This window comes from Gadus morhua, chromosome 15, assembly GCF_902167405.1.
Source record: "Gadus morhua chromosome 15, gadMor3.0, whole genome shotgun sequence".
NCBI classification, from domain to species: domain Eukaryota; kingdom Metazoa; phylum Chordata; class Actinopteri; order Gadiformes; family Gadidae; genus Gadus; species Gadus morhua.
The window spans coordinates 15,231,880-15,296,589 of NC_044062.1; the positions used below are offsets into that span (position 1 = coordinate 15,231,880).

A 64,710-nucleotide genomic window follows, 5' to 3' on the forward strand; every position below is an offset into this window, starting at 1 on the left:
TACAACATGCACACACATAATCCCTTGTATATTTTTAGCCATCAACTAATTTCATCCTCATTAAACACCTAAAACAGCCACCTTGTAGGAAGTTATCAAAGGGAAAAACAAGTACTTGAAATATACTCCACTGCACTCCTGTTAAGTCTGACGCTATATCTGCTGTTTAATCCTCAGTAAACATAAAAAAAAACGATGGTAAAAAACACATAAACTTGATGGCAATATTTAATTTAGATACTCATATAAGCCCACATATTTAATAATTCACAGTGTAACAAGGTACAGTGCTCATGCCTGTGTTTTTTTTGCGTCTTTGATCTAATTCCCGCTGCGCTAATACTGTCACTTTTTTAATATTTCAGATCCTCAGGAAGAGCACACAGATAACTGGGTTAAACCTACCAGGCTGGTGGTGGCTCTCTACGCCCGGCTCTCCGTCTTTGAACTGATCTGTTTTCACCAAGCTCTCATTGTGTCAATCTTTGTGATTGCTCCCGTTTATTGCGGGCGGCGGACGGAGACGGCTGTTATCATTAGATGGCCTCCCAAGGCATTTTTTCTTATCTGGTCCAAACCAAAGTCCCCGTTCTCATTTAGTTCACCTAATACAACGCTCCTCTCTCCTCCCCCCCTCGTCCACCAGAGAGCTGGTTGAAATAACAAGTCATTATACTCGCTTGGTTGCGATTCATTCCTACCCCGGCGCAGGCTGTTGCAGCCCGGGCTAATTGCAGTCAGCCGTCAACGCGCAGGTGTGCTCCGTTTCATGGCGTCGTGAACGTCGAGCTAAACAGTTTACCTGGCCCCATCATCATCATCATCTTCGTCGGCGCCGCTGTCGCCGTCTTTCTTCAGGAGGGAGAGACAGGGCCGCGTGACGGCGCCACATCTGGCTGCGCTGATGACTCCAGATGTGCACGGCGAGTGATTAGAGCTGTTTCTGACTCGTCACTGTGAGTGCACTTGCTAAAATCTGAGATGGATGGATGGATGGATGGATGGATGGATGGATGGATGGATGGATCCATCCTTCCATCCAACCACTCATCCATTCATCGATGATGGGTGAGTGGTTGGATGGATAGATGAATAGATGGATGGATGAGTGGATCAAACAAAGTAATGGATGGATATGAGTGGAAGGGATAAATGCATTGATCCATAAAACAACTATCAAGAAACAAGTTTAAACAAAGCTGCGATTTTTTAATAAACACAGGCCTTAGCTCGTTTAATCATCTCTCTAACACACATACACACACCAGTGCACTCCAAAAAATGAGAACAAGTAATATTTAATGAGATTAACCGAGCCCCCCATTTGAAAGGACCCCCAGCGCTGGTGTAATCTTTCTCCTCTCTCTCCTCCTCATTGTTTTCTCTTCAGCAGAAAATGGTTGCCGGCTTCGCTGACAAACACACCCGGCTGCTGGTGAGGCAGGCGAGTGGGCTGACAGGACAGATAATTAGCTGTTTCTGCATCAGCAAGTCGTGTGCTTCCAACCATCCAAGCATCGCTAGCAGGCCATGGTCCTCCCGTGGAGAAGGAGGAGGACGGGACCCGATGCTGAGGACTCGCTAGACTGTTTGGTTCAGTTTGTTTAGGGGGGTGGCTCTAAAGTTACACTAAAGTAGACAAAGAAAAACATTTAGGCGGTTCGGCAGTCAAGTATGGGAAGACAGACGGACGGATACAGAGGCCGACAGACTTACAGATATCCAGCGCAGAACAGGCTCTCCTCATCAGTTTGGGTTCTTGCCTCTCATTACAAGCACTAACGATGTTAGGAACATTGCGGGCCCCTTCTTCGGGGCCCTCGGTGGTTTTGGGGGGGCCGCGACACACCAGCTGGACCCTAATTCGCCGTGCCTCGCTGAGCTCACTGTTCACGGCTCACGGGATGGGAAACAAAATCAGGTAAAATAAGCCTTAATCATTGGCCTTGCATCCTGGTGCCATGCGGCTCTCGCACAGTTTAGAGTGGGACTGCGTCTGTGGAATCCTAGATTATGGTGGTGGCCCTCTATGGGGCGGGGGGTGTGAGGAGAGGTCTAGAAGACCTGGAGGGGGAGATCATGTGGGGAGAGGGAGGAGAAGGGGAGCGGGGGGGCACGGGGGAGGGGGGGTCTCGTCCTCGATCCCCCCACCCCCCTCCCCCCACTGTGCGTCCTGCGAGTGATTGAGCGAGGAGACATTAAAGAGATCCACGGCCTCCCTCACTGCGGATACCGCCAGACTCACGTTGAGATATTCCGACGGCTACGTTCCTAGCCACGGTGCCTTAGCATGTGTGTTTGTGTTTTGGTGTGTGTGTGTGTGTGTGTGTGTGTGTGTGTGTGTGTGTGTGTGTGTGTGTGTGTGCGCGTCGTTGCTGGGAGGAGGAGGGGCAGAGGGCGGGGTAGGGGGGGGGCCCACTGCCTCTGCAGCATATAAATAAAAGTCGGCAACGGCTGAGGAAACAAGTGTAACACACACCATCTGGTCCTGCACCGAAGTCTGCCTCATTTACCGAGACCCAAGGGGGGGGGAGGTAGGCTCGGGGGTGGAGGGGCTTTCAGGGGGGGTTGATTATGATCAAAATGCCATCTTTTGCTCACTTCGCTAAGAATGCAGATGATCTGCCTTAACGAAATGCTGTGTGTGTGTGTGTGTGTGTGTGTGTGTGTGTGTGTGTGTGTGTGTGTGTGTGTGTGTGCCTTTAATTGAAATGTCCACAAAGAGAAACTGCTCCTTGCTTGGAGAAGGCGAGGTATGAGCTTTACGTGACAAAAGAACAATGGCGGTAGAAGTTGTGGTTATTTCCATAGGGTACCGCATGCGTTCTCTTCCGTCTCTTCATCTTCCTCTCCCCTCTCCCGTCTCCTTTCCCTGGCATGCTTTCTGTCGTTTCCTGGCCACAAATCAAATGACTCACAAACAGGTTGTGTGCTGGAAGTGATCTTCCCACATACTATTTTGTATTCACGGTTCCGTTGGTGGGTTTTGCAAAATATCCTGGACTCAGTGGCGATAAAGCCTGGATTGCAGCGCTGGCAACTTCTGCAGATTCAAGACGGATGTATTTGTGTTTGCAGAGCCAATGTCCAATATTTGTGCTGTACTCTGTAGACCTCCAGTGTTGAGAAGAGCCCGCCAAGGAGCTTATGCCTCTGTCTGCGCTGCCGCCATGCCCTCGTTTATTTCCACTGCCATCTCCCCCAGATAGATTTTCATCTTCTTCCATGAGTCCACCGGATCGATTCTTCAGGCAAAGCATGTCCCATTACCAAGAATTACTCATCGAACAAGCGAGGGGAACAGGATCTTAATCAATGTAACCTCTGTGCCTAACAACCTTGTTATTCCCCTCCGAAGCCAAACAAAATGAGAACACTTTGGTTCGCAGAGGCTCATTACTGAGACCAGCCGAGAGACACATTACACATTGTTATCGATCACAGCACGGAGCCGGGGCCTATATCTGGTCAATATTCATATCATACACAAAGGAAAACAATTTCCAAGACTTTCTGTGCCATGCAGCCCAGAATAGCAGCAGCCCAACTCTCAGCGAATCACGAAAAGTAACACCATGTTTTAGCGGCGGTTTTGTGGACAACGCCAGTGATTGCTCACGAATGGAAGCTGTGGTGTGAATGGGTTGAGACCTGCGGTGCTCCTGCGTGCGGGGCATGCTCAACAGCCTCCCCACAGTGCCTCCCTAGGGTTTGGGATTTATTTCGGTTGGTTAGATCCCGCCTGTCTCTGTATTGATCATCTGGTGTCTGAAGGAAGGACTGGCCCCAACTATCGGGCTGTTTACAGACAGAGCCGGCCTGCTCTGGGCTCGCCAACGCGGTCAATTAAATTGCATGGCGGGGGCCCCATGATGAACGGCTGCTCTGGGGACGGGGTAATGAGTGGAGCGCGTTGGCGAAACACGTATGAAGGGACGTGGGCGTGGCCTTCCGTTGAACACCGTGGTTGTCACATCCAGCGGGCGTGTCCGGAACAGGGGATTTCAACCGGTGTTGGCATTGCGTGCAAAAGAAAATGGGATAGGCTATTTTGATACGTTCAGTTGCTTGTTCAGCTGACACCAAATAAATCAAAGACTGACCAAGACCACAGCAGAAGTTATGAAGTATCAATACGGGATGCATATCAAAACTGTGTTTGGTTGATTTAATTGAGGATCGATCTTCTAACTAGCTTTAGATTAAAATGGGGCTGGTTTATGATAGTTTATCTAATTGACTAAATAAATCCCACAGGAATAAATCGACATTGCAATGGGGTATTGGTGCTGTCATAGTGTTGCTGCCAACAGTCTGACAGCAAGTGATTCTAGCGGTGGCAAAACATTTGTAATTAGAGCGGTAATGACAATCAATTTGAAATTGTGTTTGAATATTACTCATTCCGTGCATGCTGGCCCGACAACTTGTGACAGCTGTAGAAGAAGGTGAGACGTCTTATTCCCAACAGTGTGAAAATCAAATTAGAGCCAATGGGAAGGCAGACAGCTGCTTCCCAGCGGTTGCTTGTAACCAATTAATATGGCTGCAAGGCGTGCTAATGACCTGTGACTTCCTGCTCTTGCTATGCTAATCGAACCGCAACCGCTAGCATGATCCCCAACATCATTATGGAACCAACAATAGCCCCCCCATCACTACTATCCCCACCAGCGCCACTACCACCACACAACTATCACTATCACCACCACCACCCCTCTCTCTCACCAAGCCCAAACATTTTTTCCACCAACCGTATCGCTGGAGCTCAGCTCATGATTGGCGAACACAATCTCGGCCTGCAGCAGTAAAGCCTAAAAGAAAGTGTCTGTGAGGGTTTCAAATAGACATTGTGCAGACTGTCCACTGTAGAAATACAGTGGCTGGAGATTATAGCGTTTTCTTCAGTTGAATATCTCTGTAACAAATCAGGAACCAAGGCCTAACCTGCCCCATGGCCGAATGTATCTGGTTGACGTTACTCATAACAACATAAATAATCGGAGTACTCTTACGGATTACTTTGTTACCGCCAACACTGGCCGCAACTGCTATAATGTATGAATAAAAACTAAAGCTGAAACTTGAACTTGAACCTTGAGCCACCACCATCACCTCCATCATTGGGAAACCACTACCATCACCACCACCACCACCTACGCCACACAACCACCACCACCACCTTCAACTCCATAACACCAATTTGTCTGAAAAAGGGGAAGAGGAGTCTCAGAGGAAGAAGGGGTGGGAGAGGAGGGTCATGGCTGGTGGTGAGGCCTGATGGATAGGGCGAGGTGGCTCAGGAGGACACGAGGGGACCTTCATTGTTAATCGGGTTTATTCAGAGAGAGATTCATAATCCTGGATAAACAGCACCCTGAAAGACTAATACGTATTCCTGCTCACCCACACACACACACACACACACACACACACACACACACACACACACACACACACACACACACACACACACACACACACACAGATACACACACGCACGCACGTACACAGACACACACACAGGCACATACACACATACCCCTTACAGACACATGTTCACGCCTGAACGCACTTGCACCCCACATTCGTTCTCACACCTCCTTATATTACCAGGGAGGGCCGTCGATAAAGTGTAATAATACCAAGGTCGGTTCATCATTGGATCTAATAATGTTTTGGCACCCACCAGAAAATAATGTTCTTCAGTGGCGAAATGCCTGCTTTTCAGTGTCGTCTCACAATGAGTATTAATAGTTGCGCGGCTGGTCTTTAGCAGCTCACTAAAGACGGCGGATGCTACAAGCTGCACAATGAGAAATAACACCGAGACCTGCTGGACGGGGATATAGGAGCATTCATCTCCAGCGCTGTGATATGCTTTACATGCACGCAAGATAATAGAGCTGTCATTTCAGATATAGAGGTTCACCGTGCCAGGGGCTGTATGTCTCCATTGTGCTTGCTAGGAGGAGTGATGTAACAGTCAACACTATTGTGATTAGGAGGAGGATTTATCAGAGATATGGTCCAGGACATCTCAGGTGGTTTTGCTGAGTGATTGATTGAAAATGCAGGTTTAATCAGGTGGTTGAAAGTGTAGTTAGTGTTAGAAGGCTGATAGTGCTCATGTTAATAATTTGTTTTACTCAATGCCTTTGCAAAGCAAATGTTGAACTGCATTAACTGATAGATTTCTCTTTTACAAATTGGTTTCATACAAGCACTTTCATCCAGTTTTTATTTTGATAATCCTCATGATATGAGAAAACATTAGACCAAAGAAAGCTGGGTCAACACTTTCTTAACCAACTGTTTTTTTCTGCATTTATACAGCACAAAATATCGTCCTGATCTTGGGTAATTGTGCTTAAGTACCTATACCTATATTATAATGTCCTTGAGTTTTCACCATATTGTTTGGTGAATACTTTATATATTTGTATGAATTGAATGATTTCCTCAAAAAGGGTAAAGGTACTTCATATCATTAATGGTCATCGCTTTGAGGGCTTGATTTGATCAAAATGCATTGACGTTCGATTATCTTCCGAATAGTAACATAGTAAATCAATTTAAAAGGTTTGTGACTTTGGCTGAATCATAAGTTTAGCTTGAAAGTTTGAAAACAGGTGTTAATTTTTCATCATGCAACTTCACTATTTCATTCTTCTAGCAAATCGTCAACAACTTAACATTTATAGAGTGATCGAAGAAATAACATTAAAGCAAAAAGAGTTTTGCAGAATAGGAAAACGAACAAAATGTTCGTTTTTCAAATGTTCAAATGTTAAGAGGCCACTTGGATTCTGTCGCCAATCACAAATGCAATATAAATACTAGAAATGACCATGGACCTGCTGACAGAAAATAAGGATCAGACTGTTGGTTGGTGATTTCCCATTTACTTTCAGGTTACCTGCCAGTATTTATGCAATTAGTTTGTGAGTGTGAACAGCTGAAAGCATTAATTATGCACTAATGTAGACTTCATTTTAACCAGACTCCCTTCCTTGTTTTGTCTTTCTGACAAAGACTGCAAGTGCCATTGGCCAGTCGTGCTGTAAACTGCCAAATGATTTCACTTCACCAGTAAATAATTATCATTATGGTGCATCTGGGTGAATGCTCATTAACTTGAGTGGTTTCGCAAATGAGTTTACTGCATAGTGCATCCTCCTACCTACGTCCCCTATCTAAACACTTGTTCAGCCAAAGCTTTTCAAAATGTTTCTATAAAAACAAGGCAGTTTGTATGTGTGTTGGATGTGTGGAATGATTGCATTGGCACGACAGGCTGCTGAAGGGAATATCTGAGCCATCGTGTTGATAATTAACAGTAATTAGCTGTTTCATACGCTGATGCCAGGTTTGTTGAGAGTAGCATCGTTGAAGGGCTAATGCAGTGACTTGCTCACCACATTGGTCCAGTGATGACTGTCTACTGTCTCTGTGACTCACAGACACAGACAGGCATTCCTAATCTTCTGTTAAAATAAATTACATTTTATGATTGGGCCTGATAATGCCCCCTCTGTTACTTCACTTAATGGATTGGTTCTCTTGGAGACATGTCTGTGTTCAAACAGAATATTCAATGGGCACAAACACACACGGTTTATGGAGGGTTTTCATGACAGAAAGGGGAGACATCAACTCATACTTAAAAAAAAAAAAAAATGCCGTTATTAAGCATTCAAACATGGCTCTCAACAGCGAAGGAATTGAAAATCCAGCACATTGAAACACATGCGGCGACAGACAATCTTGTTCAGGCTCTTGTTTAAGAGCACTGATATCATTACCATTAACCCTATGTGCGAATCCCTCTATCATAAGAGAATGAGCATTATCCAAGAACTGGTTTAACATTCACCCACCTTTGAGGCTTAATGCTTTACAAGGATTCAACACATTGCACAATAAATCATTGTCATTCAAACTGAAAGTAAGAGGTGCGTGGTGCTTTCGACTTAAATGAAATGCTGGCTAAAGATTGCTATATTTACACAGTAACATAACCTTGCTATGCTAGTCATATATAACTATGTCTGGATGTGAAATGGATAGAAGCAATTCCTTTGACATTTCATTGAGCATACCAATGGATCCAGACATTGTAAAAGAGGATAAGGTGTTGCTGCAAAACCACTCTCAGTAGTTTGTTGAATTGGTAGGAGAGTTACATTAAATCAATTGTTTAATGTAGACGGCATGTTCACGGTCCTGGAATACATCTTTAGGCGGTGCAATACACTAAGTCCCCAACCGCTGCTGGAAAGATTTAATCTACTGGGACTTTTTTGGGTCTGTTATCATCTTCCAAAGTGTACGGAATCTGTGTGTCTGCCGTTACAAAGGGCCTTACGACCTGAGCTCTCCTTCCCTAAGGGTAGAGAGTAATGATATGGGCCTAAGAAGGGTGCAAGGCTGTATGCTCTGCAAACGGAAAATGGTGGATTGGACTTGATGGGTTGGCTTGTACTTTACATAAGTAATGGAGAGGGAAAAGGTCTCATGCAAATAGGATGCAAATGCACATGAAGCTACTGTGTCTTGCTGGCCTTTGTTCTCCCCTCCGTTCACCCCGCCTACTATGGCGAGTAGAAGGGAAGAAAAAGTGCAAGTTTGTTCGAATAAAACGCCTTGGTTACCCGGGGTGTAAATGTGTCAAACCATGGAACGGATGTGAAACGGAGAGAATCAGCTGAACTTGACTCCCTATAACTCACCTTGACAAAAGCAATAACCCTCATTAACCTGCGCGCCCCCCCGCGAGGCCCCCTCCTCCAGACGCTTTGATGTTGGGCGGAGCCCGCGGAGACGGGCGCTCAGAGGGGGGCTCCGAGGGGCCGCCCGGAAATTAACAGTAATTATCTCAGTGTTTCTGCCTTGTCTGTAGAGCATTTAGCAGGCTTCTAATGGGATGAAAGATAAACAACATCGCCATTAAAGATGTATTTTGCTCGCAGCCTTGTTTCCCCTCTGTGATCTCGGGCCCCTCCAATTTGTTGCACCGTTTGGCCAAACCGCTAGTCGCAGGAAGATGCTGCACATGCACGTGCACTTGTGTATACACATACGCATACACATACACATACACACACACACACGCACGCACACACGCACACATGCACACACGCACACACGCACACACATACAAACACTCCTGATAAGTATTCAGCTTCAGTTCAGTTGAGGCAGCCAGGGTTCTTGGACCTCTGGCACGACCAGAAATTTTTCATCCACGAAGCATACATTATTAAAACACTAAATATGAATTATTCATGCCATTGTGTAAGCTTTATCGTTTGCTTGATTATATGCGCTTGTTTGTGACTGATTGCGAATATGTCTCAGTGTGTATTGTTTTGGTGTGTGTGTATGTGTGTGTCCGTGTTTGTCTGTGTTTACACTGATGTGTACCATGCAGCTTTGCAGTGTTTATAAGTGCATCATGGAGGCAGCTTCACTCGGGAAATCATGGCGTCTGCTACGATGTTCTCTGACCCTGAATATGGCGACATAACCTTTAAAAACATTACTATGGATGGAGCCCCACACTCCATTATGAGTGCTGCTGTCTCTTTGGACTGCAGTAAAAGCATCCTTGCAACAGTAATATTGCTCTCAGTGAGCTTTAATGTTATTCACTGGGTTTATTTTATTTATAATGTGGGCCGTCTTAGATGTATTGTCTGATGGATAGACATTTGACTTCATTTGACATCTCGATGTTTTGTCCATAAATAATTGTATTTTTAACTAAGACAATAAATCCATGAATGTAAAAGAATATAAGATTTGTCCAGGCTCAAATCTTTCTTTTATTTTTGTATAATCTTTCTGAAATTTTTGGATTGCTGGAAAAAAATTAAAAGTGTGGACTTATGCCAAGTGCTATCTATTAATTCCATCAAGACCAGTTTTAAATCTCAAAACCTCCGCTAGAGGTTTTCCCCCTGACTGCTGAGGCTACCGGCCCAATCAGCAACGCATTATAAAATGATCCATTAGCCAGTCGAGCCAAGAAAGAAATGTGAAGCACACAACTTATCTATGCAGCGAGGGCTCAACCAATTACAGGGGTTTGCTCTGAACTCGCCAAATTCACAACCTGGCTCTTGCACCAAGAATGGCCGCCTAATCTTCCCCTGGTCCCTCATTGGACTGCATCAGTCCTTCAGCTCTCCACCGGGATGGCCAGTTTGTGGTGAGCGTTGTGGTGAACACTGGCTTTTGTGCAGCACCCAGGTGGGTGCTTCCCACTGGAAGCAGATGAGGTGGGATTTTTTATGGCGGAACTAGGGAAATCTCCTAGTGCCAAATCTGTACTTGCGTGGGTGTTAGCTGATGAAGTGGTGAAGGAAGAATATATGTATTTTTTCCTCATTCACACAGTGGAGTAGTGGGTGTTAGTTGGCGAAAACACAATTTGGCAACAGTCATTCACAATAGATTATTACCATGGATAGGAAAGCTTTAACTTCATGATAACATTGTTTAATTAAATCATAATTATATCTGTGATTGTTTTTGACAAAATTACACAGCATGATTACCTCTAATTAGAAGTAGAGGCTAAATTGTATACATGGTTTACACTGGGATAATCAACAAGCTAATTTCTGAAGAGGCAGTGTAAAGAAGTAGGCAATCAAGGAGATGCAGAAACCCTGCTTATTACCCTAGATTCCTTGCTGCAGCATTCGGTCATTAACGTCGTAAATGAGCGAACAGGAAGTGCAGGGCTGTGGCTTTAAACGATCTGGGCCTCATTCCAGTGACCCTGGGATGATTATCATTCTGCTTTAGGAAGAAATAAATTGTCAACGCCGAGGATAAAAAGCAGGAGAGAGGGATTGAGTCAAACTGCACCTTTTTAAGGGCAATTAAAAGCACCAGAGGAGGAGGTCATCTTCACCTGGGAGACGGAGGTAGACCAGGCCAGGTCTGGGTTTTTCGACCGCCGTATAGAAAGTCACTCCGCCAATTTGGGAGGCGAGATAGGAGGGCATGGGGGAGGAAGGTGGAGGCACTAGTGTGCCTCATCTTTCCGAGCTCTGCGGGCAGAGTCAAGTGGAAGATTGGGAGCGGTTCTGGAGATGGCGGGGGTGCTGCGATGTCGGCCTCGGACCCAAACCACAGGGGGGGCCACTCATGCTCCAGTGAGGTGAGGGCTTTGTGACTCCGGCGGTACTTGAGCCTGTGAGATGGTCTGGAGACCTCCTGCTTTGAGCAGTCGTTTACTTGTTTAACAATTAAGGGAATATTGAACTGAATAGTGTGCTGTTACCAGGCGTCATTAGCACCGGCTTGTGTCGCGTGTGGAGGTCTTAGATGGGATATTCTGCATGGACCCCTGACTCAGCTGATGCCACAATCTCACTGAAGCTCTTATCTTATTTGGTAGTTAGTAGTAGTAGTTTGTTCATCACATCATATCTAGTATCTATGTGACTGTACAGATTGTAGTTTGTACCTTACTTGCATTTGTAATGTAAAAGTAGTATTTAAACGCCATTTTCTTTCAACATGTGTCTTGCATGATGCTCAAATGGTTTTGCCTCCACACACCCAAAATGCAGCTAGCCCTCCATAACACTGATTACCAGTAAACGCTTCGCTGTTGACAGCTGCACTGGAGCAGTGGGAAATTGGAAGATGCACGCGCAAACATGATTGGAAGAGAAGGGTTCTCCTCCCCGACTCCCCCGCCTTCTCGTTTATACACCCAATAGTTTACACTCCCTCAAGCGAGACCCCGGATGCGGAGCATCCCTGCAACCCCCCGGCTATTCAATACGTTACACTCCACAGAGCAGGACACAGCCAACCCCTGGTTCAGCTCGGTCTTTCTAAAGGGTACTATGTGGAGTTAAATACTAGGGTGCACGTGTACTGCACATAGCGTAATACCTCGTTGAATGATTGCTTCTATTCACATGTTAAATTATTTGGGGGAGAGTTGTAGACTCTTTCTGGCACCAGACTTAATTTTTTTACAATATCATTGTGTTCAATCAAGCTTAGTGGGTGAATCTAAGAACAGTTTTGGGTGGGTGAACGTTCTTACACAGCAACAAATTATGTCCTGCACACGATGGACGGTCACATCTCAGGAACAGCAGCCCCAGACAGCAAAGCAAACCATTATAAACTGTTATAATTACTGTTTTTTATTTGCTGATTCTAAATAGTGACATGCATCTACATGCACATCGCCACGCAACACTTTGTGAGAAAAATCATCCCCAAAACCATCTTGAAGGTAGAGTGAATCATTTATTGATCACATACATCTTGTAGACATCTGGAGTGTGGGCCTCTCCTTCATGACCTGTCCCATTCCCGATGGATTTCTGGAGGTTTCATAAAGGGGGCTGATTCATGCTGTGGGCCAGAGAATGCGCTCAAGGACCCGGAGACCATTTTGAATGGTTCAGTTGGTTCAGAGGCCCACAAATTATTCAGGGCGTCGGACGAGGCTCATTCGCGCGCTGGTGTCACGGTAAGTTCATAACCCAGTTTTATTTTCTATAGTGTACAGGTGAATTGCACAACCCCCAACAGACGAGGCAATTGGCACCGAGTTTGAATGTGAATGCGAGGGAGTGGGCGTTTGTTCAGAGCAGCCCTGAATGGCTTCGCCGTGAACTGTAATGTCCCTGTGAGTCGACACAGTGTAGAATGTGTTATGTTTGTTCCATATATGTTTAGTTCCTAGCCATGTTTTATTGCATTAGCAGTCCAACAACTGTACGCGCTCATAGCTCTCACGTAGGCTATTTCCCTCCAACTGGCACTAAGCCTCATGGGTAACGTAGTCCAATAAACCTTATCAACACAGAATGAACTGCAGCTGTGTGAGAATTTTAATTCAGGTAGATGGCAAATAGATGACAATGCTGATGTATCGGGAGTCTGGTCATTCATTGATATTTTTAATGTAATTGCAATCTAATGGGACAAAGAGGGTGTTTAAAAATAAATAAATACTCAATTATTATTTGGATAGTTATTTTGATCTACATAATCAACCTTGTTAATAGCTAACCACCTTCCCAGTGGAATATATCATATCTCAATCTATTGTCACATAAGATTATTAAGAAAATCAATCAATATCGTTACAGAGCTGTACATTAGAAAATGGACATTAACATTCAATAACCAAACATGAATAATAGAAGAAATAAAAAGGTCATTTATGCGCAAAAGCCAGTGTTCACTAGCATGGGTATACTACGACGGAGTTTAAGGGCCACACGTGAAGAAAAAAAATATTTTTGCCGTGACGAGATTAAAATCGACGCGTCGACTTTAAAGTCAACATGTCGACATTAAACTCGAAATGTCGAGAATAAAGTTGAAACATCGTATCGACTTTAATCTCGACGTGTCCATTTTCCGTTCCTCTGTCAGCATGCAGACGCTCCGGGCATCCTCCGAAGCGTGCAGCGGATGACAAGAAGTAGTCGGCAATAACCCTGGGGTCATTGTTTGTGGTGTAGGCCTCCATCCATACAATGTAGCGCCTAAAACCGTCAATGCAACCACTGATGGCAATGCCGCACTACTACAGCAGATGACTACTTCGTGTCATCCGCTGCACGCTTGGGAGGATGCCCGGAGCGTCTGCGTGCTGACAGAGGAACGGAAAATGGACACGTCGAGATAAAAGTCGATATGATATTTCAACTCTATTCTCGACATTTCGAGTTTAAAGTCTACACGTCGAGATTAAAGTCGACATGACATTTCAACTTTATTCCCGACATTTCGAGTTTAATGTCGACATGTTGACTTTAAAGTCGACATGTCGATTTTAATCTCGTCACGGCCGAAATATTTTTTTTCTTCACGTGTGGCCCTAATACTCCGTCGTAGTATACCCATGCTGCCTTGCACGCGATTCAATTTTGCGCTGCTAGGCAGCCTGGATTCCATGGATCCGATTTTCGCTTGAGATAGGGAACCAATCACAGAACGGGGAGGGATAGCAGGACGATGAGGACGTCTATGCGACACACCGAAGCTTGTAGTTTACGGATCCAAAATGGCAGCAGACGTGTTACCTTTCAATGCAGCCTTGGCCGTGTTCACATCTAGCGGTTTTTTAAATCTGCCAGCGTTTGTTTTACATTATATTCCTATGGAGCAGAGCGTTTCTGGAAAAAGTCACGGCCGTTTTTTTAAACGCCTCTCCCAGCGTTTTTTTCTGCCATACGGAGCGTTGAAAAAAGTTAAACTTCCAGGATGCAAGCGGCCGACGTCAGGCGTCTTTTGGGCACCTGACCAATCAGAAGCGGAACATTGACACTTCGTCACGGAGGAAACTCTCAACTGTCAAAACAAGAAACAATGGCAGACGAACCACTCGGGAAAGTTCCGTCGGAGCGATTAATAGTTGTAATTACAGAACATTTCGAGATCTACGACATGTCTAATGGGCTCTATCCTGGAAACGTAGTAGGCGAGTAACGTCGGGTCTAGAATGGATTCGTTGCTAGGCGATAGAAAAAACGCTCTCGGCGCTTTTAGGGCGAAAAACGCTGCCAGCTTTTCATTTTGTTGAAAAAACGGTAGGCTTAACTTTTCCCTATTACAAAAAACGCTAGATGTGAACGTGGCCTTAGATAGTATTCTAAGTAGGCAAGGCAAGGCAAGGCAACTATATTTATATAGCACTTTTCATATACAAGGCAGACTCAAAGTGCTTCACATATAAACATTGTGACATTGAGACATACATTGAGACATACAATAAAATAATAGATTAGTAAAAGAAAACATATGCAAAGAAATGGGTAAAATAGAAAGTTAAAAAGGCATTTTAGTATTAAAAGAGAAAATAAAATAAAGTAAAAAAAGCTTTTTAGAAAGTGCAATGTAATTAAGATTTAGCAGAAAGCTAAAGCAAACATAAAAGTCTTCAGTCTTGTTTTAAAGGTGCTCAGAGTTGGGGCAAGTCTTAAATCCTCTGGGAGTTTATTCCAGCTATTTGTTGCATAGTAACTAAATCCTGCTTTCCCATGTTTCTTGTTTACTCTGGGGATAATTAACATATTGGTCTCAGAGGATCTTAGTGGTCTAGAAGGCTTATTTAGTGGAAGCATATCAGTTAAATATTTTGGGCCCAAGCCATGTAGGGATTTATAGGTTAGCAACATGATTTTAAAATCAATTCTCTGACCTACAGGAAGCCAATGTAACGATTTCAGAATTGGTGTAATATGTTCACATTTTTGGTCTTTGTTAGAACTCTAGCAGCAGCATTCTGAACAAGCTGAAGCTTCCTCAGAGTTTGTTTTGGGAGACTTGTAAGGAGACCATTGCAGTAATCAAGCTTACTAGTGATAAAGGCATGTACAAGTTTATGTAAGTCTTCGGTGGACATGAGCCCTCTAAGTCTTGCTACATTTTTAAGGTGATAAAATGCCGATTTTGTAACTGATTTGATGTGACTGTCGAAATGTAAATCTGAATCCATGATAACGACTAGATTTCTGGCTTTGATTGAGGTTTTGAGGGACAGAGAGTGAAGGTGTTGGGTTACTTTAAGCCTTTCCGTTTTAGAACCAAATACAATTATCTCTGTTTTGTCCACATTTAGTTGAAGGAAATTTCGGCACATCCATTCTTTCACTTGCTCAATGCACTGGCACAGCAGATCTATGGGCCGATAGTCATTTGGTGATAGCGATACATAGATTTGCATGTCATCAGCATAGCAATGATGGTCAATATTGTTATTTTGCATGATTTGCCCTAGTGGGAGCATGTAGATGTTGAATAAAGAAGGACCCAAGATCGAACCTTGTGGGACTCCACATGTCACGTTGGTTGATTCCGATACAAAGTCGCCAATGGAAACAAAGTAGTTCCCATTTTGTAGGTAGGACCTGAACCAATGTAAGACTGTACCTAAAAGCCCCACCCAGTTTTCTAACCTGTCCAGAAGTAATGTATGGTCTACAGTGTCGAATGCAGCAATGAGGTCAAGCAGCATTAGTATTGAGGTTTTGCCAGAGTCTGTGTTAAGACGGATGTCGTTTACAACTTTAATAAGGGCGGTCTCAGTGCTGTGCAGTGGTCGAAATCCTGATTGGAAGGGGTCATAGCAACCAGTTGATGCCAGGAAGTGATTAAGTTGCTGGAGGACAACTTTCTCAATGATTTTACTTATGAAGGGTAGATTTGATATTGGTCTGTAGTTGTTAATAATAGAGGCATCTAGGCTCCGCTTTTTTAGAACGGGTTTAATAACTGCAGTTTTCAAAGCTTTTGCGAAATTGCCTGACTGGAGAGAGTTGTTAACTATCTGCAATATGTCTAATAATAATAATAATAATAATAATAGATTCAATTTATATAGCGCTTTTCTTACACTCAAAGCGCTTTACATAGGGGCACAAAAATAGATAAACAAGAAAAAAGTTTGAGTTGATTGGGCTAGGGATAGTGAGTGAGATGGACCAGGGAAAAGACTGACTTGGGGGAGACCATGCAGAGTGAGGAGGATGGATGTGACCAGGTCTGGCCGACGGAGCAGCCTAGCGTTAGCCGCCACTCGATAGATGAGCGAGGGGGACCCACTAGCAGGGATCGGGAGGCGAGTGGCTGAAAGTTGTCCGGCAAGGCGATAAAGGTTGTTGGAACCAGATGGCTCTTTTCCCGGTGTGGCAAGATTGACAGTTGGAAGACGTCAGAAACAGCTAGATGCCTAACTACCCAGCTAACAACGTCGGTGAAGCTAAAAATCAATGTCCCGAAAAACTGGAAGGGCTCGTAACAATAGCTTGCTAAAAGTGAAAAAATAAAAGTGAAAAGTTACTTTTGCCTAGTCCAAAATTTTTGTTTGAAGTGAAGATATTGATGGCGCGTCTGATACCTTCAATTTTATCAGTATAAAAAGCTGCAAACTCATTGCATTTCTGCGTGGAATGGAGATCAGGTGGAATTTGTGTTGGGGGGTTGGTCAGTCTGTCAACAGTTGCAAATAGGGTTTTTGCATTATTAGTGTTGGTTTTAATGATATTGGAGAAAAATGTAGTTTAGAACGCAAGTTTATTTAGAAAAAATAGCAACTTTTGGCGTCAAACTCTTTCATTACCAAGAAGGATGTCTTTGCCCTGCTACCAACAGGCTTTGATTGGCTATGAGCTACGTACAGACCAGTGGAGGCTTCTCCATTGAGGAGAGGGAGGAAGATCCTCCCTAACATTGTTGAGAATAAAAGATTTAGATTGCCCCGACTATTGTAATGAATTAATGCCCTTAAATATGACTACTTTATTGCCTTTGAATATATAATGTTCGTTTCCCTGGGTAAAGGGACATTAGCACCCCCTATCGCCTATTGACAATTACTTCAGGGAGGAACGTCCTCCCTCCGCCTTCGTCCACTCCCATTCATTTTCCCGAAAGTACTGGCGGCCGGTGGATAACGATAGTTATGTTATTATAACTCTTATAAGTTCTATGATTGTAGGCGTAGCCGTCTAGGCTTCGCCTTATGGGCTTGTCCCGTGAATTCAAACTATGCACCTATCAGCGTGGGCACCGCCCACATTTCCCACGGTATCGTGTATATAGCGCGGTGAATACCGTCGCTCATCCTCCACGCTTTTCTTTCAGCATTTGGAGGGTACAGCAGGTGGGAAACTAGACGGCTACGCCTACAATCATAGAACTAGAGTTATAATAACATAACTATCGTTCTATTTCATGTAGGCTACGCCGTCTAGGCTTCGCCTTATGGGCTAAGGTGAAGCTGCGAGCGGAGCCCGATCAATGTACTCCTGCTGGACCCCAGTCAAAACGACCTAAGTCACCAGAACACATTAAGACTCAAAAAAGCCAAGGAAGTGTAAAACACAACAGCTTAATAAAAAACTAATTCCTCCTAGATCAAGCAAGGCAATGATCAAGGGAGAAAAAAGTGAGTCTGTAAAGACTCCGCCTCTAATCCGTGCTTCATGGAACCCATGAAAAGGAAAAGAAAAACCAGAGCAACACGGTTTCCATTAGGTCCGCTACTACCGGGGGCGGAGCCACAGAATCCGGCTCTCCAATAAGGGGACTCTCTCGGCCGTTTTTAGAAGAAAAAACGGCGGGAGTGCCACTCTGGCAAACAAAGCCACCTGACAATTGGCGAGCCAATAGAAAAACCTCCCTAGCCTGTTTTTCATTTGAAAAAAGGTGGGAGAGTGAGACTGGTAATCAAGTCCAACTCGCCAGCCGGCGAGAGGAAATCCAACCACGCCGCTTTAAAGAACATGTCTATATTCTTAAGCCGTAAAAGGGGTCCCGGACTCTAGCACAGAGTTGCAGAGTGAGCCCCTGAACATGTCATGTACAAACGGACAAAGGGGCCGGGGGAAGACCAAGACGCAGCCGCGCAGATGTCTTCCACCGAAACGCCCTTGAGTAGAGCCGTTGAAGCGGCCACGCTCCGTGTGGAGTGAGCTTTAACGCCCAACGGTGGCGCCAAGCCCTGCCGAGAGTAGGCTAAGCAAACACCCTCACATACCCAGCGAGAAAACCGCTGCTTAGAAAGAGCGCGGCCCCTGCTAGCATCGCTATAACACACAAACAACTGTTGTGTGGAGCAGAACGCGGCCGAGCGATTCACGTACATAGCCAACGCCCGAACCGGGCATAGGAGATGCAGCTCCGCCTCCGCCTCATCAGAATGAGGCGGGGGGTGAAAAGCCTTAAGCACAATATCCCTCGACCGAAAAGAACTATTAATGTTCTTCGGGAGGAACGCAGGATTAGGTCTGAGCAACGCAAAGGAGCTGTCCTCGTTTAGCAACAAGCAACTCGGGCTGACAGACAGAGCGGTTAGCTCACCGGCCCGCTTGGCAGAAACCAAGGCCAACAAGAGTGCCGTCTTAAATGACAAGGCATCCAAGGGGGCCTGAGAAAGAGGCTCGAAAGGATCCCTGGACAATCCGCGCAACACAGTGGGGAGATCCCAGCGTGGTGTAAGCACGCGTGAAAACAGGCCTAACCCGTCTAGCCCCACGCAAGAATCTCTTGACCAGTGGATGGCTGAAGATCGGTCCACCATCACAGCCTGCATGGCCAGCCGAAACGGCTGCCGCATAGACCTTGATAGTGGAGAAGGCCAAACCTTCTTTCAATAAGTTTTGCAGAAACGAAAGCACGCTTCCCACCTCGCATTGAGATGGGACAGCGTGGTTCCTCTCACACCAATCAGAGAAAGGCGCACCACTTCGCCGCATAGAGGGAAGAAGTAGAAGGCGCACGAGCGCTCTGAATAGTGTTGATAACCGTCTCAGGCAAACCTTTGCCCTGCAGAATCAACCTCTCAGGAGCCAAACCAACAGCCGTCCCGAGACATCGGGCGGGTGGTGCACCGTCCCGTGGGCCTGTGAGAGCGCATCCGCCTGAACGGTACTGGCCACGGCGCTGACCGCGAGAGCGCGGCCAGCTCTGGAAATCACAGAGCTGAACGGTTCTCCGGGGCCACTAATATCAGGGACAGACTCTCCTGTCTGACCCGTTCCAGAAGAGGAAGGATCAGCTGGAGCGGGGGAAACGCATACAAGAGAGCCCGCGGCCAAGGTGTGTGTGCCAACGCATCTACCCCCAACGGGGGAAGATCCCGAGGGCTGAGGGAGAACCACCACCTGCAGTGCGTGTTCTCCCTGGACGCGAAGAGGTCCACCTGTGCTGTCCCGAACTTCTGCCAGATCAGTCTGACAATGTCGGGATGTAACCGCCACTCGTCTCGTCTCGAGACATGAGGTCCGCCCCAAAGTTCTGAGCGCCCGCGATATGCAGGGCTCTCAGACTGAGGAGATACTGATGAGCCCAAAGCCAGAGCTCGACCGCCTTTCGGTGGAGAGCAGGGGAGCGGCCGCGCACCAGGTGAAAGAAATGCAACAGCATTTTCCTCACAGCGTCGAGCTCCAACACATTTAAGTGTGCTGTAGGGGGCGTGCGCCACTCGTCCCCGACCGAGTAAGAGAGGCACGTTCCTCCCCAACCCGTCAATGAGGCGTCCGTGAAGACCACTACGTAGGACGCCACCCTGCCCAGGGGAACACCCCTGAGAAGGGGGGAGGGTCTTTTCCAATATTCCAGGTCTGGCGACACCGAACGGGAAACAAGGAGCACCCTGAGCTTGTGTCGCCTGGAGTTTAACCGTTGGCGAGCAAACCACCGCTGGAGTCTGCGCATAAAAGGCAGACCCAGGGGGACCACGGGGTGGGCAGCTGCCATCAGCCCTAACAGGCGCATGGTGGACAGTGCGGTCACGTTTCTGCAAACGCGAAAACGAGAGAGCGTCGACATGACAGGATGGCGTCTCGCCGAGGAGGCGAAAGCATCGCAGTCATGGTGGCTGAGTCTAGGCAAAGCCCCAAGTAGACTGTCTGCCGGCTGGGGAGCGGGGAGCTCTTCTCCCAGTTGATGGCAAAACCCAGGAAGGCGAGATGGTTTATCACCAACATGGTGTCCCTTCTCGCGGTCTCTTCTGAGTTGCTCAGAATAAACAGGTCATCTAGGTAGAAGAGAATCCTCTTTTCCTGACGCCTGAGCGGTTCCAACGCCGTCTCCACACACTTCGAGAAGGTGCGCGGAGCCAGGGAATAGCCGAACGGCAGACACTGGTACTCGTATGCCATCCCATAAAGGCAAAGCGGAGAAACTTCCTGTGCGCCTGCCGAACAGGGACGTGGAAGTAATCATCCTTGAGATCCAGGGATGTGAACCAATCGCCCTCTCTCACACACTGGAACAATCCGACAGTGAGCATTCTGAACTTCCTCGTGGCAACGGATCTGTTGAACACGCAAAGATCCAGAATAGGTATCTTTTCCCCTGGCTTCTTGGAAACCAGGAAGTAGCAGGAATAAAACCCTAGGTGAGACTCGTGGGGGGGAACGACAGTGATGGCCCCCTTTACCAAGAGTCGTGTCACCTGCGTCCCGTAGCGTGGTCTCCACCAACCCCATAAAGGGTGGGGGACGACGCTTGAACTGTATGGGATGGCCCCATCTCAACGTGGTGTCCAACCACGATGGCAGAACGCACCGCTCTTGCCAACACGCATAGCGGTCGGAGAGAGGGCGAGCCGACAGCTGAGGAAGACCGTCCAGGAATAACCCGTATTCCTCTGCCCCTACTGCCTCCACACTGCGTGTGAGCCAAGGGGGGCTTCCCATGAACGGGAGGAGGCTAGCGAGCGTAGGAGACGTACCAGATCCAGCCGCTGTAAAAACAACGAGCTGTCTAGACGTCGCGCTCGTGCCCGCTGAACAGGGAGCTAGCCGTCCGGCCGCCGCACCTGTGCGCATGCGCTGTCCGCAGGCTGTAGCCACAGCGCGCGGACCCGTCTCCTCACCTATAATGTGGGGAACTGGGAGACCGGTACAAGCGGCCGTATCCACGGGCTCGTGCAACGAGTCTCTGATCCGTCCACGAGGCTCCAAGGGACGCCGCTTCTTAGAAGCAGGTGAACCAGAGGCCATGTGAACACGCCGTCCGACGGTCGCCACCCTACAGCCACAGGGCTGAGAGGGGGGAAGAGGCAACATGGAGGAACGCACCATAAGCGTAGGACCTAGGTGGCCTGAGGAATATCGCTCTTAGGTACCATGTACCGCTGTTCGGCCGAACGGTCTTTACTTTTTCTTTAATAGGGAAAGAAAAAGTAGGAGCAAGCTTCCGGAACTTACCGGTCCGTGGCGCTGCTCTACCCGTCTGCGGCGGCTGCTGCGGCACCGGGGCTGGAGTCGGAGGCGGCCCCCTGGAACGCTGGGACCGGCCCGGACCCCGCCTCCTCCCAGCCTGCTGGTGGGAGGAGCCCGTGAGAATCGCCCCGAACCGGGATGGCCGCCGCCGCCTCACCCATGATCTCCCCGCGACGCCGAGTCGCCGTCCATGGAGGCGTCGTCGTCGGCGTCGATGATGCCATCGCGTCAGGTCCACCGCAGGGGAAAAGAAGAGATGCCTGGAGAGGATCCCCTCTTCAGGCAGCTCCCGGCAGGCGACACAGGAGACGGGGGCCGCCATAGAAGCCTCGGCGTGGTCGGTGCCGAGGCACACAGAGCACGCCAAGTGCCCGTCACCCGGTGCCAGGGAGGCGGGACAGGAGGCGCATAGGAGTCCTGAAAAGGACCTAGCTCCAGGAGCGCTCTCAGGTGGCCCTGAAAAGGGGCCGTTTGTCCGCGGCCTCGCCCGAGCCGCTGCCACCGGCTCGGGAGATCCGTGTTTAAGTCTTCATCTTCTTCTTAATAGTAGTTCCCAATTTCTCGCTGATAAGCACAAGTGCTGAAAGAAAAGGGAGGATGAGCGACGGTATTCACCGCGCTATATACACGATACCGTGGGAAATGTGGGCGGTGCCCACGCTGATAGGTGCATAGTTTGAATTTTCACGGGACAAGCCCATAAGGCGAAGCCTAGACGGCGTAGCCTACTTTAAATAGAACATGGGTTTCAATGGGAGAGAGGAGGAAAATCCTCCTCTGAGTGGGTGGGACCTTAAGGGGTCTGATTCGCGCAAAAATCTATCCGTCTGCGCTATGAACCAATAAGCAGGATCCCTGGATGTTGAGCAGTGTTGCCAGATTGGTCCGATTTCCCACCCAATTGGGCTACTTTTAACCATGTTAGGCTGGAAAAATTATCATTGGGCGGGAAATCTGCCCAATCTGGCAACGCTGTCGATAACAAACCCGGTCTGCATTGCCGCGGTGCTCAGTCTGAGAGACGCAGAGCAAGTGAAATCTGCGATAGCGAGATCCTAAATGCACAATGGAAACATTGGAAACGGAGGACATTGTTAACGTCTTATTACAAAAACCATTCCATTCATTCAGACAGAGGTAGACCACTTCCCAAAATCAAGGTCATCAGAAGTAATGGCAACGTCAGTGTTGTGAGTGCTACATGGTTTGCTAGGTACGCATGACTTACTGGTAGCATTACAAGCAATTGTAACTGAAAATAAACATAGCTAAATAACTTCAGTCAGTGAGGGCAAAAATAGGCCCAATAATAGGCCCAGATTTTTTTATTTACTTTTACAAATCAATAGTAGGCCTGATTTGACTAATATGCTTTGCATCCTTTCCTTCTCAAATTACAGTGATGCCACTGGTGGCTTTGTATACATTTTGTTCACATAACTCCCTCCCTGCTATTTTGTAGTTCACCAAAACACCCTGAAACAACTTGAGTCTCACATTCTTATGCCACCATACACCAACAGTGCAAGCAGGCCAATGGCAACCAAGCGCGCAGTCCTTCCTCCCTCACTTTAAAAACCACCAGCCGCCACTGGTACAGACTCATATGATAGACATTCGTAGCGCCCAATAAACGGCTCCGGGCAATCGTAAACCACGCCCCAAATACGAGAAAATGAATGTGTGGCTCCCAGACCTCATCTCAATGTAGATTGAGATGAGGTCTGGCATTAGCGAGGCTAAGTTTTCACCAGAACGCTCACCACAAACTGGCCGTCCCAGTGGAGAGCTGAAGGATTGGTGCAATCCAATGATGGACATGGGGAAGATTAGGCGGCCATTCTTGGTGCAAGAGCCAGGTTGTGAATTTGGCGAGTTCAAAGCAAACCCCTGTAATTGGTTGAGCCCTCGCTGCTTAGCTAAGTTGTGGGCTTCACATTTCTTTGTTAGCTCCACTGGCTACTACTACTGCATCATTTTATAATGCATTGTTTGAATCCCCTATCAAATCATAGGTTCATTGTTATTTTAAAATCTATTTTGAGTTACTCAAAGAAAACCTTTTTGTGAACACAAGAAGGAATGAAAATTGGTAATTTACGACACAGCATGGCTGCGGCGGAAACACTTTTTTTAAATCCAAAAGTTTTCTTCCGTATAATCACTCAGTGGCCAACAGTACACAAGGCATATATCTGCAGTTTCTGGTTTCCAGCCCAGTCCCTGTGCTGCCTCCCCCCTAGAAGTTCTGCCTTAATATAGTAGGACTTTTTGACAGGACTCCGAAATGCATCCAACATCTAATGTGTATTAAAGCATTGCTTGTTGTTGTTTGGCACTTAAGATTAGACACAAATATATAGTCCCACACTATTCAAACAGAATACCAATCTTCAGAAACTAGATAGCAGTGAAATCAAACACAACATGAAAATTTGACTTTCACGACTCTCAGACTAATAAACTATAGTTTATTGTTCATTGAATCACAAGACGATCTTGATACTAACTTTGACATGCAGCCGAAAGGTTCTGCTTTAATGCTGGCGTGTTTCATAAATATCATAACATCTGTACACATGTTTGACACTGAAGAAGATGAGGCATAGGCAAGTGCATAAAGCCCTATGGATGTCATGTAACTGTTTATGCATAATACACACTGGAAAAAGGGTTTTAAGCTGTACTTCATCTGATTATTATTTTGTAATTCAATTCAAATAAACATTTTTTGTTTTATTTTTAAAATAACTTTTTTTTATTTCAAAATACTGTGAAATATAGATATTTTTAATTAGGAGCTCAATTAAGAAATATCCATTTTGACAAATGTAAAATTTTAAGGTTGTGTATTCAACTGATTAATAATTTTGTCATTCAATCCAAATATTTTTTTTTTGTTTTCTTCCTAAAACACTGTTATATTTGATTAGGAGCTCAATTTAGAAATATTTGTTCAGACAAATGTACAATTTCAAGGTTACGTACAAGCCTGCGCATGCGCATTAAATACAAAGACGCTTACGACTACTGGACCAAACCGCAGTGTTGCCAACTTAGTGATTTTGAGGTGAAAGCACTAGCCTTGACCAGAGTGACGATGACTCACTGGTTCTGTGAGCTAGGACAGTCTGTCTGTGTCTGGAGGGAGGTCTGGAGTAGGTCTAACTCTGCCATTTAGATTGTTTATATATATTTTCATGTGGCGGTAGTAGCTCAGGTGGTAGAGGGGGTTGGCTGTTGATTGATGATGTGAATGATGTCACGATGCGATGTCGAATCCAGACAGAAGCGCCCCAAGGCCATGAAGCGGCGAGAGCCTAGCGGGAAATGATGATGATGTATACAAATATATGTTATGTTTAAATGAGAAACAATTGTTTGATTAAATTGTAATCTTTTTGATTGGATAAAACAAATTATTTCTGATAGATATTTCTTAAATGAGAAACAATTGTTGGAGTGAATCAATATTTTTTTGTTTAGGATTTAACATACGATTTAAATGTATTAACTTCATTCAAAGAATAGAATTATACTTGGTGCCAAGTTGTATTATTTTGTTTTTATGAACATAGGAAATATTGTTTGAGGCAAGCTATATATTTGTCATTGGCTCAAGTTATGTAATATAGATGTGAACCATTACCCTTGTTTTTTTTAATTGGTTCAACAGAAGGCTTTTTCCAGTGCATGTGCAGCTAGACATGGGCGTCAGTTTGGTTTGAAATGTGCTGGGGACAGAGACGCATTCGGGAGTGCATTTTCAGAAGTGCTGGGTATAATGAGGATGCACTCCTTTTTCTCTCTTTAGTGCAGGTAATGAAAGGTTCTGAAAAACAGCATTCCCATGTAGCTAATGTATGCATACAAAATCTGTCTGGCACGTTTTATGAAGAAAATGTTTCCAAAAAACATCGGACATATGACCCACTATGTTCTGCTCCACTAATCCAATGTTGACAACATGACATGATATGGCTAAGCTACCAACTAGACAAGAGGAGCTAGGAAAGGAAATGAACTGCGTGTTTGAGTTCAGAAGGGGCAAACGTGTGGCTAGTAGCTACACACAGCACTACAAAAGTCGTCAAGATTGAAAAATAAAAATATATTACTTGCAGAGCTGAACGCTGTATCACATCATGAGCTGGCTGTTGTCAATTAAATTCACGTATTCCATCCAATCTAGCCTACATCAGGCATTCTGACCAAAACTCATGCAGTCCCCACCACAATTAATACCAGAATTCAAGCAAAGCAAGAACGACCAAAAGACACTTTGTGTCAACAAGAGACTGATTCCCCCGACTATCAAGTTAAAATAGCCGACCACTTGAGTGCAAAAAACACGAAAGACCTCGCAACAGTACCAGCAAATCTTCAGCAATATATATTGCGTCTTACCTTTATTTATTTGGCAGTGGTCTCTACCACATCCATTAAGTTCAACGGGTTATCACTCTGATACTGTCCTTGGTACTAGCAACTTGGCGGAAACTATTTAGCAAATGTCTGGGGTTAATGCACACCCTGCAGCCAATGAGAATCGAGTATTCCCCAGACCATTGTATAAACAAAAATAATTGACAGCTGAACGTTTGGAAGGCCCACACAAGTGTATGGAGCAGTCAACAGCTAATAGAAGAGCCTTGTAATAATCCATAATAATTCAACTCAAGTTTTTTTTTACAAGTGGTGGGTACAAAATGAATCTTGACGAAAACTGGTGGGTACTCGTCCCCAGCGTCCTGAACGGATTTGACGCCTATGCAGCTAGAGTATATGGCTCCTTATGCAAGTCCCAATGAACGGAAAGTATGTTCTGCGACTGTTTTTTTATTGAGTCGTAACATCATGATCATGTATGGTCAGATTGTGGCTCAAATGATGTGAAAGGTTGGTTGGTGACACACTGAGATAAACTTGGGGACACAAGGCCAAGAGAGGGAGTTCAAGCTCATGAATCACAAAATATACTGAAACCAAAAGTAAAAGTACCCGAGAAGCAAGCTCAGACAGACTAGAAGGCCTTTGCTGCAATACAGATGGCACAAGAGGTAATTTAGACATTATGCATCCGTTCCACTTAAAAAACACGATGGCTGTCTGTATTTCTTTCAGCAGACATATTCATTTAAATGAGCCTGCTAAATTTCTGGCCACAGTTGGACAATGCTCTTCTATTCTAATAAATTATATTCTTAAACTGTCAACTAATTTAGGGATGCAGTGGCTCTCAAGTTCTTAGCAATTAACGCATGCTTATGTTCTGCTTGATCAAGACCAGATGCCCTTGGATAACACAGGTACCATTGTTGTACCACAGAAATCAAACAGTGTTTTGATCTTCACTTCATAAACCTATAGATCTTCCCAGCTGCACTCTAGCTGCGCTAAGACACAGCCACCGTGTGTCTACCTTATGCTTTACTGCAGAAAGAGACTGAACAATATAAAGAAAACAAAAGGAAAAATAACTACAATGAGTAAAAAGCGATGACACTTTGCCTCAGGAAACAAAATCAGCCTCAAAAGCTTTCTTGACAAAAAAATTAATGAAAAGAGAACTCCCCCCATCCCCGCACACACGCATCTCTTGTCTCCTCACTCACTCTATATATCCAGGGAAATGGCTGCAAAGCTATTTGTGGTATATAGCGTTTGCTTTTCCTCAACAAGGCTTCAAGAAGTTGTTCTGGACTACTTCCTTTGTTGACCCGCAAAAACTATTTTGCGGGTCAACAAAATTACTCAAATGTGTAAAAACTGTTTTTGAGAACTAGGTCTTGGTTCCCACTCTCTCTCTTTGGAATCCACAGTGTTGCTGTTACGTTTTCTATATGTATATTTATTTATTAATTTATATATATTTAAATGCTATAATCACCAGCAGCAGCACTTATCATCAGACCAATTCAACCATCAATGTGTTGTGTGCTTTGTATTTGCATTGTGTGCGGTGCATTACGTTCAGAGTTATGGGGCCACACAGGGCACGTTATGGGCCAACTGAAATGAGATATAAACAGTGAGAGAGAGAGTGCATTTGCAAAGCCTTCCCATAATGACAACTTTATTGGATCCTCTGTGGGCCAATTGACATATTTGTTATTTGTTTGCCGAGCCTTAAAAGCAAATAAGTTTAAAATATGCAAACACAGCATATCAGGAAATATCTCTTCTGCCTCATCAAATATTTATCCACTCTTCTTTGAAATGTTACCAGAATGCAAGCCGGATACAGTTTTACCATTTATATATTTATAGATAGGTATTCATACAGTGGAAGGTAAAATATCACAGCATTCATTTTCATGAGCGTTGCTTTCCAATGTTGCAGGGGCTAAAATACATACAATTCTCTATCATCCTTACTCTTTACCTCTTTTTCCAAGGAGCTATTCAGCTCTGTACTCATGTGTGCATTGTATCAATGTGAATTCATTGATATACATTTTTAATTTACATTTTATTTATGTGATTATGCATAAGTTATACTGTGCATCAAGGCTTTTTTCCCCCGCTAAAATCACATATTTCAGCTAGGTGGCTCAGTCATCTGATTTGCATTTGCTGGTTAAGAAGATGGATACAAATTTGAAAATAGGTCATACTGAAAATAAACTCATGTTTCATCACCCGGTCAGAGTGAACAGTTTAAAGCTGGTACATATCACAAGGGTGTGGATTCAACTTTCACTATTAACTCACACATCTCATCACAGTACACCTAGGTGCTTCCTCATCACTGTAATTGACGACCTTAGTAGTCTCTGTGCATTAATTAAACTCTGCGTGAGACAGAGGTTTCCATGGATAACATCAGCAAGGCCACAGCATGCACTGTGAACACAACAACCTAGCTTTCTCTAGTCAGCTTGAAAGAGGAACGAACAAATTCATTAATTGGCTATTAGCTTGAGACTGTTGCTTGGCTCAAGAAGGGGAAAAGGGCACTAATTAGCAGAAACTGTGTTTAATGTTTTGGGATAGCGTAGTTTTGAATCTGCTATTGGAGCAAACCCAATTTGCAATTCATAAAATATGTGATGCATCCAAAATCACTTTAATGAACACTTCGGCATCAAAAGCAGATATGAGCATGGCAAATATTTCAGCCTTGAGTCTAAATCTCGTCGTATTGCTTTTACTAATACTAAGTACTATCCTGGAGGGTGTTACATATGTAAGGCACCAGACTATTACCTCCTTCCCTCCTTTTTTTGTGATTGACCTATTTCCCTAGCTGTTAATAAGTGAGGGAGACGTTCGATGTAGCCCTGTCGGATCTGCTAACGGTGGATGAACATCACGCTTGTGTCAGCTACTTCATTGTTAATGAAGGCCTCCTTCTGAAGAGAGATAGAGAGTTAGAGAGAGAGTGGGAATAAGAGAGAGAGAGAGCGAGAGGCGTGCATGCGGTTGTGCGTCTGAGTTTCTGATTTTGTGAATGTGTGCGTGTGTGTGCGTATGTGCGTGTGCTTGTGTGAATGCAAGTGTAAGTGTGTGTGTAATTATGTGTGCGTTAAAATGTGTTTAAATTTGTGTCTGTGTGTAGGTGGTTGTATGTGTGTAGATGTGTGTGCATGTGTTAATGTCTGTAGGTGTGCGTGTGTTTGTGTGTCAAAGGATTGATTGTTAGTGCTGAGGGTGAATTCAGGTCAAGAAGACCCAAACTTCTTCACTCCTTTCCATACAGTTTGTTATTACATTCCTTATTATGCCCTTTTATGACTCATTTGAAAAATATCAGCGATTTGGCAGACAGGACTGACAAGGTTATGGTTTAGAGCATCTCAGACTATTCTCAGAGTCTGAGAACAGCGCAGACTAAATTCTGCTTCCAGCATGACAACTTATCACAATAATTGAGAAACGTCTCAACAGAGACGGCGCCTTATTCAGATCAATCTTCTGTAAGAAGGGATGATGCCTCTTACATGACAATGCAACTTGCCATCAGACACCAACATGGACATGATCGCCAAGAGTGCTTGTGACTCAGCGTCAATCAAGCCCTCATTGATTTTCAAAGTCGGCAGCAGGCCTTTCACGTCAGAGGATTACGGCTCTGTACGTCTGACAGGGGAAGTCTCGCTACTTCCAAAATAGTTAGGGAGAAGTCTCGAAATACCTCCGGCTTCAACTTGACGAGTGCTTCTCGTGCAGAGAAGCACCGTAGGCAGGCTGAGCTAGTTAAAGAGAAGAGGAGCCAGCCATCTGATTACGCTCCCATTCACAGCAGCCCATTGTGGAGGATAAGATTAGGGCCATCAGGTGCCCCGCTTGCTGCCCACTCGGGGCCATGGCTCCCTCTCTCACCAGCAAAGAGCTAATGGTTGGATAATGAACTCCTGGAGATGGAGAGAGAGAAAGAGGGAGAGGGACAGAGAGACATTACAGAGAAGTGACATTTGGCGTGCTGTTAAAGGCTCAAATTTCACGTTGTTCAGACTCAAACCCTCAGAAATAATAACAATGGGGCTATAAATATCTACAGTGTTGTGTGAAACAATCTATGTTGAACTTGTGCCTTTCAAGTGTCAAGACCTTAAAATTGTCACTTAGGTGTCAAAGAGAAGAAGCAATATAAAAAAAGGATGATATTCACCGAATGAAAAGCAGGGTAAAAAGAAACACATAAACAGGCGAGAGAATTGAGACAATGTGTGAAAATCGGTGACGTACGAACAATACATGATACAGGTGTACAGTTCCCACAGGTGACATATGGTTATGTTGTTAGCTATGAATATGTGCACATAACAACAATTATAACTTTCTTCTAATTTGTCAAGGCTGATCTGGGAAAGTATCTTGGCTTACACTTCTGATGGCTCTCTGTCACATACAAAGTGAGATGCCCCTAGATACGCTAACAGATACTGTACACTGACTGAAATAGATCTTATTTTAACTAACTCAAGATAATACAAGTCAAAATATGTGTTCTACATAATAATCGTTTATGTTCAAATATAAGTATAGCCTGTAATATGTTACAAGCAAAATAATATATATAGGCTTGGCTATATATATATATATATTTCATCTTTCTACCAATACATGACTTTATGATAATATGCAATACATTACAATTACAGCATTACATGGTTCCACATAGCCAGGCATGGTGTAACGTATCATATGGTGTTATACAATATCACAAATCATAGCTGAGTGCTTGCGCAGGCGGATGTGCGAGGTAGCACTATCAGAGAGAGGTAGAGAGCAAGAGTGAGGGGTTAAAGGCCCGAGACCACCGCCTCTTCCGGGGGGGACAATGCAAAGATTTGTGTGTCGCCATGGTGACTAATTTCACCACACATCTTCAACCGCTGTGAACGACCTGGCAGTGAGCAATCATGGAAAATATCCTGGCCGGTCTTCCTACAAAAATGTAACAAATCACAAAACACGCTAAACAAGGAGTCACGGTGGGTTGGTACAGCCGGCGTCGCAATTGCAAGATTATTTGTGTCCTTCGTTATCATTTTGGTAAGGCATTAAAAAGTAGTGCTGCGAGGCCTGGGAAAGGCTTGGAGGAAGGCTGGTGAGGGTTTATATTCCTTCATATTCCTGAGCTGGGGATTATCTTTAAAAAGTCCATTCATATTTCATCAAGACGGCAATTAAAGTTGAAGTGCCCATTAAATCCATTTTCTTAGCCTGTTTAAAAATGTAGGCGTCAAATAACTTGTCCATTAATTGAGGATGTGATTTTGGGGGAGGTTTAATAAATGTAATACAACCTTTGCATTCATTTCACCATAGTTTTGGTTGGCTGTCAAAAGCAACCTAGATAATGCTCAAACTAAAGACAGACTCTCAATTTCGTATGTTCAAACAAACACAAAGCAGATATCCTGCCAAATCACCTACCTATGACAAAAAGTATCTTCATGAAAGCATTCCACTGGTTTTCAAACAGCATGGTTTTATCAGTGGACATTTTATTAGTTTGACATAGAAACATGAGTTTACAATCCCTCATTGTTTCTGAGGCCTTGAGGACAGCTATGACTCCAAAACATATCCATATTTAAAGAGTCAGCATAATATTAACTACAAATTACTGATACATCTTTTGTTCAGTTTCATACTGCTCTAAGCTACAACGATAACAACACCATAAAAACAATGCATATAATTATTTTGTTTTCCGGGAGTGCTCATTTAATATAATACTTAATAATAATACCGCCACCAGAAGGTGTTCTGCATGACCCTAAGGCAAAATAACATCTCAAATGTGAGAGTACCTGCCAGCAGTTTCCTTGAAATTGTTTGCAATCACTCTTGCCATTTACCCATAAGGCATCATTTCATTCACAGTTAGGGGATAATAAAATTCTCACATGGTGAAGCACAAAAAATAATGCCCCTACTTGCTAACACAGCCACTCTACTCCAAAGAATTGTATTACCCTGGTACCCTTGGAAAGAGGTCACCCATGAACACAATAGGCATGCTAAGCTAAGGTTAAGACACCCGACCTCCATGCTGGAATACGATGGAATTATATCAGGGTGAGCTGATGTAACTTCGGAGGGAATTATGAAACTATGCCTGACTTCGTCTGCCCCGATGAAAAATGCATCTGCCAGAGATTTTTTCCAGGCCAGCAAGGTGGCTGCCGGGGACGGCAGTGGGAGCCAGTCCGACCATTGTCTCGTCTTCTCTACGATCAAAGCTCAGGAACACTTGCTGGAGGAACAGCAATGCTTCTTTCATCTTGCCAGGTAAACGTCTTTGTCGGATTGTAGCCACTCTGTATTCTGAGGGTAACAACAAAAGTTACTGTGATCCAGCAATGGCAAAACATTGAATATTAATACGGATCTATGTAGGGGGGGGGGGGGGGGGAGGAGGTTGACCACTTCTCTTTATTGAAGGATAAATCATTATGTGCATAGCATAAAAGATCTCAAGATTACTCTCCAATTACGGACAATGAATTGCACTGCTGATTTTAATGATAGATCCTTAAAAAGATAACATTGCGTTTTGCCTCTCTTAATCAGAATACCATTGAGTCAGCCCTGAGTTAATTTTCTTTATCACTTAGGCGGGGGTCCCAAAGACTAGGTTATCACAACGGTAGAAACCGTACGACACATCCATACTCTGCGATAAGTAAGCATTCTGCACTTGTTTCATTAGTAGTTATTCAATATTATGTGAGCGCAAGATAGATTTTTTGCACATTTTATAGCAAAGTGATGTACTTTTATAGAAAACGTTTAGGGCAGATATGGACTCAAGCCAATGGGGAGCCCGTTCCCTGATGGACCACTCCACTAGTATGCTATGGTGCTCTGCCCCACCATCTAAGTGTACAGCGGTGTGTGTTCTGTCCAATATTAACACTGTCAAAATGATGGCCATTCAGGATGGCTTACCACCACGCTTCTTTCCTTCCATACCCTTCCAAGCTATGATCTTCCACCTTGCTCTCTCAAGCTCAATTATAGCTGGATCTCTTTCCTCACCTTTTGCTCTCCTTTTCTACCTGTCCTCTGCTGTTAAAATATACATGGACCATTCCCTCTATTTCCCCTCGTCTCCCATTTTAGCCTCCTGGCTTAAGAGAGGCAGTGACACACATCTACTGAAGCCAGGATGGGGGAGGTGTGTGCTGAATGGAGATACAGTCGAGAAAGGGGGCAAGGGTCCCCATATCCTCTGTGAATGCAGATGTCTACTGGCCAGTAGGCTAGGCTGCAAGCCTATAGATGGCTGGTATTGTGATAAGCTTGTACTTCATACATCATTCTTCATATAGGCCGGCCTACTGTAGAAGTATACATGCATCAGTGAAGACTTTAGCAAGAAAAGGATATTGCTACAAAGGGTTGAACGTGAGAAATGTGTGAATGTCTGGCTCACAACTATTGCAAGACTGGACTAACTGGATGAATTGCTTCAAATGATTCCAAATGATGATTTAACCAAACCGCATACAATTACAGAATAAACTCAAATAATTGGTGAACTAAGCTCCTCGGTATTTCCTAGGTGCTCGTCGCACCTGACCATCTGACGACAGGAGCGACTCCTCCCCGGACTGAGAACTGGTGTGCTACGCACTAAGCGAGCAGCTCGAGCACATTACACATGCATCCGCGTGCAGACACAGCGCGCGCGGTCTGCAGCTCATGGGCGCGAAGGATGGAGTCGAATTTACCACTTTAAATTAATAAGGACTCCTCGTCGTCCCCTCGTGTCCTCTTTCCAATAAATCAGTGATGAGATCGGCCGTCGGGAGCGTCTCCACAAGAAGAAGACAGCGAGAAGATCCTCCGCGCAAAAGTGGAAAGAGTGGCTCTTGAAATCACAAAACCCCGGTCATTGGAAAGCGGATCCGGTCACCAAACAAATGCGAGGTAAAATCATTTCTCATATTTTTTCGAGGTGATTTAAGTAGATCCTAGACTACTTTAAGGCTACGATGCAATGTATGACATAAGTAACGTTATAACCTGCCGGATTTTAAAGAGGGGAATCGGGCATTTTAATTTAATTTTATGATTTGTTGTTATTCACTAGAAAAATCAATTTATAGATGAAATAAGAGCAGTGTTGTGCAGGGTTCAGTCTCGGCGCAGGAGCGTTCATTAAAACCTTCCCTGCTGACACTGGATCGATTTTATTTCAAGTTGGACATTGGTGACTGCGGAGCGCGGACGTGCTGTACGAATCTATCCGAGACATTTAAAGTTAAAACCACGTTCACATATCGACTTTGGATGACACTTGTTTTTTTCCAGGAAGGTTACTTTTGCAGTTAAATTTGAAGGTAATGTCTTACTGCAAGATTCACCAGACGACAGTCCGACACTAAAGTCAGGAAGTGGCCATGGTCGCTGTCGCCTAACTATTTGAATGTCAGTCTGGAGTCTGCGGTCTCCTCTCAAGCTCCCGTATTAAGTGTTTCCATGGAGCTGCATGCCAATGGCCACCTTTACACCTCACGGAGCAAGCCAACGCATCAAAATCTGCTGTGATAATTCACATGTCGTTGGAAGCATGGGGCGTTTAGGCTTTGACAATCTCTGTGTTGAGATTAATTATTTGAAGCAGGTGAAAGCCAGCCATCTGGGCTACGTTTGAAAGAAAATTACCTCAGACAACTATATTGATATGGTCAGAAGAAGTGATTTAGTTATATAAACACATGATAGTATGCATTTTTTTCAGGATATGACCACTACAAAATTGACAGGAGGCTATTGGCGAAACGGACTATTTATTCATCTAATCGAGTCATGAATCAACTATGTCCTTCTGCCGTGCTGCCTGTTGTTTAACAACTACACTAATGTTGTGTTGAATTTGCAAAACCCTCCCTCCCTTCAGGACGGGTGTTGTTATCACATCAATATTTGAATGATTATAAATATGAAAAAACATAAAAAGTACTTTTCCTGTTCAAGAGCTGGTGTTTATGTGTTTGGGAGCCTAGGCAGGAGGGGGGCACTCAGTGCTGGGGACGAGGGAGCCGGTAGGAGAGGAGAGCATTTTTGCTCTGTTGCGTGTCTGTTGGGTGCCTGTTTTTTTACATGAATGTTGTTTGCAGTTGTGATTTCTACATGACTTTCAGTAGGAACTGTGGTCCTCCGCTCATGCATCTCAGTGGAATTGGAAGCAGGTGGACAAAAGGATTTGTATATAATTAGACAGTGCTGTTATGTTGAAGAAAGGTACTCATATAATCTCTAGGCAGGGCGATTTATTGAATCTCTGAAAATGTAGATTTATAATTAATAACAGGAAATAAGATACAACTTTCCAGCCCTGTATATGGCGTATTCAGTATCCATAGCCGATGTCAACAACGACTAGAAAATGGTCTCTTGGCTCCACCATTAACCAATTAATTGAGTATCATGAAGATATCATTAATCAAACAATAGTCAATCACAGCACTGTTCAGAATGTTCTCTAATCTAATCAATGAATTCCATCTTTTAATTTATTTTTGTTTTCTTTAGCACCACAATTAACACGCATACAGCATTCTCATTTGGGTTAATTATAAACCATACAAAGACCTCTGAAATCCTGGTGGCACATTATCCTATTTTAAAATCCAAGTATCTGTCTATCTAGATAGATAAGTACATAGTGTACTCAATTATAATGCATTAATATTTGGGAATACCAATTGGATCATAACATCAGTGTGCGTATACTTAGAATGACCCTTGTTGAAGTTGATGGGATGTTGTATCGCAAAGTCAGGGAAGGAAGGATCTGCCTGTGTCAATTGAATGTGTTTTATAGCAGTGTCTATCTAGCTGGTTCCATGTGAGTAATTGCTAATAAAAGAAACAGACCGCTTATTTATTTCCTGGGATTTTTCTAATCAGTGCAAATGAAAAATAACAAAAGATGGGAATTAATATTTGATGAGGATTTGTTGTTCTGCAGGAGGACATTTAGCTGGGGGATCCAGAGTCTCGTGGACGAGAGAGAGAGAGAGAGAGAGAGAGAGAGAGAGAGAGAGAGAGAGAGAGAGAGAGAGAGAGAGAGAGAGAGAGAGAGAGAGAGAGAGAGAGAGAGAGAGAGAGAGAGAGAGAGAGAGAGAGAGAGAGAGAGAGAGAGAGAGAGAGAGAGAGAGAGAGAGAGAGAGAGAGAGAGAGAGAGAGAGAGAGAGAGAGAGGATTGTTCCTGTTGGTGAGTGTCTGAAAAGAGAGATGGATTTTTTAGCTTGTTTGTGTGAGCTGTGTGTGACTGTGCACAGGGAGGCAGTGCGTGGTGTTCCTTGTGAAGGTGAAAAGAGCCCGCTTCTTCAGCAGTTGTCAGCCAGATCCAAGTCTCGGCACGTAATGTCTCGATGAATTAATATTTAAGTGGGGGATCTGGCCGATCAAGCCGTTACGTAACCACTGGTTGATGAGGGCCTCGGCGAAGGTGTGCCTTGTTGCCATAGTGACGGGAGACATTACTGAGGAGTCGGTAAGTTATCGTTGTGTGTCAAGAGCATTCCGGTTCCCAATGTCCTGAAGGGGCACCTTTGATCCAACCTAATAATCGTTATGCATTTCATTAATGTGGGCGCATGTCAGAGGAAGGAAGTCTTGAAGATCTAGTAGTCCGCGTATCCGTGTCTTCTGTAGGTTGAGTGGGTTGACAAATATACCGACGATATGAACATTGACCGCTCAATATGATCAATCTCACACTAAAGCGACTCCTCATTAAATGTGTGTGGGTTTGTCCGAAGCCACAAAGGATTGATCAGTTCTCGTACGTGTGCGCGCACACACTCCTTGCATGCTGTGCATGTGTGTCAGCCTTTGGCTGCCCTACCGGTATGCTTAAGGATTACAACCATTTCATCCTTGTTCCTTCTCACCACCTTCCTCCGTTTCCCACCACAGATTCCCAGTATCCTCCAGCAGTTAGGCCTTGTTATGGTTATTTCACATCAACAGTGGAAGCGTGAAGATTCAAGCTTATTCCTAGACCCCGGGGATTTGGTGCCAGGCTAACGGGAGTGTTTTTTGGGGTATTACCTCCCCTGCTTCCAGTTATTTCTAATGACAAGCGAGAGCCGCGAATGGAGGTCTGTGAAGTCGGCTGCCTAGGGCCTCTTCTTGCATTCGATTTGGGGAATGGGAGGAGTGCGGAGGTCGTACATAATAGATAAGTCACTATAACTTACAGTACAGGGGCGTAACTAGGCTAATGCTGGGATTTGCATATTTGTGAACATGTTCATAATTCATGAGTGTGCTCAATGCCGCTATGCATGGTGTGTGAAAGGAAGCGAACAAAGAACAACCACCCAGGTCTCTATGCTCTCTAGACCTGTATGTTGTCTCTCTCCTCTTTCATTCAGTGTTTCCGTATATCTGTGTGCATCGCACTCTCTCTCACTCTTGGAGCTCCATCAAGGACATACAACAGCAGTCTGTGTGAAAGTAAAGAGCTGCCTTGGATCTGCCACTCTCAGTCGTATATCTGTTGGGGCCCTTTTTAAAGGGAGACCGATTTCAAAGAGATTATTTTTGATAAGTCCCATAAGGAAACAAATAAAAAAAGTGAAAGACTTTTGTTAAATTGTTCCTGTTATACTGGCAATATATTTGAAGCGGGTAGAAAAATAACCCCAGTGAGAGCCATGGCACCCGGGAAAGCGCAAATATGTCCCCTAGCCGCCGTCGCCGCCGCCGCGCTGAGCAGTAGATTTGTCATTCCACTTGATGGGTGACAAGTTATTTATTCATCGCGTGGCTTTGTTTCCTAGTGCGGATGAGGAGCAAGGCTTCAGCCTGAGACCTCATGATTGGCTTCAGTGTCTTGATGCATGTTCCCGTCAATTCACCTCTGTGCCGTGTCGCATTTGTCATGCTAATGGAGGGAGGGTCTTATGAGGGATCATTGCCCCGGCCTGTGAAATGGGAATTGTTCGGCGCTCAAAAAGATACAGCCAAGTCTCTTTTAGGAGTTTGAATGTGTGTATTTGTGTGTGTGTGTGTGTGTGCATGCAAGGAAGGGTGTGTGTACAAATATCACAGACACACACGCTAACAGACACACACACACTTGAATGATATGCTAAACGTGAACCAGGAGCAGAGATATCGATATTCTGGTGGTCCATTATAAATATGTCCCTTGCCGATCTTATGATCCCCAGGCTGACTGATTAAGAGACTTTCTATGAAAAGTTTCCTATCAAGGGGCCTGTGCATGAATGAGTCTGTGATAAGCACAGATATAATGAGGGGTAATGCCTACGTCTGGCTTGGCCTCCAAGGTGATCAGAAGAGAGCTTTAGTTTGCCATGCAGATGAGTCGCTCACAGTCGAGTAGAATATAATTGCTCTTATCTCTCTGAAAAGTATGTTATTTCATTTAATCTTTAGTCCATGTTTACGCTCAGATGTAGGTCATATGTGTGGGAGAACAAAATGTCAACTAGTCGGTTCTCAGAAGGCACCCGCAAGCAGCGCTTGACATTTGTTCTAGAGGCGGCAATGTTAGGCTTGTCCAAATAGGAAATTTGATCTTAAAAGGCATTGAATTGGGTTTTTTTACAGTGGGAAGGTCAGACCTCTTGCAGGAGAAATACCTGAAAAACCTTCTTGTGTTTTTTTACTGAGAAAAACGGTCCGCTAAGGATATCTAATCCATCTCATCTTTTTTGTTAAGCTTTTTAAGTGTAGGAAGTTCTTAAAGAGAGCCGATCACCTCAATGGTGACAGGAGAGACTTGAGTCTTCTTTTATTCATAACTCACTGCGAGCATCAATTTTTTGTTTTTATTCACACAATATCGTTCACAAAGTTAGAAAGCTGATTCTATCACAGATTGCTTGTCACATCACAACACATTGTGCTAAACAGTATCTTGTTAAATGCTGCTCGATTCTTCTTGTTTTCTGTTCATTTGCATAGTGTTGTCTTCCTCCTCAGACACAGGGTGCTCTCCATGGTGCTGAACAAGAGACGCCCAAGCACAACTTGATTTACTCCAACTCATTGTTTCGTTGGTCTAATCTGATATACAGTATGTTGCCTCTATTGTAGGCTTATTCTGGACTGGGTAGCCCTGCCCATTCTGCCAGCGATTTGAGTTCGCCCTGCACAAGGGTCTGGAGACGAGCAATACATTTCTATATTTTTCCGATACGTTTTTGCGGGAGCCAATCACCGAGCTGGCATTTCACCGTGGCGCGCTATTGGCTGGTTGAACACGATGACGACAGGGAAGCGACGGCAAGCAGCCAATCGCATACAGAGTCAGTTGAACTAGGCCCGTTGATCACGCCTCTTATGATGAAGAAAATGACAGCTTCCCCCGACCAACGTGCAATCTACGATTGAGCTTGGTCTGGCAATAGCCAGACTAGGCTTATTCCAGAAAAAGTAAGCCAAGCCACAAAGAGCTGCACAGATATAGAGGTCACAGGAACTGATAGGACCACCAGGATGGATTCTGATGACCCATGTGATTCTGACGTGCTTTTGGAAAAATAAGAAATAAAATTAACAGAGAATAATTTCTACTTTTAAGTGAAGCGCCTGTTTCAGCTTGAATATGAACACTAAGAAATTAGTTTAGGGTTTGTTATCACCGTGGTGGATCTTGGTACATTCAAAAACTAACTTTAGTTTGTGGAATATTTCAAAATTAGACATGGTCAAGAGTAGGTCATTAAAAACAATTTGTTTGCGATTAAACCTTGGGGCCATTTTTGATGGGATTGAACTAAACAGCAGAGAGGCAAGATATACAGGCTAGATATAAGAACGCGTTCAAATGGCACCCAATGGCAGTCGATTCTTGTCAAACTGTAGATGGGGTCACTGGTTTGCGATGATACCAATGTTTCTGTATAAGCAGCAAAATCTACACCATGTCTATAAGTCTGTGATATCACAGTAGATATGCCTGCTGTCATAGCCTCCGCTAACGAGGTTACGGGGGAGGACGACGACAACTCATCGCCCAGGAAATTAAAATCCTCGCCTCTTTAGTCTGAGTTGACTGTGGAGAAATTGCCCATTTAATGTGCGCTGACTCGCTAATACGGCCATTTAAACAATGGCAGCATGCTAATTCCTCTTAAGCAGATTGTGCCCTTTTCCTCGATGTAGCGCTACCGATGATTGCTTGTTCGGCTCCAAATGTGTATCAGGGATTTATTAAAAGAGGCATGGTGGAAAACACATTGTCAGCTTTGGAATGGATATTTTATGACTCTGTGGTCAGGGGGATTGGTCTTCATTATCTGGTGGGGAACTGGTCAGATAACGCTGCTTCATTTACTGCCTAAACCCCCCTGTGCCTTAATGCAGCTTCTATTCTGTATGGCCGAGGTGAAGACGAGAGAGACGCAGAGATAGAGAGAGGGAGAGAGAAAGACATTGCGACTGCACACGGGATTACAAAGGTTAATCATTAATTTAAAGCTAATCTTTCTTAAATACCACTAGGTGGCTGCTCTGGATGAATATAATCAGGCAAAGCCCCAACCAATCCCCTCAACCTAAACGATGGGAGGAGTGGTTAATGTGTGCTGCTGTTACGGCACGGCTAGATCGAACCAGATGGAGAGTGGCATCACACTTCTAATTTAGTTTAGATTTAGCTTGATAAAAGGATGTATACTCCTTCATTATCTGTGTGTGGAGTGAGAGTCCCTGTGTGCATGCATGTGGCTCACTGTGTAATGCATTCATTCAGAATGGATAACCATTGTCAATGGCTTCTATTCCAGCAAATGGTTCTCTGATGTACATTCCCTGGCATTGTTGTTGCTATGGAGTTGAGATCATTATGGAGTTACAGAATTACGCAATCAAGGATGAAATCGCTCATTTCCCAGTTCGGGAAATCGAATAATTAATTCTCTTTTTTCTTTTGTTCACGGTTATTATGCAGGCAACTATGTACAGAGAATTCAAGTCATTATCTGGTCTGGTCTTCTCTGGTAAACCTTTATGCCTGAGAAGCTAATTAAAGCTTGCGCAATCTTCCAGCGCATTCACTTTTGTTCAAAACATTGTACTTCATTAAATAAGGAAGGAATTAAGACATCATTTTAATCCTTAAAAAATGAAAAGGTTATTTATTCAGTCTCATATTTACTCAGTTCAAGTAGCATGTTTTCATATCTAGTGGTGCGTTTGTTTGGCCTCTTGTCAATTCCTTGCATTGTTCAACAATACTACTATTATGAAAGGTTATGCAAATAACATCTTGTCAGATGAACAAATGAGAAAGGCGACAACATTAGCCTCCAGAGTGCCATCTATTAGGCAGATGTAGCAGCCCCTGGTCCCTGGGGGACAGTAGAGAACATCAGGAATCAACTTGAACGTTATAGGAAGTCATTCCATTTACAAGGTAGGGTCTTTTAACTTCAATGAAGATAAGCCTGCCACCAAAATAAACAATTACCTGAACTCATTTCCAAACAGACCCGTCTAGAAAAACTGACATTTTTCTAACAACAAAAGGCTTTTTCAAGGTGTTTTTCGTCTGATACGGCTTAAAAAAATAAATAAAAGCGGGGCAGTGTCTTTGAAACGCAGTGGCCTTCCACCGACCAGAAAACACGTCGCACCATAGCAGGCGCCTTTTTTTCCTCCCTGTTTTAGCCTCCCCATTAGGCCTCTCATGTTGGGTCCACAAACTTGGCTAATTAAGAATTCATCTTAGGTCGGTGTTGTCGTTAAGTGGCCCTCACAGCACAGCGTCCGGGTGATAAAAGGAGTTATTGAGCTGCATGAGGCGACCTCCTCTCGTCTCTTATCTCCCATAAACACTTCAGTTGGTTGTAGTGGCCCACAGAGATGGGGCAGGGGGGGGGAAGGGGGGCGATATGCCAAGGGGGGATAGAGGAGAAGACTGATGACTTATTCATGACATCAGTAGAACAAGAGGGCCTTGGACGGATGTGGCATCGTGAGAAGCCCCGTGCCACGGGTAACTTTGTTAGATAGGGTAGAAACGCCTGTTTGAAAATTGATTAGACTTCACGGCGTCTGTGACGCCGTGTACGACATGTACAATAGGGTATAGGCTAATTGGTTGATAATGAAATGTAGATTCTGTGTGACGTGGGTTGCTCGGGAATGTTAAAACGACATCATACTTTGCTGAGTCATGTCAGTGGGTTTGTTTATACTCAGAGAACGGCGAAAAGACCGAGAACAGTCATCTCTAATTTTCGCTTGTGGAATTGTAATCGTGATAACATCGTCTGTGATTACCGGAGACAAAGTCATAAAGATCATACGATTTATGTGAGGCCATCATTCAGGCTATTTTCTACGACATTGTGTCTTGCATTAACAACTCCCCTTACCTGTATTTGAAGTAGAGCTTCCTCTCTTCCAGCCTCCTCATAATGTAAAACCATGCCTCACTGCTTCCAAACGATAGTTTTACCAGCGCCAAGTTGCATTAATGGAATTGTGCTTGTCCTACATCAGGTCTAAAACCAAAGTTATTCCGCAATAAAACAAAGCATACTAGGTTGCTCACATTCAACACAAGTTTTAGGCCCAATCCCCTACCCCTTACCCCTTCCCCTTAACCCTCCCCCTTGTTCTGAAGGGGTAAGGGGAAGGGGTAAGGGGTAGAAATGGGATTGGGCCTTATTCCAAACTTGTAATCAACCTGAGCATTCCTATCTAGGTTGTTGCACTGCATTGGCTGTTCTGATCCACTGGTGTTAGATGGATAACTTATCGATTCATTAGTCAGTGCTTCAATACGAATGTATGTATTTAGTATCAGTCCGCTACAACTACGGTGTCTGGGCCTGGATGGATCATCAATACCACAAACTAATTCCAGACAGGTTGGACTATTTGTAGAAGTTAACCTCTATATAATAAACACATAGGCGCATGATGTTCGAGAGGGGCAACGGTGTTTTGGCTGCTACACATTTAAATGGCCAATTAGCAGTGGACCATTAATCTAAAGCAGTGATTAAAAAGTTCACAATAACAACTGCATTAGTAATCAGCCCTAAAGTAACAGTATTGGTTTTCATCAGGTTAATGCTTTAAGTATTTAAAACCCCCCATTTTTCTCATTCACTTTAGGAGGTTAGCCAACATTATATAAAAATGCCATTTAGGGCAATTGTTGGGAGGCTTCCCAGGGGCAGTCTCGACAATCAGCTGTAAGGCAGAGCATTCGCAGGTGAAAGGCTCAGTGAAGGACTTTATACACAGCGGGAGTGGGGGGTGGTGTACCGGTCGACAGCCCCGCTCTCTCCATCGTCTCCAGCACCACCATCATGGTACCTGGAGAGAGTGCGAGGGCGGGACCCCGTGCCCCTGGCCCCCCATGCCCCCTGGGCCGGCCCCACGTTAGCAGGGGCCGCGAAGCGTAGCACTGGCTAACGGGCGAGTGGCTGAAGCGGTGTAATGATGGAGTCTGGGCTGTCGCACGGGGCCAGGTGGACGCCGCCTGGTGCTCGCATCATTTTCTCCCCATCTCTGGCCGAATCAACAGCTCGGATGGGCGCCCTGGTTCCCAGGCATCAGCGGAATGGAGCTGGAGATTGTTATTATAGATAAGCACTTCCCTCCTCCTCCTCCTCCTCCATCGAGGGTTGGCTCCCGGGAGGAGGGCTGAATTACAAGGAGGCCGTCTGGAAGCCCTGATCATAGGTGGCCCACTTTTTTCTTTTTTTTGGAGCCCCGAAGCGCTGAGGCACCCGAAAACAACACGGCGGGGCTTAATGACGGGTTCTGTGTCTCCAGCTGCCTGGATCGGGGATCGGTTTCAAAATATGGCTTGATTTATTGCGGGGGGGTTTTCTCAGCATAATGCATTTCTATTACATGCACACTTTTGTTTAAAATAAAGTACATGATATTATAGCCCAAGGGGTCCAATCTGGTGTTCTGTATATATTTATATTTACAATCAACAAATAATGAAAGGTAAAACAAACCTTGAATAACTATGACAGCATCACGATGATATCTCCATTCAGAAAACAAAACTGTTTTGTTTCCCACACAGCACTGCAGGTCTACATAGATTATTTCATGGCTGATTCCCCTTTGAACAACTGTACCAGAGTAATCTCCCCGGCCTACAAAAGCCCATTCTCTCTCTGATTAGGTTTCAGATCGATAGCCGGCTTGTCAGGGAACAACTCAAATTACTCATGCTGATGAGCTAACACAACCAGCCGCCACAGTGTTTACATGGTGAGCGGGCGCCTGGGTTCAAGGGCGGAGGGTGGGGGTGGGGGGGGGGGGGGGTGAGAATGGGGATGATAGCGGCGGGGGTGAGCGCCAGAATCCAGTGAGAGAGGGAGAGAGCTTGGGGGGTGTCGATATGATCCCAGCCCTGCAATGTCTTTGCTGGCCACTCAAGTTCTGCTTTGATTGTCCGCCACTCCCTGAAGAATCAACACAAACTTCCTCTCTCTTGAAATAAACATTTATATATATATATATATAAAAAGAGGTAGAGATAGAGGGAGATCCAGTGAACCAAACTTGTCCTGTTTCTATCTGGAGCTCTCTACCTATATGTATGCATATGGATACACGCTGTGCCTTGAAGGTAGGCTGATAACACTGCTGATCCTCCCAATCTGGGTTACACCTTTCCTTCGCTTCCTGCCAGAGAGCATCTCGGATACAGTCTGGCTTCCTTTATACGTTTTCCTTCATTACATCTGTGCAGCTGCTGCTAGCACTACTAAGCCTCTGCATACTCCCCCCCCCCCCCCCCCCACATCTCTCTCTCTCTCTCTCCCTCCTAAGTATATCTATACATACAGGTTTCCAAGCAAGATGTACCTTGCTGTACTGTCTTCCATACCTGCCACTAGGCTCCTATGGAGGCTCCCCCCCTCATCGCCCTAAACAGGTCAACACAGAAGCTGGCTAGTCGGACCTTGTTAGGTCCTCTGTACTTAGTTGGAGCTCTAGTTAGCGCTTTACACTCTGCAGGCACTTTCAGACCATAACTACCGGTACTCTTCTTTTGGGTGAGTAGTTTATTTTTTTTTAAACTCTATTCCTGAGGTCCAAGTCTAGAGTTGGGAATCACGATAATTTGGCAAATCGGCACAACGCATTGCAGATTGTTCACATTGTGAGCTTTTTAGCTCTGCAGATCTGAGCACATTTTGACATGGGGAGAAATGCCTAGCAGAGCTGTGGCCTGAGCTTCCAAGTCGTATATAACTGGCAGAAAGCAGCTGGAGGGATTCTTGAGTTAGTGTACAAAACAGAATTGAGCTTTTCTTCATAAGAATCTTGGAGTATTGGAATTCTTATGTACTGAAGTCAAAGCACAGTCTAGCTGTTATTGGTTTTGTGGTCCCTTATGTTTGACCATTCTTCTTCTACTTGCCTTTTACAAAGTTTGCAAATAATTACAGCTACATAAGGCCCATTTAGATTTGGACTACATAGTTCAATGTTTATTTGAAATGTTACTGCGTTGCCCTGTAGTCAGTATCTACATGATCCATGGCCATGAAAACACACTCATCTTTGTTGGCACCCCAATGGCTTGTATTTGGTTTTCCTCATTAAAATATTCATCAGATTTGCCTCATCAAAGTTTAAGATGATCCTTGCAGTTCATTACACGATGTGCTTCTTTTGATTTAATGAAGTAATTAATATATAATTCATGTGGGTTTTTCAGATTTCACGATGCCTACAAGACCCCCCCCCCGCCCCTACACACAAAAAAACTTAAAAAAAGAACAAAGGCATTTGTTTTGATTAAGGCTGAATTAACATGTGTACTTTTTAATGAGACGCATGCTAATTGCTTTACGAAAAAGTGCATACAAAGTCTGATGCCTTTTTATATATGGAGATAGAGGATAGAGAATCAAAGTAGCAGTTAGGTCTTTGTGTGTGTGTGTGTGTGTGTGTGTGTGTGTGTGTGTGTGTGTGTGTGTGTGTGTGTGTGTGTGTGTGTGTGTGTGTGTGTGTGTGTGTGTGTGTGTGTGTGTGTGTGTGTGTGTGTGTGTGTGTGTGTGTGTGTGTGCGTATCTTTCTGTGATGTGAAAGAACAAAGCTCGAGTTGGAGAATGTTGAGTTGGAGAATTGTCTGTGTGTGCTGACGGAAGTGTGTGTGTGTGTGTGTGTTGGTGGCATCATGCATGCCTCAGGCTAAAGAGGAGGTGCTGAATCAGAATTGGCAGGCAGGATGGAGATCATGTACCCTCCAGATGGAATCCTTCCTCTCTCGGTCACTGCACTGGGCCCCCAGCAGCGCCGACCACTGGGCCTTCGCAGCCAGTGAGTCAGCGCAGCTCGCCAAGTGGTGTCCTGAGCCTCCACCCCATCCAACGGGTGGTGTGGTGGTGATGTTTCATCCGCCCAAATGCCTTTTGGGAACTGTAGGAACAATGTCAGTTGACGCTAAGAGGTTCACCTCGGCGTGTCGACCGATGACGCACACACGAGCGCACACACAGGTGCTGCACATCACAGTGCTGCTGCCACAGATGGCAGTGGGCCGAGGGATTTGTAATTGGGAAAGGCTTGTCTTTGCAATAAAGTGTTAGGAGACGAGTCCCGGATTCCAATCATTTTACCCTTGGTTGGATGTTGAGGTGAAAAAACTACAATCAGTGTCTCGACCACAAGGCAGACGTGTCTGAGTGTTCCGGTAAACGGACGATTACCAGCCTCCCCTCTTACCCTTTACCCCGCTCCTCCTCCTCCTAGCTGTGGTAATGAATGCTTTAGTCAACATGTGGGCGTGGATTAAGGTGTCAAGAAATAGCCTAATATTGCGTTGTACCCACTCCCAACATCCACTCTCTCGGTTATGTCTTAATCCATCCTTCCATGCTTCCAGCTACGTCCTCCGGCCTGAGTGGCAGGTACTGTTTTGTTGAATGGCCACATATGCAAGGCTGTACACTGAGGGCTGTTTACATTCACGGCTCTGATTGGTCAACAAGGGGCTGGATTTACGAGTCTAAAATGAAGTGGATCCAGAATGTCTTAACTTTTTTGGAGAGCACATTTTACTTGGACATCAAATATCTGATTCCTATCATGTCGGACACTGTTTCCTTCTGCACAATGCAATTTACTATTAACTGTCAAAAAATGGTTAATGATTAGTTGCCACTGTGGAATAGATGGATTTGCATACGCTATTTCTACCTTGATGGAATGTGTGGTGAGCCATCTAATGATTACAAATACCACTGTGTCAAGACACCAAAACAACAACGATAGCAAACAATTACACTACACTTTGGCGTTAGGCTCAAAAAAATGGCACCATTAACCTAATTGTAGAATGTTAAACATCACATCGCATAAAAGTGTTGCACTTGCTAAACATCCAGTTCTGTTGCTGCCACTAGGGGGACCCATAGGCGAGAATGAATGTCATTTGTAAGGCCATTGTGTCAACAAATCTTTGCCACTGTAGAACTCCAGACAGACTTTTAAAAATAACAGTTTGGGGGTAATGAACTTTATTACAAAGGACTTCACCCGAGATGCATTATATTTTATATATGGTGTCGTGTAAATTACTACTCTCTAAATGATAGATGTATAAATTATTGTGCTTGTCCTGTTATCTCTGTAGTTGTGCTGATTATATGAAAAGGAACATAATTCACAATTTTCACACAAAAAGGAATGCAATTGTCAACCGTTTGGACCTTCGGTTATCTGCTGATATAGAAATGTTTTGCATATCACTGATCCTTTCTTCGAAGGCTGGGGAAATTGTCTGAATAGTGTTTTGTGTCTCCGTCTGTTTTCTGAAAGCTTTGCATTCTTCTAATATAGCATTTTTCCTTGCCTGGGCCCTTCGTTATGTAGTCATAATAACTGAACAGTGGCTTGTGAGTAGGAAGGAACGAGATAATTGATCCCTGCTGGATCCAGGGGAAAATGGCTGAAGCATGTACCTTGTCATAAGACAAGACGGCGTGTTGGCCAAAAGAGTTCCCCTTAACGGCAGCTAAAATAGATCCCTTATTCCAAACCCATCCAGCGACACTTGAGTAAGACATCTCACGACATCGGAGTCAGAGAGCGTTGCAGAAGATGTGAAATAATTACTGCACTGCTTTAAGAGCTCTGTTACAAGTCACTGCAGCAGCAGCGATGAAGAGATCGGAACCAGTGATGAAGCAAGAGGAGGAAAGGGGGCGAGGGAGGGTGGTAGTAGGGAGGAGGGAAAGGGATATGAAAGTTTGCTGAACAAAGTGTGTGTGTGTGTGTGTGTGTGTGTGTGTGTGTGTGTGTGTGTGTGTGTGTGTGTGTGTGTGTGTGTGTGTGTGTGTGTGTGTGTGTGTGTGTGTGTGTGTGTGTGTGTGTGTGTGTTCGGTGTGTGTCTGTTTACCATCAGCCCATCCATTCATACGTTACCAAGGTAGGGTTTCAACATTGTCATAATATAAAGCCTCTAGAGGGCCAGCCAGACTTCCTACTGCACCAACAAGAAGAGCTGATTAAGATGCACATCCACCGTTTCTTTGTTTAAAGCAAGCTAAATTACACTAATAACGGTATTATATCATCACCTTTCCAATGTGCTCCCATTCTGTAAACAAAGCTGTCCTTGCTGTACTTGCTGTCGGCTGTGGTTAGGCTAGCGCGTGGCGGTGAGGTGCTGTTGAATTTAAATGAGCGTTTAGTCTATCTTTAGCTGCTGGGTATTAGGGGTGTAGCTGGGTGGATTCCTATTGAGGGAAGCTGGTCCCCCCTGCAGAGCCTCCCAACGTGTGGCGCCCTCCTGCTCTGTCTGCTGGAACACAATAAGCACAAACACAATAAACAGTGCAGAGGGGATGACTGCACGCTAGCGGGCCTGATGGCCTTGCCCTGTAGCCCTTAACCAATATAACATTTCTAAGCCCTTTCTTTTTTTAGTATGTATGAATATTTGATGGGCTTTTTGTGCCTTTTATGGCCCCGACAGTGAAGCAGGGCCACAAGGTGGTCTGAAACAAGAGAGGGAACGACCTGTAGCACGGGACCGCAGGTCTAACCCCGGTGCGCAAACCCAAGGTTCCCAGTGAGATGCTTCATGCGTGTCTGTGTGAGTGGGTGTGCATGCTGGATAGATACGCTGAGATTTGAACAGAGCGTTGCGATCCGTTGGTGCCACGGAACAAGGGCTGCTTCCAGGTGGCCGTGCAGCCTTGGAGTGGTGCAGCAGGGGGAATTGGATGGGACAGAAAGCTCGTCTGGCTGCCTGGCTGCTAGCATTGGACTTGGCAGCTCTCTGCCGGGGAAACGCTGACAGGCAAGCACTCCTGTCACACCGCATAACCGCCTGCCTTCTCAGCCCCCCTGGGGCCTGAGTGGGCCGGGCCATTCATCCTCCCCCTGCCGTCAGGTTCCCAGACTGCGACTCTTGCTACGTGACCCAGCTATCTTTGTGGAGCCGGGGCCTTGTGTCATCCGGCCGAGGCTGCCCTCAGTGGCGGTCGTTTGTTGTTGTTGTGGTTGTTGTTGTCCTGAGAACGACATTGTGTATGAATCCCCTCCTGGTGAGAATCTGCCTCAGCCCATCTACAGTATCCTGGGTGATGTGCGCTACAGACGGTTGACGTATTACTAATGAGGGAGGCTGAAAGGGGTTGTCTGTCCAGATCATTGGTGCCGTTAACCAAATAAAACCTGTACCTAAACACCTGTCAGTCCAATACCTATTCCAGTTCTTATTTAATATACCTGAATTTAACCGACTAAAATGGGATACCTCAACCTAACCATCCTCAACCATTAACAATCTTGGAGATCATCCTTAACTTAAACATTTTTGTCTGTAGAAAAATATTTCTTAATATCTTGAGAATAGCAGGCACATGAAATGTGTTTCTACTTTGACGAGGCGTATGAGAAAAATTAGTTTTCTCCCTCAATTGCATATCGGTTTGCATCGTTAAACTTGATGAGGGGTAATATAGTTTATAGAAGAATGATAACTTTCTATGAAAGGCATTTCCTACATGATTAATGCAGTCGTGTGTACCCTGGTGCCGAATTATAAACATGATCATGCTCAACTTCATCCTCAAAAACCTTTCTTTATACTACTCTAAAAAAAAAGAAAGTTATTATGCACTTCATAATTGTTATTCTTGATATATTGGACATTGTTAGACTGACAATTCAAAAGAACAATGTAAGCCTGCATTTGCGTCCATGCCCATGTGTATATGTTGGGTTTGCAAGATGGTGGGGAATTGTGTGTTGTGTCTTTATCTCTCGCTCTTTCCTCAAGCAGGGAACTTCACAGTGAGATTAGATTTGCCCAGTGTGACCTTTCAGCTGTTGAAGCTGGATGTTTGCATAGTCCTCTCCTAGCTGTTTTGACTCCAAAAGTGTACACTGCAGCTGTCTCTGCTTGTTTTCCTCATGAAAGCATCTTGAGTATTTGTTTTTTCTAAACATATTCCATGACATTTAAAGTGCTGTTTTTCATTTGTCGTTGTGCATTTTTGTGCGCACACACTTGTGATACACGTTTTGGTTTCGAAATTGTTGTGTAAATGGAACCCTTTTATATTGGGGTCAGTACAATGAACTGAAGAATGTTATATTTTCTCACGACTGACAAAATATTCGGCATCTTTCTAAGCCCTTCTAATACCTTAAACCCTTAATGTTGTAGCTGCTGAGTTGCATTGCCTCTATATTGATTTCTCTTCTTTACGCGAACGAAATCAAAGTCACCTAGAAGTCGGAACTCTTCTGATTTCCTGCTATAAATTTGTCCTTTTGCCTTTCCTTGCACCCTGGCTTTGAGCTGTCCCAGATCAGATGTTAAGTGTATTGATCTTAGGCAAAGGCTTATGACCCACACCGGGAAACGGACCGCCCCGCCCTCCTGATCCGGCCTTGAGCCACGCTTGAACATTCCAGCAGCAAAATTGTAATGAGCTGTCTGGCTTAATAATCTGTTCCAGCCCGAGAAATCACAATGTAAGGTGGGTTCAAAAGTTCAATGAATGGTAGGAGGAACAATGTAAGGAAAAGCAAATGGGGCATAAAGGAATCGTTGAAATGATTATTCTGTCAAGTTATTCCTTAAAGTATATACAAAAATGTTCTTCCTTTGCCTTTGTTGCAGATGTACTCTGGCCTGGCCGCAGTCTCGTCTCTTCACAAGCGAGTTCAACAGCAGAAGAAGAAGAAGATCGCCGTTTCCCGCTCTGCTCCGGCCCCCGTTGACATCAGAAAGGCCGACGTGATGGTCTTCAGCTAAACCAGAACCCTCTCCTTTTTCATGACCCGCCTCCTGTTGCATTGCCTCGTCTCCTCCTGAAACTCCCTCGCCATGGCCTGCTTCCTGGCGTCCGTCTTTTTCCTGGTCCTCCAGTCCTACGCTGCCCCACCGGAGCTGCTCCAGGCAGCGGTCACCCTGCACACGCTGGACCTCGAAGCGGGAACATCCGCCAACGTCTCGGGGGACCTCCCACCCCCAGGCACGAGCAAACGAGCCCCGCACAGCATCATCATCGGGGTGCGCAAGGGCGGCACCCGAGCCCTGCTGGAGATGCTGGACATCCACCCCGAGGTGGCGGTGGCGGCCACCGAGGTGCACTTCTTCGACTGGGACGAGAACTACGCCAAGGGCTTCGAGTGGTACCGTGACCTGATGCCCTACTCGTACCCCAGGCAGATCACGGTGGAGAAGACGCCGGGCTACTTCACGTCGCCCCTGGCACCCGAGCGCATCCGCGCCATGAACTCGTCCATCAAGCTGCTGCTGATCCTTCGGGACCCCGCGGAGCGGGTGGTCTCGGACTACACCCAGGTGTACTTCAACCGGCTGGAGAGCCACAAGCCCGTGCAGGCCATCGAGAACCTGCTGGTGCGCAACGGCGCCCTCAACACCCGCTACAAGGCCATCCACCGCAGCCTCTACGACGTGCACATGCGCAACTGGCTGCGCCACTTCCCCCTGGAGCAGATCCACATCGTGGACGGGGACACGCTGATCCACGACCCGCTGCCCGAGCTGCAGAAGGTGGAGCGCTTCCTCAACCTGCCCCCCAGGATAGTGTCCTCTAACTTCTACTTCAACCAGACCAAGGGCTTCTACTGCATCCGCAGCGACGGGCGGGAGCGCTGCCTGCACGAGTCCAAAGGGCGGCCGCACCCGGCTGTGAACAGCACCGTGCTGCAGAAGCTGCGCTCGTACCTGCGCGAGCACAACCACAGCTTCTACCGGCTGGTGAAGCGCACGTTTGACTGGCAATGAGGGCACCTGGGCAGGCAGACTCAAAGAGGGAGAGGGTCCTTTCTTTGCTTTGCCTGTGATGAGGGCATTGAGAATGAATGGAAGGCAGGAAGACTGAGGGGGGAGGGAGGGTGAGGGAGAGGGAGAAGCACTTTACGACCTGACATTTCCACACCCATTCGAATAGCCTCGTAATAACTACCATTGTAAACTCTGGTTTCCACAGAGCGGGCCGATATCTCAAGCCTTAGGAATAATTCTTCAAATACTGTATACTGTACTGCCAAGGTCACATAAAAAAATGTAAAATGAATCCCCAAGCTTGGCAAGTCCTTCTCTCTGTGCTGTATTAGTCACCATATCGCAGCGGTTTGAAGTTTGTAAAAAAATAATTAAAAAAGAATGACAATTTTCTTTCTTCTCTTATTTGATATTCTTGTTCTTAATAATAAATCGGTTTTGCTTCAAGATATTCCATTGGCTTTTCTTTCTTCTGGTTTCTGAGCCCACCCTGCAAACGCCTCAGTAGCCCAAAGCGATGAACCTCTCTGTTATTTTACATGGCGTGCCAAAGTAGATGGAGGCATAAGCCATTGAGGTGTGGTGTGGTGGATGGTTGGACATTAATGTGAGGAAATGGTTGCCTTGGAGCCATGCTTTAGCAGCACAGGAATAACTAATGGATTTGGACATTGAAAGGTAGCTAGTGCCTGCAGGTAAATCGGACCAATCTCCATAGTCGGCAAGCTGTAAAAACCTGAGAGCCGGATTTCATCGCCTTTTCAACAATTTACTCACTTCTTCGAGGTAGCCTTAAATCATTTCATCGAATACTGTTTGAATTCTCCAAACGTCTGCGGTGTGGAAACACAATTATATCAACCTATTCCATTTAAAAAAATATCCACCCTTTTCCTCTTGCATTTTCCCAGAAACCCATCGTCCTCGTCCGCCGCACACGGCTGAGAGACACAGCTCTGGTTTCCTCTATTGATCGGGCTTTAAACAGCAGCCAAAGCTACAAGTCCACAGGGAGCGGTAATATTCATTTGATCTGCAGCTCTGCGTCTGCCGGTCTTGGCAGCATCAGAATAAGCAGCACCTCTGCTGCAGGGAGCAGCGACTAGTGCCCTGTTGGATCTATACGGAGACGCAGAAATGGCTTCAAGTTTGTCTGCAGGCCAAAGAAAAATATTCACATTCACAGCCAAATTAAATCTCAGCTATTGCCGTAAAGTCACATTGTTTAGAAATACATCCAGAAGTGGTGTATAATGTTTGGAATGGGTTACATCGATCGACGAATCCTATTGGCCCTTCTTAACCGCCTGGCAGCGTGCCACACTTGCTTGGGGCACCTGGAGTTCAGTCAAAAGCGAGGCGTGTGCGTGTCAGCCAGAGTGTGGAAACACATCCAGACAGCCTCTTCCCAGGATCCTCACCATCCACGCCCCGCAGGTGGAGTGGTGTGAGGCTGTGATGTCAGACGGATACCTTGTGACCCCGGTCTGGGGCCCTCGTGGCGGCTGTCTGATGGCCCCTTGTCTGCTCCTGTCTCCGTCTCCCCCTGCCAATGGCCTGGAAGAAGATAACACGAAAGGCACGTCCAGCTCTCCGCAGGGACTCCTCCGGTCTGGCACGAAGGCTGCGGACATGGGCACACACACGGCAGATTACCACCAAGGTGTTGGAGGATCTGCTTTGGTATATGGGTCGGGACAACTTGTAGGGTGAGAGAAGATGCACGTGGTGTACGTGTGGAACTGTTAGTTGCAGAATTTGGGTTTCTTATTGCTAACTAAAGGACAATTGTAACATTGTTTAAAAGTTTTTTTCTTTGAATCCAAATATGGAAAATACCAATGCATCCAAAATAATAGACCTATCCATCAATACTAATTCAACAGACTATAGTTCGCTGTGTTGGACTCAAATCTTTCTAAGAAATACACACTCAATATCTCTAAATATAAATGGAATGAAAAACAGATTAGTATAAACATTTTAAAAAGTGAGAACCAAATGTCAAAACCTGAAATTTTGTGGTTCGACCTCAATTTAATCTTTAACCAGATTTTCCGCCTATTAATTAGCCTAATTTGTGAATTTTAAAAAGTGAATACCAACTCAAGATGCCGTCCTGAATGTGTTATTTAAAGGCTCACTGCTAACTCCAAGTGAAGATGTGATGGGTCATTCAGTAGCAATCAGCTGCAGAACTGCTTGATCATGTCGTCCTAGACAGCTTGTAATAATCCGTCTTTACACAGTGATTGATGAAGCACTTAGCATACAGTGTAATCTCGAACAGTGCTGTACTTTGCTTGGTAATTGTGTGATGCAAGTCTATTACCGTGTCCTTGACATAAATGAACGACCTCCCCATTGATATAGGTGACAATCAGAGGTTGATGGCTGCACTGAACAGAGAAAAAATATTTTTTATTTAGCCTATTCACACATTTACTTCAAATTCTTTAACACATTTAATATTGAATCTTGGTCAAACATTATTGGACTCCTGATCTATATTCAGGCGAATTAATAGCAAATTGATAGCATAACCTTTGCACAAACAGTCTTTTTGCAGGACTTTAAAGATGTCTAAATGTTTGTCACACAGCTGTGCAGGTGTAACCATCTAAGCAAGCTCCTAGAGCTTGAGTTGCTGCTATACTTTAATAAAATTTAAATGGCTCCATTGTTTACTGGATGAATAACCACGTTACCTCACTTCTAGCCACAGAGACGTGTTGTCTGCCAGAAGTAGCCGTTTCATTTCCTTCAGGGAACAAAAGGTAAGACACCTGCATCGATCAAGCAAACTGCGACGTCAACACACGACACAAAGACCCATCTCTTATCATACACCCTTTGAGCACCCACCAGCCTGCAGACTTTTTTCTAAACTATGCTTTGGTAGCTGAGGGATGAAGCCTGAACAACATTTTGGATGGATTGACTGGCAAAAACGATTTTAATTATTGAATTTGTGACGTCATTTGTTGAAACACACTGTGTTTGACACACTTTCGTCCGCTGGGAGGATAGGAGGGTGAATTATTAACGTAGTGTCAAGGCTGTACCAATAAGTATACCAGAGAGAAAATTATCGGGTAGAAACCAAGCCTGCTGCGAGATAGCTATTCACTATTCAAGTGTGTGTGTGTGTGTGTGTGTGGTATGTGTGTGTGTGTGTGCGTGCGTGCGTGCGTGCGTGCGTGCGTGCGTGCGTGCGTGCGTGCGTGCGTGTGTGCGTGTGTGCGTGTCTGTGTGTGGGAGGCAAAGCTACCAACTCTTTGATGTGCTGATGAAGAACGGATGTCGTGCTGTTTTTCAGGACATAAAACACAGCACTAAGCAGAAGCCCAGGGAAACTAAACTCATACTGTATACATATATTCATTTGAAGTAAATATTAATTTGAGTGCCACTGTAAGCAGTGCATTCTCCTCAAATATGCAGATGCTGACATCCACACAAATGCACTTTCGGGCAATCATGCTTATACTTCCTGCCGAGTTTGGTTGTTTGGATGTTTGAACATAATGCAAAAAGACCTTAACAAGCGCCGAGGTACGACCCATTGGGCACTAAGCGACATCTCACGGTAAATATATATTACAGAGGGGACAATCACAGCCTCCTTGCGTCTGTGACTCAGGCCCCTGAGTTCTGACCAGCATCCTTGCAGCTAGATAAATCAACTGAAGAGCAAAGTGAAAGCTCTGCCAGGCGTTTCCACAGCGATATGAAGTCAGCTCTCCTCTGGGGGCCCCGCTAAGGGCCCGGGTCCCCCCCCCCCCTGCCCCGGCTGCGGCTGCGCGGTGCAAAATCATCCAGCACAACAGCATCAACAACAGACGTCTGAATGCACAGCCACAGCAGAGCCTCCGTGTAGCTCACAAGCGCTTCCGGGGGGCCCCACAGGGGCCCGGTGTCACACACACATCTATTTCCATCCACGACAGCTGCAGCTGGAGGGAGCACCTGGGAGAGCAGGGAAGGTCTTTATCTACGACTTTATCTGTTCTCGCTATCCTCTCTCTATCAGTCTCTCTCTCTCCAGCTCTGTCTTTCTTGTTGTCATCTTTAATCCCCCCTCGCCCGAGCACCTCACACCAGCTGTACGCTACGAGTTGAGTTTCCTTCTTATATTATGTCTTTCTTTTGGTTCGTTAAACCCCTCTCAGTTTCTCCCTGTGTTTCTTTATTTGATTCTGCCTTGGTGTCTTTCTTCCATCCCTCCTTCCTTCAGCTGCTTGCATGGTTGAAAATGTGCAGGGGAATGGATGACATTTGGACTCTCATTTTGGTGTCTGGTAACATTTTTTTTTTTTTTTATATAAGGGTAAATTAATTCACCATTAATTAACAGTGGTTAAGGAGTAATAAGTATTATTATATACCATTAGCATGTGGGTTAGTGTTGGGGTTAGTGGGTTTGGTTATGATTACTTAAAATACCACTACCTAAGTTAAGTATGAACACCATTAGTAAACTAGAATGCCATTTGCAACTGATTACCTAGTTTACTGTTAATGAATAGTTTGTCAGCTAATTCGTGCATTGACTAATTCATGTTTAACGAATGTACCCTTATTTGTCAGGCGTTACCTGGTGTTCATGGATGCCAAACCCCAGTCCGCCTCACTCAGCAATACAGCCCAGCGCCCTGCTCAGCCCCCTCCTACCCGCCCCCTCCCCCCATCCTCCCAGCCTCGTTGATGTGTTCCGAGGGAGCGTGCGGGGCTGTGGGAGTGTTGGGTTAGATGGGGGGGGGTAACTCTGTGTTGTTCTATTTGCAGCCTGGTACGAGATGGAGGAGATACAGTGTGTTCAAAGGAAAATCGAAGACTTCAGAGGAACAACGATAACATCAACCCTGGCTCCGTAGTCGGCGGTATATACAGCCCCCACCTCCCCTCCCTCCCCCGGAGGCTGATTGGAATCCACCGAGGCACGAGCTCGCGTCAGCGGCCTTGCTCATTGACTCCAGCCGGTCACCGAAGGGGTCGAGGAAGAGGTGAAGGAGGTGTCACGGCGACAGGGAATGTGTTGTGAAAACAGATTTGCACTTTCCCCAGCCAGAGTTACTTCCTCGGTGAAACAGCATGCACAGTTCGCATTATCGTTTGCATTTGTGATACGAAACAAGTTTACTTTGATCACATGTTTTTATAAACACCCCCATTATGCCATGAAGAAGAAAATGCTAGGAGGAGAGAAGGTGTGAGGATGGTGTTGGAAGTGGTCCAGAGTGTTATCAAACGTTAACATGCCTGAGATGCCAGGGCTGGTTCTCTGCAGTGCTGCCAAGTATTCTTCCAAAAAAAAAACGGTTTCAAGATGTTAATACACATGAGCAAACTAAACATATGCTGTATAGTACAACGGTTAGAGCAATCAAGGAACAGCTTGGAGCTGAGTTTTTTTTTTTTTAACAAAAACGTAAACACTGGCATTTGTTAGTTTCAGGCTAATGAAGATAAACCTTAATTGCCATTACTCTCTTTTCTTAACTTTAACCTACACTACATAGTATGGTTGCACATATGCTGCGGAGTGTGTAAAAATAAACAGACGAGTCGCCGACTGACAACAAGTACAAACAAAGAACTTCAAGTGGCTTGAAAAAGCCAATTAAAAGCTGAAACGCAGCCATCCTGAACACTGCTCTCTCTCTCCCATTACAGTTCTACTATTGTTTGCTGCCATTGACGCTATTATTGTGGGAGGCTATGCACTTATTTTTAGTCAGAAGGAGCGGGATGAATAATCAGCCCTGTTTTATAATAACATCATCATTAGGAGAAAAAAATCTGTCTTGAGAGACGAAAAATAAAAGGACTTCAAACTGATCCAATTTAGACTCACGCCATTCAAGTACATGTGCAGCAGATCTTCATAGAAGGCCTTTGAAAGGGATTTGATGTTTTCATACTGGCCTCTAGTTAACCTCTGTGTCTACAGAAATGCAACACAAGGAATCATGCATAGTAGAGGGCTGATTATGGTCAAGGAGGTTAAGGACCCCTTTCGGCCTTGCGGACCCCCCCCCCCTTTAACCCCTTATTACATTGTAAATCCATGTTTAAGTTAATAGTTTTAATTTTAACAAGCAAAGTTAAAAAGCCTACCTAGTCCTTCTTGTCTTGTAATAGACTATGTTAACTAACTTAATTGGCCGATTTTTTTAAGATGAATCTGACGATATGAGAGAGACAGAGAAGGTGAACATAAGAGATAAGGGGACCTTTGGCCAAGAATATTAGTTTCTCCAATCTGCTCCTGAATAACCATGTCTTACCTTCAGAGTGCCAAAGCTGGGCTGTACGTTTGGAAAATATCAGATAAACCGGACAGCAGATATGGGAGACACGTCCTAAACGGGGAAGAAATTAGATAAGGGGGGACCTATACTTTTACTTTCAGCCAAGAAGATTATTTCCTCCAATATTGTCCAAGATGTAACCCAGTCTTAAGTCCCCTGTGCCAGTGCCTGTTTGGGATTTTGAAAGAGATAGGAATGGGATAGAAATGACAGATTATATAGGAGATACTACATGACAGGAGAGGTTGGCCATGCACAGCTAAACCCTTAGCTTCTCCGTCTCTCCAGTGTTTTAAACCCTCAAAAAATTCAACTTTTTATCAACCTGCTGAGCCCATTTTAGTTCTCATACCTTATGCATCTTTTGTGCTTCCTGCCCGCTCAAGCCGTTCAACTCTAGTATTATTTTATTGTTCTGTATGTTCGTGCTACGGCCGCAATTGAACGACTTCTATATATTTATATTGAGGCAGAGGAGGCCCCAAATAATAATAGCTGTTCAAATGATGGCAGCTGTCAAAAACATTCTGCCTGCCCCTGACCCTGAACGGGTGCATCACGCCACAGCATCCAATGACTACTGGGACACTGTTTGTGCTGTGGACACCAGACACACATGGTGTCACGGACGGGCGAGTCGCGACCAACAGAGGGGGCCATTAGGCCAAACATCGATGTTACATTTTCCAAATCCTTCCATTTCCAAGACAAACTGCCGTTTGTCTCGTCTTCCCTCGGCTGCCACGAGTCGCTCGGGGGAACAAGATAATACCACGTTCCTGTGGGGACTCATTAGGAGACGGCAGGACACGTCAAATCACACGGATGAGAGTGGGCATGCTTGTGTGGGAATGCGTTTGTTTTATTTATCCCCCCCCCCTCCTTTTCTTTGCCAACCTCAGCTGTCATCATTCCATTTCATTTTTCAGCTGAACGATAACTCCTCCCTGCGAGCAGTGAATCAAGGTTTGGTGACTTGACTGACAGCTCATTACTCTCCCCCTTAACACAAGACAACAACCTTGACGTGGGGGGGGAGAAGTCAAGTTTAGCTAATGACATTCAAGGTGGTAGGTGGTGGTTGTGTGTGTGTTGTCTGTGTGTGTGTGTTTGTTTTTTTACGGTCAATGTAGGCATTTGCACACCACATCTGATTTTGTAGATCCGCAGATTCGGAATTGGTGTGTAAAGACCTTCAGGGAGGGGAAAGTATCTGACTAATAGGTCTACGTCTCATGGCTCAAATGGACGCAGAAAGCAACAAATGGACTCAGAAAGCAACGTTTAATTCAAAAAGCTTTTCTTTCAAACCCCCAAGGCCACAGCAGAAAAACACAAAACAGCCAAACTCATGCATGTTATGAAACAAAAAGTATATTGACATGCAGGAATAGAAGAAAAACACAAAACATTTATAAAAGGATCGAAATTGTTCACTAACACTCAAATCAATTCAATCAATTTTATCGACGATCGCATGCTGCGCTTATTATGAATGACTCGTTTATTAGTGACTCGATGTGCTTCTCTTCCCCGTGTGTACAATGCAACAGAGACTCTCAGAGCAGACCTTGTCAGAGATCTGAGGTGGGTCGCTCTGACCTGTGTTTTGGTTACGCTCCTCGCTGCACCATAACAGAGCGAGGCCATGGAGGGGAACACGCATACACTGACTGGACGCACACGCCTTCTGAAGACACCACTGTACACAGTGTGTGATACAATCAGATGCCGTGTTTTGACTCTTTGTGATTAAGTGTATGATTTGTGTGAGCATTTAAAAAAGCAGTTCTGCTATTTGAAATGCTATTTGAAATGCCAAATGCTATGCAGCCACGTCGGCCATTATTACAGGTGGACCTGCACACATACAAACACAGACGTGGGGCCCAATGTCATCCCTTCCACAACCTTCATGTCCACCTGGTATCTGAAGAGTGTGAGGACTCACTGTTCCCTTGAGAAGGTCTCCTGCCTCCCCCTCCCACCTTCCCTATCTCCCCCCCCCCCCCCCAAGCGCCTCCTCCAGGTTCCCACCAATGGGTTGTTAGAGTGCGTGCGTGCGTGCGTGTTTGTGTGTGTGTGTGTGTGTGTGTGTGTGTGTGTGTGTGTGCGCGTATGTGTGTGCGTGCGTGCGTGTGTGTGTGTGCGTGCGTGCGTGCGTGTGTGCGTGTGTGTGTGCGTGCGTGCGTGCGTGCTTGCGTGTGTGTGTGTGTGTGCGTGCGTGCGTGCGTGGGTGCGTGTGTGCATGCGTGTGTGTGTGTGTTTGTGTGTGTGTGTGTGTGTGTGTGTTTATAGGAAGGGGGGGGGTTCTCCTACAGCTCCTATCCTTCAGGCTGTGAGAGGAGGCAGGTGGCTGAAAAAACAAAGGGGCGAGCTGAAGGGAGGAAGTGGAAATGATGTTTCCCCTTGCAGTGGGAGAATTAAAGACAACAGATTAAACAAGGAACAGGTGGTGGTGGTAGTGATGGTGGAGGAGGTTGTGAAGGTGGTGGTTGAGGTAGGGATAGTGATGGTGTTGATTAGGTGGTGGTGGTGGTTGTGGTGGTGGTGATGGTGGAGGAGGTCGTGGTGGTGTTGGTTGTGGTGGGGATTGTGGGGATAGCGTAGGAAGTGAAGTGGTGGTGATAGTAGAGGTGATCGTTTTGGAGGTGGTGCTGGTGGTTGTTATAGTGGTGATTGTGATAGCGGTGATAGCGGGGATGGCTATGGAGATGGTGGTGGTGATGGTAGTAGTAGTGAAAGTGGTGAGGCCTAAAGAGACAAGAGATTAGGTTTTTCTTATCCAATCATAACACAATGTGTTGAGAAATCTGCATGTTGTGTTGGCCCTCCATCAGGCGGCCCTCCGTCAGTTCTTCATGCTGCTAGGGCTCAATAACCCTTCAGAAATAAGGCGTGAAGAAAAATACTAATTTTCAAACAGATTGTATTACTGCCTCTTATTTTGTGACACACTCCCTTAAAAATTCACGAGTGCTGCAAATTAAGTCTGGAAACGGTTTACTTTGTTGGCTTCGTAAAAGAGCCCCATTTCTGCTCAAGGTTGACCGGAGTGGTTGTATCAGGTGGGATATACTCAGGCACGGACAAAAGGCTGGTGATTAAGAGGTGGAGATCCCTTTCATCATCAACTCACTCCCAACAGACACACCACTAAAGCTCCCACAGTGGCTGCAGTGCCCCTGGTGTCCGGGTGTGCACCCACTTTAATATCCATGAGAATGCCCAGCCCTTTAGAGGGCCATCCAAGGTGTTTTGGGGTTGGTTTGTATGTGTGTTTGTGTGTTTTTATGGCGTGCGTGTGCATGTGCGTGTGTGTGTGTGTGTGTGTGTGTGTGTGTGTGTGTGTGTGTGTGTGTGTGTGTGTGTGTATGTGTGTGTGTGTGTGTGTGTGTGTGTGTGTGTGTGTGTGTGTGTGTGTGTGTGTGTGTGTGTGTGTGTGCGTGTTGGAGAGTGTGTATGTGTGTGTGTTTGTCTCTGTGTGTCATTGACCAGAAAGCACACACAAAAACACACAAGATATTGTGTGCGTGTGGTCTGGGAGGGACAGGCTTAAAGCTGAAGACAATAGTGAGGCAATATTCTCATGTCATAAGTCAGTCAAATGACAAAGTAATGACCATGGGAGGCTTATATTAATATATGTGTGTGTGTGTGTGTGTGTGTGTGTGTGTGTGTGTGTGTGTGTGTGTGTGTGAGTGTGTGTGTGTGTGTGTGTGTGTGTGTGTGTGTGTGTGTGTGTGTGTGCTTGTGAGTGTGTGGATGTTAAAATGTTTGTGTGTGTCTACAGTTTTGTGTCTGTGTTTGAGTGTACGTCCGCATGTGAAAATCTGTGTGTGCATGTGTGTGTGTTTGCGTGTGTGAGTTTGTGGTGGAGGGCGGAGCACTGAGCTGAATATTTCATCAAGCTCTTTTCATCTCTAATTGCCTTATTACAGCCGCATCAGCGGAACCCAATGTGGCCATTTCCCAAACCAAAACCCACTCTGCAGTGCATTCTTCCATGGGTTTCCAGCTGTGTGTATGCATGTGTGTTTGGGCTTGTGCCTGTCACTCAAACTCAAATGACACTATGTATTTATGTCAACTCTGCCTCTAGGGCGGAAATGTCTGCGCTGAACAAACTGGGGAGCCTTATTGCAAACTTTAAAGGAGGAAACAGGGGGGTGGGGAGATTGCTTGAAGCGTACTTGTTTAAAAACAGATCGATGTGAACATTGCAAATGTGGACTTTTTACAGAGCTGAAAAGGCCTTTGCCTTTTCAATTTGTTTTGAAGATGAAAGAAAGATTTTTCTCAACACATAGAGTAGAAGCTTTGGTCCCGGACTAGGGTGGTCCTGGCATTGTGTTTGAACCGTTCAGGGGTTTAGAGCAGATTAAGGGAATTAAAGCGAGACCTCTTGCTCAGAGGCACTCAGGATAGTAGTGTTGTGGCTTTTGTGTGTGGGAGATAGAACATGCCTCTCCCTAATCCAACAACCCGAGACATTGCGTACGCAATGTACACATATCTCGGTGTATCTCTTTACTGCCAGAATGTACTCGTTTATGTGAATAACGTTACTGGAGGGACTACCAAAAACACATAATTTGCACAGAACACTATCCCCAATGTCCTCACAGTTAATTGCTTTGTCCCTTCCATCAGCGTTTCTACCAACATGTATCACTAAGAAACTGCAAACTGTGTAGTATTTGAAACTGGAAGGGGTAAAGAAAAGAATTTGCTGCATTAAGCTCTTAACAAAAAAGTTCCCATCTGCCTGATGCCACTGCGCAACTCAATCTAACAGCGCCTCCCGTTGCAGGCGTTATGAAGAGAAGTCGGGGCCAAGGCAACACATTCCGTCTCAGGGTAGGAATGAAGACGTTACTCGGCTTGGGGAGCATAATGAGGTTAGCTGCTCCCCGTTCTCCTACTATGGAGAGAGTTTTGTTTAGAATGGGGTGAAGAGGGGATAGAGGGAGCCGGGGGGGGGGGGGGCGGGCCAACATCAGCATTGCTGAGTAGCGAGGTGAGAGAGTGGGGTGTCTGTGTGTGTGAGGGGGTATTGTCCCGGTGGCCCACCCCTGTGGGACAGACCTGGGGAGGTAGCGAAGCACAGTCGTTTGAAGTGGTAATTTGTGCCCGGGGACCCGAGGGAACGAGCGCTAGATTGAAATGTCTTCAACGACAGACCGAGAGAGACGTACAGACACACAGACAGAAGGCCGTACGGACGGACAGACAGGCAGGCGGACGGCTGCTGCTGCTTCTGTTGATGTGTGACTCTCTGGGACACCTTACAGATGAGATGTGCGGGGTGGGGGGTGAGGGGTGTGCTGGGGGGACAGACACACACCGTATGATGATGACAAGAGGGAGGAAGAGGAAGGAAGAGAGGAATTAGCTAATGAATCAAATGAGGAAGGCTGGCTCTGATGGGAGTGACAGTTTTAGCACGTAATAAAAAATAAGAAAAGAACACACAGTGAGTGTGAGTGGGGGCAAAGGCAACCAAGGGAAACGTCTCCTTAGAGAGAGCAAAGACCAGGGTGAGAGAGAGAGAGAGAGAGAGAGAGAGAGAGAGAGAGAGAGAGAGAGAGAGAGAGAGAGAGAGAGAGAGAGAGAGAGAGAGAGCAAAGACCAGGGTGAGAGAGAGAGAGAGAGAGAGAGAGAGAGAGAGAGAGAGAGAGAGAGAGAGAGAGAGAGAGAGAGAGAGAGAGAGAGAGAGAGAGAGCAAAGACCAGGGTGAGAGAGAGAGAGAGAGAGAGAGAGAGAGAGAGAGAGAGAGAGAGAGAGAGAGAGAGAGAGAGGGAGGGAGGGAGGGAGGGAGGGAGGGAGGGAGGGAGGGAGGGAGGGAGGGAGGGAGGGAGAGAGAGAGAGAGAGGGAGGGAGGGAGGGAGGGAGGGAGGGAGGGAGGGAGGGAGGGAGAGAGAGAGAGAGAGAGAGAGAGAGAGAGAGA

At 45.3% G+C, this 64,710-nt stretch overlaps 1 protein-coding gene across 2 annotated transcripts; it reads left to right on the forward strand.

Annotated features, from left to right (window-relative positions):
* Positions 1-30,694: 30,694 nt before the first annotated feature.
* On the forward strand, positions 30,695-52,897 carry hs3st1l1 (heparan sulfate (glucosamine) 3-O-sulfotransferase 1-like1). 2 transcript variants are annotated; one of them, XM_030379890.1, is made up of 3 exons: positions 30,695-32,474; positions 33,979-34,118; positions 51,313-52,897. In XM_030379890.1, the coding sequence occupies exon 3, from the start codon at positions 51,520-51,522 to the stop codon at positions 52,444-52,446; it is 927 nt and encodes a 308-aa protein (XP_030235750.1). In that variant the 5' UTR covers positions 30,695-32,474; positions 33,979-34,118; positions 51,313-51,519; the 3' UTR covers positions 52,447-52,897. The 2 variants fall into 2 exon arrangements, with proteins under 2 accessions (XP_030235750.1, XP_030235749.1); XM_030379889.1 differs by lacking the exon at positions 30,695-32,474 and having other exon boundaries at positions 33,127-34,118.
* The last annotated feature ends 11,813 nt before the right edge of the window (positions 52,898-64,710 follow it).

Excerpts from the sequence above, each read along its gene's own strand:
- hs3st1l1 (XM_030379890.1), top strand. The coding sequence starts at position 51,520 with ATGGCCTGCTTCCTGGCGTCCGTCTTTTTCCTGGTCCTCCAGTCCTAC.